General features: G+C 45.6%; 1 protein-coding gene and 1 long non-coding RNA gene across 7 annotated transcripts; one reads left to right on the top strand and one right to left on the bottom strand.

Annotated features, from left to right (window-relative positions):
- Nucleotides 1–18,765: 18,765 nt before the first annotated feature.
- GSS (glutathione synthetase) lies at nucleotides 18,766–46,233 on the top strand. 6 transcript variants are annotated; one of them, XM_040434945.1, is made up of 13 exons: nucleotides 18,766–18,848; nucleotides 26,086–26,221; nucleotides 31,221–31,366; nucleotides 33,675–33,750; nucleotides 33,828–33,967; nucleotides 36,000–36,116; nucleotides 36,392–36,472; nucleotides 37,522–37,599; nucleotides 37,688–37,754; nucleotides 39,335–39,529; nucleotides 40,987–41,068; nucleotides 45,001–45,190; nucleotides 45,323–46,233. In XM_040434945.1, the coding sequence occupies exons 2-13, from the start codon at nucleotides 26,093–26,095 to the stop codon at nucleotides 45,444–45,446; spliced, it is 1,425 nt and encodes a 474-aa protein (XP_040290879.1). In that variant the 5' UTR covers nucleotides 18,766–18,848; nucleotides 26,086–26,092; the 3' UTR covers nucleotides 45,447–46,233. The 6 variants fall into 6 exon arrangements, with proteins under 6 accessions (XP_040290879.1, XP_040290884.1, XP_040290880.1 ...); XM_040434946.1 differs by having other exon boundaries at nucleotides 18,782–18,904; XM_040434947.1 differs by having other exon boundaries at nucleotides 18,828–18,928.
- A 22,477-nt stretch (nucleotides 46,234–68,710) lies between these two features.
- On the bottom strand, nucleotides 68,711–69,495 carry LOC121003256. Its single transcript, XR_005779448.1, has 2 exons — nucleotides 69,461–69,495; nucleotides 68,711–68,805 (listed from the first exon to the last, which is right to left on the bottom strand). It is a non-coding gene; the product is annotated as an uncharacterized LOC121003256 (long non-coding RNA).
- Nucleotides 69,496–72,089: the final 2,594 nt, after the last annotated feature.

Raw genomic sequence — 72,089 nt, 5'->3', positions numbered from 1 at the left:
CCCGCAGTCTTTCAGGAATTCATCAACGATGTTTTCCGTGACCTGTTGCAGCAGTGTGTGGTGGTCTATTTGGATGACATCTTGGTATATTCTGAATCCATGGAGGCCCACATTCTGGATGTCAGACGAGTGTTGCAACGGTTACGAGAGAACAAGCTGTTCGGTAAGCTTGAGAAATGCGAATTTCACCGATCCCAGGTAACCTTCTTAGGTTACATCATTTCCGCTGAGGGGTTCTCCATGGATCCTGAGAAGGTTTCGGCTGTCTTACAGTGGCCCCAGCCCAGTGGTCTTCGTTCCCTGCAGCGCTTTTTGGGCTTCGCCAATTATTATCGGAAGTTCATCAGGGACTTTTCCATGCTAGCCAAGCCTCTCACGGATCTGACCAGGAAGGGCAGTAATTCCCAGGTCTGGCCGCTCGAGGCCATCAGAGCTTTTGAGGCTCTAAAGTCCGCCTTTGTGTCGGCTCCGATTCTGTCGCATCCCAACCCTGGGTTGCCCTTTGTCCTCGAGGTGGACGCGTCTGAGACGGGAGTAGGCGTCCTTCTGTCTCAGCGTAGAACACCAGAGGGTCCTCTGCTTCCTTGTGGGTTTTACTCCCGGAAACTGTCTTCCGCGGAGTGCAACTATCAGATTGGTGACAGGGAGTTATTGGCCATCGTGCAGGCCCTTAAAGAATGGAGGCACTTGCTCGAGGGTTCGGTGGTTCCGGTCCTCATCCTGACGGACCACAAGAATCTGACCTACCTTTCTGAGGCCAAGAGATTGACACCACGTCAGGCCAGATGGGCTCTGTTCTTGTCACGTTTTAATTACGTGGTCTCCTACCTACCCGGTTCCAAGAACATCAGGGCGGATGCCTTATCACGGCAGTACTCCGAGCTGTCCAGGGAGGAGTCGATTCCGACTTCGGTCATACCTCCGAATCAGATCTTGGCCGCCATTCGCACCAGCCTGACCTCTCCCCTGGGTGAGCAGATTTTGGCGGCTCAATCTGGTGCTCCCTCTGGGAGACCCAACGGCAGATGTTTTGTGCCTGAGGAGTTGCGCACTCGGTTGTTGCGAACCTACCATAACTCCAAGACCGCGGGGCATCCTGGAAAGAATCAGCTGTCCTGGGCTGTTTCACGTCTGTTCTGGTGGCCTTCCCTACGTTCCGACATCGCCGCATATGTAGCGGCATGCTCCGTTTGTGCCCAGAGTAAGTCCCCTCGGCACCTTCCGTTGGGCCTTCTGCAACCCATAGCCACCGGGGAGCGCCCATGGTCACACCTGGGGATGGATTTCATTGTGGACCTCCCTGCATCCCGAGGCCATACGGTCATTCTCATGATTGTGGATCGGTTTTCCAAAATGTGCCACTGTGTTCCTCTCAAGAAGTTACCCTCTGCACAAGAGTTGGCCACGATTTTTGCCAGGGAGGTCTTCCGGTTGCACGGTTTGCCCAAGGAGATTGTGTCAGATCGGGGGAGTCAGTTTGTGTCCAGGTTCTGGCGCGCCTTTTGCTCCCAGTTGGGGATTCATCTCTCCTTCTCCTCGGCCTACCACCCTCAGTCCAATGGGGCCGCAGAACGATCCAATCAGGCCTTGGAGCAATTCCTTCGTTGCTATGTCTCCGATCACCAAGACAATTGGGTTGACCTCCTGCCTTGGGCTGAGTTTGCCAGGAACACGGCGGTGAACTCTTCCTCTGGGACGTCTCCCTTCATGGCCAATTATGGGTTCCAACCTGCCGTGTTACCGGAGGTATTCTCTCCCCAGGATATTCCGGCTGTGGAGGATCACCTTTCCGTCCTACGTGCTTCTTGGGTACTGATCCAGAAGTCCCTTGAGGTCTCTGCGCAGCGCCAGAGACTCCAGGCTGATCGCAGACGAGCGCCTGCTCCTTCCTACCAGGTCGGAGACCGTGTATGGTTGTCCACCCGCAACCTCAACCTTCGAGTGCCCACTCCCAAGCTGGCGCCTCGCTTTGTTGGTCCCTTCCGAGTGCTTCGCAGGGTAAACCCGGTAGCCTATGCCCTTGCGCTTCCTCCTGGCATGCGGATCTCCAACGTGTTTCATGTCTCCCTGTTGAAGCCACTGGTGTGTAATCGTTTCACTTCCTCGGTTCCTCGGCCTCGTCCGGTCCAAGTGGGTAATCGTGAGGAGTATGAGGTGAGCAATATCCTGGACTCACGCCTGGTCCGCGGTCGGGTGCAGTTTTTGGTCCATTGGCGTGGTTATGGTCCAGAGGAGCGTTCCTGGGTTCCCTCCGCAGATGTCCATGCTCCTGCCTTGCTCCGAGCCTTCCACGCACGCTTCCCTCAGAAACCGTTCTTTACTCCGCGGAGGAGGGGCCCTTGAGGGGGAGGTACTGTCATGGTCTTACCTTCTTGCTGTTCTCCTTCGTTTGACATGTGCTGGCGGCCATCTTGGTTTCTTGTAGCCTCCCACCCTGCGGCTCCTCCTTCCCACTGGGAGGAGCTGGATGCCTAGCTCATATATATAGGAGGTCTGTGGCTTCAGTTCCTTGCTTGGTCCTCCTGTGTTCACATGCTTCTAGACTGCTGCTGCTTCTGGTTCCTGATCCTGGTTTCGTCCGACTACCCTGCTGGTTCCTGATCCTGGTTTCGTCCGACTACCCTGCTGGTTCCTGATCCTGGCTTCGTCTGACTACCCTGCTGGTTCCTGATCCTGGCTTCGTCTGACTACCCTTCTGGTTCCTGACCTCTGGCTTCGCAAAGACTCTGCTTCGGTTTCGCCATCCGTTTGGACTTTTGCTTTACAGCTTTATTTTCAATAAAGCCTTCCTATTTTCACTTATCCCTTGTTGTACGTCTGGTTCATGGTTCCGTGACAATAAGTACCTGGTCCTCCTAATTGTCTATAGATTTCATTTATGTATTGAGAGGTGTCCATAACCACGATCCCACCCCCTTTGTCAGCGGGCTTAATGGTGAGATCGGGGTTATTGGACAAACTCTCTAGTGCATTCATTTCCTGAACGGTAATGTTTGGTTTAGTTAACATATCAGATCTTGTGTGTTGTCTACAATACCTAATATGTGTAGTGCATTTTATTTTTTTTCCTTTTTAATCAGTGATAAATGTGTTTTTTTTCATTTTTGACCAAGGCCCACTTGGTTCTTGAAGATCCAGTGGGTCTGATGTCTGTATAATACAATACAGTATACTATATAGTGAACTGTACTGTATTTTCAATTTACATTTAGTCTGATCAGACTTCTGCCTTTAGCAGAAGTCTGATGCAATAGAGCAGCGGATGATGGGGAGGGAGGCCCCCTCCCTCTGTGATCCCGTCAAGAATCGGGGGCTGAAATGGCACAGCAGCCCCCGATGGGAGAGGGAGGGAGCTCCATCCCTGTAAACCCCTTCCACACAGCGGTCCCTACAGACCGCGGCATGGAAGGGGTTAAACGGCTGACATCTGTGAGCACGGATGTCAGCCGTTTCAAGCAGTGTCAGCAATGTGCTGACACTCTGCTAACAGCTCGGCCATCCTGAGAGAGGGGGCGGGTGGATGATCGCCACCCTAGCACCGCCCGCACCTCCCCCCGCCGGCAGATAACAATGAGGGTGTAACGGTCGCGTACACACAGGGGTAGGGAAGTGACCACTGTGCTCCACCCTTACCCCTGGCCCTGCCTACTTGCCTCGCGAGTCCTAATGACAGGGGACAACTGGACGGCAATCCCTAACTTGGAATAAGTGCAGGGATGACAGACAGACAAACAACAGGACGTGAACGGACCGAGTCAATACCAGGAAAGCTGCAAAGTACAAATGGAGCAAGCAGAGAATTGTCAGGAGAAGCCGGGGTCATAAATACCAGGAGAGCAGAGAAGTACAAGAGGAGTCCTAAGAGAGTAGTCAGGTGGGAGCCGAGGTCACAATACCAGGACGGATGCGCAGTACAGGCGGAGCAGGCAAAAGGATGGTCAGGGAACAGAATCAGGTAAGTATACAGCAGTCCAACAAATAGCCAGGAACCTAGAAATTAACAGGCAACCTGTAGCCAGCAGGCTGCCTGTATTTATAGTGGGGAGTGAGGGTCATGTGACGTGGCCAGCGTCACATGACCGACAGACCAACCAGTCGAGCACCGAATGATCAGCTCGGCGCTCAAGGCAGACTAGGAGCAGGGAGCCACCCAGCTAGTAAAGCCGCCCTGGGAATGAGGTCAAACACAGAACCTCATTCCAAAAGCTAAGCAACAGTTCTGCGGGCAATGGGGGACCGAGTGCACCTTCGGAACCCCGTGACAGTACCCCCCCCTTTTACGAGGGGCCACCGGACCCAAGACTTCAGGCGATGGCTTTTCAGGGTGTTCTAAATGAAATTTACGAACAAGTCTAGGAGCATGAACCTCCCTGGCAGGTACCCAAGATCTCTCTTCAGGTCCATACCCCTTCCAGTGAATCAGGTACTGCAAGGAATTACGCACCTTCCTGACATCCACTATTTTAGACACCACATACTCGACAGCATCATTAACAAGAATCGGCGGAGGCGAGGCTTTTGATGGTACTACCGGTTCAAAATATTTTTTAAGCAGAGATTTATGGAACACATTATGAATGTGGAATGACTCAGGCAGCTCCAACCTAAAAGATACCGGGTTAATCACTTCCGTGATCTTATATGGTCCAATAAAACGAGGAGCAAATTTTTTAGAAGTTACCTTGAGAGATAGATTCTTGGAGGACAACCATACTTTATCCCCAACCTGAAAGTTTACCCCCCTTGAACGTCTCCTATCGGCCTTGAGTTTTTGAGAACATTGAGCCTTTTCTAGGTTCGATTGAACCCGGGCCCAAACTGTGCACAGTTCGGAGGAGAGTTTATCCGCTTCAGGGTTAGAGGAGGAGACGGACGACCCAGAATGAAAACGGGGATGAAAACCATGGTTACAAAAGAAAGGGGAGACCCCAGCAGAAGAATTGACACGGTTATTCAAAGCAAATTCAGCCAACGGAAGGAATTTGACCCATAATTGCTGGTCATCAGCAACATACAACCTCAAGAATTGTTCCACAGACTGATTAAGGCGTTCAGTCTGCCCATTACTCTCAGGATGGTAGGCGGAAGAAAAAGACAATGAAATTTTACATCTTTGACAGAAGGCCCTCCAGAATTTGGACACAAACTGCACACCCCTGTCAGAAACAATATTTTCCGGGATGCCATGTAAACGAACAATCTCTCTCACAAAAATAGACGCCAGGGTTTTAGCATTTGGAAGTTTAGACAGGGGAATGAAATGAACCATCTTGCTAAACCTATCGACCACTACCCAAACCACAGTCTTACCCTCCGCCAGCGGTAGGTCAGTTATAAAGTCCATCGAGATATGGGACCAGGGTCTACTGGGAATAGGTAGGGGTCGTAGGTTACCAGCAGGGCGAGTCCTAGGTGTCTTGGACCTGGCACAAACCTCACAGGCTGACACGTAGGACTTGACATCCCTAGTTAGAGTGGGCCACCAATAAGATCTAGAAACCAGATCCTTAGTGCCCTCAACACCCGGATGTCCACAAAAGGCAGAATCGTGACACTCACCCAACAGCTGGAGACGAAATTGTACGGGAACAAACAACTTATCTGTTGGGGTGGATACCGGTGCCAGATGTTGTTCAGACCTAATGCGAGCCGAGATATCCTGGGTAAGAGCTGCTAAGAAGATTTTTGCTGGTAGGATGGATTCAGGTGGTACCTCAGTAGGTTGAAAAGCCTGGAAGCTCCGAGATAATGCGTCCGCCTTCACATTTTTACTTCCCGGCCTGAACGTGATGGAAAAATCAAAACGAGTAAAAAACAGAGCCCATCTGGGGACATCCTCTGCGTTTGGAGGAAAGAAGGTTTGTACACAAACATAGAAAAGGGTTCTTTACGGTAAGAGCAGTGAGACTATGGAACTCTCTGCCTGAGGAGGTGGTGATGGTGAGTACAATAAAGGAATTCAAGAGGGGCCTGGATGTATTTCTGGAGTGTAATAATATTACAGGCTATAGCTACTAGAGAGGGGTCGTTGATCCAGGGAGTTATTCTGATTGCCTGATTGGAGTCGGGAAGGAATTTTTTATTCCCCTAAAGTGAGGAAAATTGGCTTCTACCTCACAGGGTTTTTTTTGCCTTCCTCTGGATCAACTTGTAGGATGACAGGCCGAACTGGATGGACAAATGTCTTTTTTCGGCCTTATGTACTATGTTACTATGTTACTATCTGGCTTGACGGGGATTCAACCTCTTAGCAGACTCGAGAAACATAAGGTTTTTATGGTCAGTGACAACAGTTACACAATGTCTTGCCCCCTCCAGGAAATGCCTCCACTCCTCAAATGCCCATTTAATGGCCAGCAGCTCCCTATTCCCTATGTCGTAGTTTCTCTCCGTGGGAGAGAATTTCCTGGAGAAGAAGGCACATGGTCTCAGATTAGTGAGGCTAGCAGGACCTTGTGAAAGGACTGCTCCTACGCCGTCCTCGGACGCATCCACCTCCACAATAAAAGGTTTCTCCTGATCAGGCTGGATCAGAATGGGAGCGCTACTGAATGCCTCTTTTAATTTTTGAAATGAAGAAATGGCCTCAGTAGACCAATTCTCCAAATCCGCCCCTTTCTTAGTAAGGTCGGTCAACGGTTTAGCAATTACGGAAAAATTCATAATAAATTTACGATAGTAATTGGCGAAACCTAAGAACCGTTGTAAGGCCTTTAAGGATGAAGGTCTTACCCATTCCTTAATTGCTAGTACCTTACCAGGATCCATCTTGAAGGCGTGAGGAGTCAGAACATGCCCTAGAAACAGAATCTCCTGTACACCAAAGACACATTTCTCTTGTTTAGCGGATAGCTGATTCTCCCTCAACACCTCTAATACTTGTTTAACATGAGACACATGGGATTCGAAGTCAGGAGAGAATATCAAAATGTCGTCAAGATAAACAATAACAAATTTACCTAAGTACTCCCTAAGAATGTCATTCATGAAGTTTTGGAACACAGCTGGGGCATTGCTGAGTCCAAAAGGCATCACTTGATATTCAAAGTGTCCTACCGGAGTATTCAACGCCGTCTTCCATTCGTCTCCCTCCTTGATTCGGATTAGATTGTATGCCCCTTTCAGGTCAATTTTGGAAAACCAGGTTGCCCCCAGAACCTGGTTAAATAAATCCGGAATCAATGGGAGGGAGTATCTATTCTGGACAGTGATTTTATTTAATCTCCGGTAATCGATACATGGCCTAAGACCACCATCTTTTTTCTTAACGAAGAAAAACCCCGCCCCCATAGGAGAGACAGAAGGTCTAATATGCCCTTTACCAAGGCTCTCCTTAATATAATCTTCCATGGCCTTGCGTTCGGGCATAGAAAGATTATAAATTCGTCCTTTAGGAAACTTGGCCCCCTCTACTAGCTCTATGGTACAATCATAAGGTCTATGGGGGGGTAGAACCTCCGGGGTTGGTGATGAGAATACATCAGAATATTCTCTAACAACAGAGGGTAAAGTATCAGACTTTACTGAGACCCCAGCCTGTACCACGGACAAGCACGAGTCACACTTAGGCCCCCATCTCACCAACTCCCCATTGGACCAATCTATAGTGGGGTTATGTAGTCGGAGCCAAGGCAACCCTAGTACCACCTCAGCAGGTAGGTTCTCCAGGACTAGAAGCGAACATCTCTCTGAGTGGCACACACCCACGGTTAGAGAAATCTCCGAGGTACATAAGCTCACCGTACCACCAATAAGAGGAGTAGCATCAATAGCCATGACATGGATAGGAGTTGGTAAGGCAAACATAGGAATACCCAATCTTACAGCATACTCAGAGTCAATAAAGCTAGCCGCTGAGCCAGAATCAATAAAGGCCTTACCCGGCCATTTATCTACTCCCAGAGAAATCGTAATGGGTACCGAAAGCTTACATTTAGAAAATTCAGGGTGTACCTGGTCTTTAGGTTGCCTTGTCTTAGGAGACTTGACAGAGAGGACCTTCTTAGGACACTGGTTGATCCAATGGTCAGGATCTCCACAGTAAAAGCATTCTCCACGTCTGCGGCGAAGATTCCCTCGGGTCATGCCAACCTGCATGGGTTCCTCGGTGGAGACCTCAGCATTGTCTCTGGGATAGGCCTCTGGCTGGACCACCATCTGGGAAGAGAACTGTTGTTCCTGTCGTCTCTCTCTAACCCGTCGGTTAAGTCGGACAACAAGGGTCATCATCTCCTCTAAGGTCTCTGGAAGTTGATAACTGACCAGAAGATCCTTTAATTTATCAGACAGACCTGACCTGAACTGACTTTTCAGGGCTGGTTCGTTCCATCCTGAGGGGACACACCACCTTCTGAATTGGGTGCAATAATCCTCCGCTGGTAAATTGCCCTGAACCAGTGCCTTTAGAGCCGTCTCGGCTACTAGAGCCCTGTCTGGTTCATCATAGAGGGTACCCAAGGCCTGAAAGAACCCCTCCACAGAATATAAACAACTGGTGCTAGCAGGTAAAGAGAACGCCCAGTCCTGGGGATCACCCTGTAATCGGGAAATGATAATGCCCACACGTTGACTCTCGGGGCCAGAAGACACGGGGCGCAAACGGAAGTAAAGTTTGCAACTCTCCTTAAAAGAGAGAAACTTCCTCCGGTCTCCAGAAAAGGGTTCTGGGAGCTTAATCTGGGGCTCAAAATGCGGACTGGAGGCCTGAGGAGTGGAAGAACCTTGCCCTAACTCAAAAGAACTGAGTTTTTCCCCTAACTCCTGCACCCTCTGCGTCAGATTAGAGACATGGTCAGTCAGGGTCACCAGAGGATTCATAATACAGTGGTTATTGGGCCTGTTAATCTGTAACGGTCGCGTACACACAGGGGTAGGGAAGTGACCACTGTGCTCCACCCTTACCCCTGGCCCTGCCTACTTGCCTCGCGAGTCCTAATGACAGGGGACAACTGGACGGCAATCCCTAACTTGGAATAAGTGCAGGGATGACAGACAGACAAACAACAGGACGTGAACGGACCGAGTCAATACCAGGAAAGCTGCAAAGTACAAATGGAGCAAGCAGAGAATTGTCAGGAGAAGCCGGGGTCATAAATACCAGGAGAGCAGAGAAGTACAAGAGGAGTCCTAAGAGAGTAGTCAGGTGGGAGCCGAGGTCACAATACCAGGACGGATGCGCAGTACAGGCGGAGCAGGCAAAAGGATGGTCAGGGAAACAGAATCAGGTAAGTATACAGCAGTCCAACAAATAGCCAGGAAACCCTAGAAATTAACAGGCAACCTGTAGCCAGCAGGCTGCCTGTATTTATAGTGGGGAAAGTGAGGGGTCATGTGACGTGGCCAGCGTCACATGACCGACAGACCACCAGTCGAGCACCGAATGATCAGCTCGGCGCTCAAGGCAGACTAGGAGCAGGGAGCCACCCAGCTAGTAAAGCCGCCCTGGGAATGAGGTCAAACACAGAACCTCATTCCAAAAGCTAAGCAACAGTTCTGCGGGCAATGGGGGACCGAGTGCACCTTCGGAACCCCGTGACAGAGGGCTGCAGGGGGGGGGGGGGTGTTAAAAATGAAAAGTTAGGTCATTTGAAGTTTCTGATCCACGGACCGCGGGGATCAGAAACTTCCGAAAGCGCTGCAAACCGCAGGTCTGAATTGACCTGCGGTTTGCAGCGATCGCCGATTCGGGGGAAGGGGGTGGCCTTAAGTACCGGGACATCCTTAAGTACCGGGACATCAGGGCATACAGGTACGCCCTATGTCCCTAAGGGGTTAAAATCCTGGAGAACCCCTTTAAGGGGACTGTAACCTATGGTCAGTGTTAAGGGGTGGGAAACTGTAGAGGTCAACCGTTATGGGGGCGGGCTCCTGTGTAGTCACTGTCAAGGGGATTGGGGTGTTGTGAAACTCACTGTTTAAAGGGGGAAGGCTGCTGTGAAGGTCAAAGTTAAGGGGGTAAGCTGCTGTGGAGGTCCCATTTTAAGGAAGTGGGACAGTCAGTGTTAAGAAGTGGGGGGCTGTGAAGGTCACTTAAGGGGGGCAGGGTACTGTAAATGTCACTGTTATAGGGATACTGTTGATATCTTTTAACAACACACACAAACATAAATGAAAGATGAAATATACCGTGTGAAGCCAGGTCCTTCTGCTAGTGTGTGTGTATATACACTGCTCAAAAAAAATAAAGGGAACACAAAAATAACACATCCTAGATCTGAGTTAATTAAATATTCTTCTGAAAATACTTTGTTCTTTACATAGTTGAATGTGCTGACAACAAAAAATCAACAAAAATAAAAAAATGGAAATCAAATTTTTCAACCCATGGAGGTCTGGATTTGGAGTCACACTTCAAAATTAAAGTGGAAAAAACCCACTACCCCGGCTGATCCAACTTTGATGTAATGTCCTTTAAAACAAGTCAAAATGAGGCTCAGTAGTGTGGTGTGGTCTCCATGTGCCTGTATGACATCCTTACAAGCGCCTGTGCATGCTCCTGATGAGGTGGCGGAACGGTCTCCTGAGGGATCTCCTCCCAGACCTGGACTAAAGCATCTGCCAACTCCTGGACAGTCTGTGGTTGCAACATGTCGTTGGTGGATAGAGCGAGACATGATGTCCCACATGTGCTCAATTGGATTCAGGTCTGGGGGACGGGCGGGCCAGTCCATAGCATCAATGCCTTCGTCTTGCAGGAACTGCTGACACACTCCAGCCACATGAGGTCTAGCATTGTCTTGCATTTGGAGGAACCCAGGGCCAAACCGCACCAGCATATGGTCTCACATAGGGGTCTGAGGATCTCATCTCGGTACCTAATGGCAGTCAGGCTACCTCTGGCGAGCACATGGAGGGCAGTGCGGCCCTCCAAAAGAAATGCCACCCCACACCATTACTGACCAATTGCCAAAACCGGTCATGCTGGAGGATGTTGCAGGCAGCAGAACGTTCTCCACGGCGTCTCCAGACTCTGTCACGTTTGTCACATGTGCTCAGTGTGAACCTGCTTTCATCTGTGAAGAGCACAGGGCCGCCAGTGGCAAATTTTGCCAATCTTGGTGTTCTCTGGCAAATTGCCAAATGTCCTGCACGGTGTTGGGCTGTAAGCACAACCCCCACTTGTGGACGTCGGGGCCCTCATATAACCCTCATGGAGTCTGTTTCTGACCGTTTGAGGAGACACATGCACATTTGTGGCCTGCTGGAGGTCATTTTGCAGGGCTCTGCCAGTGCTCCTCCTGTTCCTCCTTGCATAAAGGAGCGGAGGGTAGCGGTCCTGCTGCTGGTTGTTGCCCTCCTACGGCCTCCTCCACATCTCCTGATGTACTGGCCTGTTCCTGGTAGCGCCTCCATGCTCTGGACACTCGCTGACAGACACAGCAAACCTTCTTGCCACAGCTCGCATTAATATGCCATCCTGGATAAGCTGCACTACCTGAGCCACTTGTGTGGGTTGTAGACTCCGTTCTCATGCTACCATAGAGTGAAAGTACCGCCAGCATTCAAAAGTGACCAAAACATCAGCCAGGAAGCATAGGAACTGAGAAGAGGTCTGTGATCACTACCTGCAGAACCACTCCTTTATTGGGGGTGTCCTTGCTAATGCCTATAATTTCCACCTGTTGTCTATCCATTTGCACAACAGCATGTGAAATTGATTGTCACTCAGTGTTGCTTCCTAAGTGGACAGTTTGATTTCACAGAGTGTGATTGACTTGGAGTTACATTGTGTTGTTTAAGTGTTCCCCTTTATTTTTTTGAGCAGTGTATATATATATATATATATATATATATATATATACATATATATACACTCACCTAAAGAATTATTAGGAACACCTGTTCTATTTTTTCATTAATGCAATTATCTAGTCAACCAACCACATGGCAGTTGCTTCAATGCATTTTGGGTTGTGGTCCTGGTCAAGACAATCTCCTGAACTCCAAACTGAAATGTCAGAATGGGAAAGAAAGGTGATTTAAGCAATTTTAAGCGTGGCATGGTTGTTGGTGCCAGACGGGCCGGTCTGAGTATTTCACAATCTGCTCAGTTGCTGGGATTTTCACACACAACCATTTCTAGGGTTTACAAAGAATGGTGTGAAAAGGGAAAAACATCTAGTATGCGGCAGTCCTGTGGGCGAAAATGCCTTGTGGATGCTAGAGGTCAGAGGAGAACGGGCCGACTGATTCAAGCTGATAGAAGAGCAACGTTGACTGAAATAACCACTCGTTACAACGAGGTCCGCAGCAAAGCATTTGTGAAGCCACAACACGCACAACCTTGAGGCGGATGGGCTAACAACAGCAGAAGACCCCACGGGTACCACTCATCTCCACTACAAATAGGAAAAGAGGCTACAATTTGCACAGGCTCACCAAAATTGGACTGTTGAAGACTGAAAAAAATGTTGCCTGGTCTGATGAGTCTCGATTTCTGTTGATACCTTCAAATGGTAGAGTTGGAATTTGGCGGTAAACAGAATGAGAACATGTATCCATCCTCTGATGGCTACTTCCAGCAGGATAATGCACCATGTCACAAAGCTCGAATTGGTTTCTTGAACATGACAATGAGTTCACTGTACTAAAATGGCCCACAGTCCCCAGATCTCAACCCAATAGAGCATCTTTGGGATGTGGTGGAACTGGAGCTTCGTGCCCTGGATGTGCATCCCTCAAATCTCCATCAACTGCAAGATGCTACCCTATCAATATGGGCCAACATTTCTAAAGAATGCTATCAGCACCTTGTTGAATCATTGCCACGTAGAATTAAGGCAGTTCTGAAGGCAAAAGGGGGTCCAACACCGTATTAGTATGGTGTTCCTAATAATTCTTTAGGTGAGTGTATATATATAATATATATATATATATATATATATACACACACATATACACAATCACTACAACTACTAACAATATAATAACAACACTATGAAAAACCCACAACAGTATTGGGTTTTGGCAAGGAAGGAGTTAATGGATTACCCTTAGTGAGGCAGTGAAAGGATTAACCCTATGTCAGGGAATGTGGCAGAAAAGGGTTAATTGATTCAGGGACAGGCTGGGCTCAATGCAGGGGGGTGTAAGGTGTGCTGTCCCAGCATTTATTTCTTCCATTTAACCCCTTCAGGACACAGCCTTATTTCACCTTAAGGACCAGGCTATTTTTTGAAATTTTTTTGTCACATATTGTACTTCATGACACTGGTAAAATTGAGTCCAAAAAATGCATTTTTATTTATTAAAAAAATACCAAATTTACCAAAATTTTTGAAAAAATTTCAAATTTCAAATTTCAATTTCTCTACTTCTACAATACATAGTAATAACTCCAAAAATAGTTATTACTTTACTTACCCCATATGTCTACTTCATGTTTGGATCATTTTGGGAATGATATTTAATTTTTTTGGGGATGTTACAAGGCTTAGAAGTTTAGAAGCAAAACTCAGCAATCTCAAAAACCCAATTTTTAGGGATCCAGTTCAGTCCTGAAGTCACTTTGCGAGGCTTACATAATAGAAACCACCCAAAAATTACCCCATTCTATAAACTACACCCCTCAAGGTATCAAAAACTGATTTTACAAACGTCGTTAACCCTTTAGGTGTTCCACAAGAATTAATGGAAAATAGAGATACAATTTCAAAATTTCACTTTTTTGGCAGATTTTCCATTTTAATAATTTTTTTTCCAGTTACAAAGCAAGGGTTAACAGCCAAACCAAACTCAATATTTATGGCCCTGATTCTGTAGTTTACAGAAACACCCCATATGTGGTCGTAAAACTGCTGTACGGGCACACGGCAGGGCGCAGAAGCAAAGGAATGCCACGGTTTTTGGAAGGCAGATTTTGCTGGACTGGTTTTTTGACACCATGTCCCATTTAAAGCCCCCCCTGATGCACCCCTAGAGTAGAAACCAAAAAAGTGACCCAATTTTAGAAACTACAGGATAGGGTGGAAGTATTGTTGGTACTAGTTTAGGGTACATATGATTTTTGGTTGCTCTATATTACACTTTTTGTGAGGCAAGGTAACAAGAAAATAACTGTTTTGGCACCGTGTCCTCTTGTCCTTGTAGGGGCTTGGAATGTTCACAGTGAACCAGATATCAGCTTGTTATGCGCTCACGTAGCTTGTTGGAGCTTCGTATAGTCGGAGCTTCCTCTAGTAATTGCTGGTCTTTTAACACAGCCGTTTCAACTTCAGAATCCAGGAAACTAACTGTCCCAGCATGCTGGTGCAATGTTAGAACCATAACGCGTTTCGGGGATATTAGGATGACCCTTCCTCACCACTTTCAACTTTTTTTTCACTTTCTTTTTTGTCCCACTTTGGGACTTGAAACTTTTGGGGGTCTAATCCTTTACAATGCATTCCAATACTTCTGTATTGGAAAGCATTGGCTGTATGAGTAATACTGTGTGTATTTACTCATACAGCTTCCGGCTTGTGAGATCCAGGGGGCTGGATCTCACAGGCATGTCACCGGAAGGCAGCGCGCTGCCTTCCATGCCATCGGGTCCCCCCTACAGCCGCATGGGGACCCGATGGCACCGCCGATCACCGCTGAATTGACCTGTGGTTTGCGGCGATCGCTGACACGGGGGGGGGGGGGGGGGGCATTTAGACAAGGTGCCTGCTCAATGATTTGAGCAAGGCACCGGGTTTCGATCGCCGCCCGCTGGGCGGCGGTTGATCGGAAATACACAGGACATACCCGTACGCCCTGTGTCCTTAAGTACCAGGACATCAGGGCGTACCGGTACGCCCTGTGTCCTGAAGAGGTTAAGATAAATTGCTGTATTTGTGTTATCATTATCATTATCATGTTACGTAATGCTGCCACCCTGTGGTCATTCTTGTTATAGGATTCCTGAATGTATTATGTAAATCCCATTGCCTTTGCTCTGTCTACTCCTCCCTTTCTGTGACATCATATCCTGTTTGTTCTGGTTCTGTGTCTTCCTTTTCTGCAGCAGACTCAGAGTTGGTTAGAGCATCTCGTTTTGACCTCTAATGTCCTCTATTTGTCTTTGCTCAAGGAAAACTCAATAAATTACCAAAGCATCTCCATTGTATTCTCCTCACTGGATTATCACATGCAACTGGTACCATGACCTAGGCATATTAGTGAGTTTCAGCTGTCTACTATTACAGAGATTACCACTCACAACTAGTCAGAGACTTCTCTAACGTACATCTGTGGCAGAATATGGGTAAAGGTTAGGATGCTGGCACACAGTGCAGTTCTGACATGCATTCAGGATGCAGTTTTTTATTGTAGCTAGATGAAATTACTTAATCATTCCCACAATGCAGAACGAGGCTGATAAACTGGCTAAATTGAAAACTGCATCCTGAATGCATGTCAGTACTGTACTGTGTGCCAGCACCCTTAAGGGTAGTATGATTGTTGTCTAGGAGGTAGGGAAAGGGTTAATGATAGTATGCTTGTTATCTAGGGGGGTAGGGAAAGGGTTAATGATAGTATGCTCATTATCTAGAGCATAGGGAAGGGGTTAATGATAATATACTCGTCTGGGGGTGGGGAAAGGGTTAATGATAGTATGCTCGTTGTCTAGGGGTAGGGAAAGGGTTAATGATAGTATGCTCGTTATCTAGGGGGTAGGGAAAGGGTTAATGATAGTATGCTTGTTATCTAGGGGGTAGGGAAGGGGTTAATAATAGTATGCTCGTTGTCTAGGGGTACTTAGCCAGTTCCAGGGGCCTCTAGGGGTTAACGATGCTCGTCTCAGGAGATAATCCTCTCTTGTGCTGGATTTCCAGGCGACGACCTTCACAGGAGCACTCAGCATTAAACTCCGCTGTTTATCACTGCAGCGCTGGTACAGTGTCTCAGTGAATGTACTGCTCCTTGTTAATGGATCATGATGGAGTGGACAATAATGCTATTTGAAGTCACTCAGCGTAGTTGTCTTCAAACGGGCGGTCACCTGTATGTAGATGCAGTAAAACGTACTGCTCCGTACGCAGCTCATGCACCTTTTACCGGTACTTGCCTTCCAATGGAAGAGCTGGTATACAGACGTTGTTGTTGAGGTGCAGACACTCGGCCCATACTGAAACTGCACGGAGGAACAGGAGGAGCAGGGCCACAGCCTCCAGCAGGCCACTAATACCCATGTGTCTGCTCAAACTGTCAGAAACAGACTCTATGAGGGTGGTATGAGGGCCCAACGTCCACACGTCCGTGCAGGGAGATTGGCATTTGCCAGAGAACACCAAGATTGGCAGATGAGACATTGGCGCCCTGTACTCTTCATGGATGAGAGCAGATTCGCACTGAGCAGATGTAACAGAGTCTGGAGAGAACGTTCTGCTGCCTGCAACATCCTCCAGCATGACCAGTTTGGTAATGGGTCAGTAGTGGCATAGGGAGGTATTTCTTTGGAGGGCCGCACAGCCCTCCATGTGCTAGCCAGAGGTACCCTGACTGCCATTAGGTACCCACAAAGTGAAACAGCCGGCACTCCACTATTCATGCGCAGTGCACGAGTCCAGGGTCGGCGTCCTGTAGATACACAAAGGAGAAGACCGGCACTCGCTAAAATAGATGCAATGCTTCTTTTTATTGCCACATGGAGGAACCAAGTAAGTGACGCGTTTCGACTCTGTAATCGAGGTTTGACAAAGACTTGGTTCACTTACTTGGTTCCTCCATGTGGCAATAAAAAGAAGCATTGCATCTATTTTAGCGAGTGCCGGTCTTCTCCTTTGTGCCATTAGGTAGATCCTCAGACCTATTGTCAGACCATAGGCGGGTGCAGTAGGCCTTGGGTTCCTTCTGACGCATAACAATGCTAGGCCTCATGTGGCTGAAGTGTGTCAGCAGTTCCTGCAAGACGAAGGCATTGATGCTATGGACTGGCCCGCCCGTTTCCCCAGACCTGAATCCAATTGAGCACATCTGGGACATCACGTCTCGCTCTATCCACCAACGTCACGTTGCACCACAGACTGTCCAGGAGTTGGCAGATGCTTTAGTCCAGGTCTGGGAGGAGATCCCTCAGGAGACCGTCCGCCACCTCATCAGGAGCATGCACAGGCGTTGTAGGGAGGTCATACAGGCACGTGGAGGCCACACACACTACTGAGCCTCATTTCCTTGTCTTGAGCCATTTCCACTGAAGTTGGATCAGTCTGAAATTTGATTTTGAGTATAATTCCAAATCCATAACAATTTTGATTTACATTGATCATTTTTATGCTTTATTGTTCTCAACGCATTCCACTATGTAGTGAATAAAGATTTGCAACTGGAATATTTCCTTCATTGAGATCTAGGATGTGGTATTTTAGTGTTCCATTTTATTTTTTTGAGCAGTGTATTTTATAATCCTGTAGGACCTCACTATTCTGAATATTATAAACCTACATGAGCCAGTCACTAGCTGATATTTGTAGTGCTTCTGTGTGCATCGGGGATGTGGTGGATACTGGTGAATGATGGATCAGGCTCTGATGGATGGGGGGGGGGGGGTGAGAACGGAGAAGAGTTAGATTAGTGGATGTGATAAGCCACTGTAAAAAGTTTTTTTTAGATAGCGCCTAAGGCCTGTTTCACAGTGGCGTTAACTCATTACGGTAGGCTGTCCATAAACTACTGTGCAGCCGTGCTCTGCCTGAAGTCCGTCCGGCCCCATTCACTATAATGGGGACGGTGGAGAATATGCCGAGGGGCAGCCTGACAAAAACCTTTGCGCGCAGGATAGATTGGAGAGGGAGAGTCTGGTGAGATGCTGTGAGTTACAGTAATCAAGGCGGGAATGGATCAGTGCAACAGTCAGAGTTTTTGTTGTTTCCAGGGTAGGAAAGGGTGAAGTCTACCCTTTCTACAAGACACTTTGCCACAACGACACCACTTAAGACGACTATCAGCCTCGTATATTTACCTACTACACGGCGCTGGGCCCCCAACTCCTTCACTTCCAGGCCTTGGCTCCTTCGCCGTAAACATCTGGTTTTGATGCCGCTGCAGCCAATCGCTGCCAGCAGTGGTGACCGCTCCCCTTGCGCCATCTCAAATGGTCACACAATGCAAACAGAGCAGGGAAGTGCTGCGGGCCAGCGAATGGCTGCAGTGGATGTTTACAGTGAGGTTGCCGAGTCAGGACCCCTGCACCAGGTAAGTATGCCTCCCTTTGCAGGCCTGTACAGGAAGGGGGGTTTTGCCAGCCCCCAAGGTGACAACCCCTTTTACTAAGAACTCCCAAGGGGAAACAAGTTTCTTTCCAAACTCCTAATTTTGCATTAATTAAGAAAAAGGCAACTGCAAATGGAAAGCCAACAGATATGAATAGGAGTCCGCAGCTAGTGACAACCAAGGGTCACCACCAGAATATGAGCCCCTGCAGAGTCACCCACGGGTCTCCTGTTATCAGAAAAATAAAGCTGCTGCTAAGCAAACAGCAAGTCCATGAGGAAGTCTAAAATAAATTCCAAAATGAACCTAAAGGCGTTGCTAGGGGCAAAGCGAAACACTCCTCTGACGTAGTTCTGTCCCCTTGGGGCCTGCAGTGTAAATGGCACAGCACCCCAGCAGGCTCTGCATCCCCTCAGCCACTGAGGCTGCGCTTCACTTTACCACACCCCACCCTGAGACCACGCCCCCCTCACAGCCCGAAGCCGCTTACTGCACAGTCACGCTGAGTTGACTCTTTCCCGCGGGAGCCAATGAGCAGCTTCGCCTTGTGCATTCCAAGCCTCGATCTGCTGACCAATCAGGAAGACGTGTCTGGCACGCCCCTCCTCACCTGCAGTCGCACACTGGTTGTGTGTTTGATTCATAGCTAGAGAGAGGAGACGAGGAAGTAGCGGGTGAGTGATGGTAATGAATTCAGGTGACATTATTATAATATTATCCAGCGTAATAGGTTAGTATGATGTCACACATACAGGTATGTAGTCACCTATTTATTTTCTGCACTTTACAGACATTAGCATTACACTGTCCCCAATGGGGCTCACAATCTAAGTTCCCCATCAATATGTCTTTAGAGTGTGGGTGGGAGGAAACCCACGCAAACACGGGGAGAACATACAAACTCCATGGAGATGCTTTCTTTGGTTGCCTTGCAAGGTAGCAGCGCTAACCACTGAGCCACCGTGCTGCCCATATGCGGTCCCCTGTCCCGTGTATGCGGTCCCCTGTCCCGTGTATGCGGTCCCCTGTTTCGTGTATGCGGTCCCCTGTCGGGAGACGTGATGGTAATGAATTCAGGACCCGGTGACACTATTATAATAGTATGCGGTCCCCTGTCCCATGTATTGTTTGCGGTCCCCTGTCCCATGTATGCGGTCCCCTGTCTCATGTATGCGGTCCCCTGTCGGGGGACGTGATGGTAATGAATTCAGGACCCGGTGACACTATTATAATATTATAATAGTATGCGGTCCCCTGTCCCATGTATGCGGTCCCCTGTCCCATGTATGCGGTCCCCTGTCCCATGTATGCGGTCCCCTGTCCCATGTATGCGGTCCCCTGTCCCATGTATGCGGTCCCCTGTCTCATGTATGCGGTCCCCTGTCTCATGTATGCGGTCCCCTGTCTCATGTATGCGGTCCCCTGTCTCATGTATGCGGTCCCCTGTCTCATGTATGCGGTCCCCTGTCGGGGGACGTGATGGTAATGAATTCAGGACCCGGTGACACTATTATAATATTATAATAGTATGCGGTCCCCTGTCCCATGTATGCGGTCCCCTGTCCCATGTATGCGGTCCCCTGTCCCATGTATGCGGTCCCCTGTCTCATGTATGCGGTACCCTGTCGGGGGACATGATGGTAATGAATTCAGGACCCGGTGACACTATTATAATATTATAATAGTATGCGGTCCCCTGTCTCGTGTATGCGGTCCCCTGTCTCGTGTATGCGGTCCCCTGTCTCGTGTATGCGGTCCCCTGTCTCGTGTATGCGGTCCCCTGTCTCGTGTATGCGGTCCCCTGTCTCGTGTATGCGGTCCCCTGTCTCGTGTATGCGGTCCCCTGTCCCGTGTATGCGGTCCCCTGTCCCGTGTATGCGGTCCCCCGTGTATGCGGTCCCCTGTCTCGTGTATGCGGTCCCCCGTGTATGCGGTCCCCTGTCTCGTGTATGCGGTCCCCTGTCTCGTGTATGCGGTCCCCTGTCTCGTGTATGCGGTCCCCTGTCACGTGTATGCCGGTCCCCTGTCTCGTGTATGCGGTCCGTGTATGCGGTCCCCTGTCCCGTGTATGCGGTCCCCTGTCCCGTGTATGCGGTCCCCTGTCCCGTGTATGCGGTCCCCTGTCGGGGGACGTGATGGTAATGAATTCAGGACCCGGTGACACTATTATAATAGTATGCGGTCCCCTGTCCCATGTATGCGGTCCCCTGTCCCATGTATGCGGTCCCCTGTCCCATGTATGCGGTCCCCTGTCCCATGTATGCGGTCCCCTGTCCCATGTTTGCGGTCCCCTGTCCCATGTATGCGGTCCCCTGTCCCATGTTTGCGGTCCCCTGTCCCATGTTTGCGGTCCCCTGTCCCATGTTTGCGGTCCCCTGTCTCATGTATGCGGTCCCCTGTCTCATGTATGCGGTCCCCTGTCTCATGTATGCGGTCCCCTGTCGGGGGACGTGATGGTAATGAATTCAGGACCCGGTGACACTATTATAATATTATAATAGTATGCGGTCCCCTGTCTCATGTATGCGGTCCCCTGTCTCATGTATGCGGTCCCCTGTCTCATGTATGCGGTCCCCTGTCGGGGGACGTGATGGTAATGAATTCAGGACCCGGTGACACTATTATAATATTATAATAGTATGCGGTCCCCTGTCCCATGTATGCGGTCCCCTGTCCCATGTATGCGGTCCCCTGTCCCATGTATGCGGTACCCTGTCGGGGGACATGATGGTAATGAATTCAGGACCCGGTGACACTATTATAATATTATAATAGTATGCGGTCCCCTGTCTCGTGTATGCGGTCCCCTGTCCCGTGTATGCGGTCCCCCTGTCCCGTGTATGCGGTCCCCTGTCCCGTGTATGCGGTCCCGTGTATGCGGTCCCCTGTCCCGTGTATGCGGTCCCCTGTCCCGTGTATGCGGTCCCCTGTCCCGTGTATGCGGTCCCCTGTCCCGTGTATGCGGTCCCCTGTCTCCTGTATGCGGTACCCTGTCGGGGGACATGATGGTAATGAATTCAGGACCCGGTGACACTATTATAATATTATAATAGTATGCGGTCCCCTGTCCCGTGTATGCGGTCCCCTGTCCCGTGTATGCGGTCCCCTGTCCCGTGTATGCGGTCCCCTCTCCCGTGTATGCGGTCCCCTCTCCCGTGTATGCGGTCCCCTCTCCCGTGTATGCGGTCCCCTCTCCCGTGTATGCGGTCCCCTCTCCCGTGTATGCGGTCCCCTCTCCCGTGTATGCGGTCCCCTCTCCCGTGTATGCGGTCCCCTCTCCCGTGTATGCGGTCCCCTCTCCCATGTATGCGGTCCCCTGTCCCATGTATGAGCTTGTATCATATGGTGACTGCTGAGGTAAAATCATTGCATTTACAGCAAAGAACAAGACGGCAGATATTGTATTTACCACAGCCGTACACCTGAGATCCCCCCCCGGTGTGCTGTCCGCATTTTTTGCAGACATATTGAAATGAATAGGTCTGAATCCTATCCGCAAAAAAACGGAACGGACACGGAAGCAGAATATGTTTGTGTGCATGAGGCCTTAAAGGGGTTGTCACAACTTACCAATAGTTGGTGCACAGTCAGGGGATGGTGTAAAAGAACATAAGTGTTACTTACCTGTTGAGCCTCCAGCGCTGCCGGTCATTGTTTACGGTTCTGTGGACACATGTGATGGAAAAACTGCACAAAAACACGCAACAAAACCACGCCTATTATATGTGTTTTTGGCTGAGGAAAAGCCAGGAGATTTCACCCTCTCCATTGAGAAAGGTACAATCCGCAAGAGAAATAATCTGCTGGATAAATTGACATGCTGCGGATTTCAAAACCGCAATGCCGCAGCTTTTCTGTTGCGTTTATCTTTACGCAACATGTGGATGAGAATTCAGAAATTCTCATCCACTTTGCTGGTACTGTACAACGCTGCGGATTTGCCTCACGAAAATCTGCGACAGCAAATCTGCAGCGAATCAGTTACGTGACCCCCGCCTCAAAGGAATGGTTCACCTTCAGGGACCTTTCTGCCAAACCACTTCCCCCCCCCCCCACCCATGTCGCCAGACCCTGCGCATGGAAGCATACTTACCTGCTCCCCGTAACTGGGTTCTCACTCCTTTGGTCCCCCACCGCCGCTGCTTTGCCCCAGTTTCCCCCTGTCAACATCCGGTTTGATGCAGATCACGTGGCTGCTGCAACCAATGGCTGGCCACAACGGTGACATTACCCTCCATGTGTAATGTCACAGGGTCACGTGATGCAGGGGCACCCATCACCGCCGTGGCCAGTGATTGGGTGCAGCAGCCATGTCGCCCGTGTCAAACAGGATGTGGGTGATGGGGGACTGAAGGAGCTGGAACCCAGCGGCAGGGAGCAGGTAAGTATGCTTCTATCCTCAGGTCTGGCGACGTGGGGGGCCAGGCAGAAAGGTCACCGAAGGTGAACAACCCCTCTGAGGCCTAGTTATTGGTTGCAGCAGTCACGTTTTGTGGATGCACTGAAGCCATGTAAGAAAAGACCAGCAGCAGGGAGCAACGGGGACATAAGTAATGGTCGTTTTTTTATTTTAACAGTCCACTGCTTATGCCTCAATTTTGGCTGATCCTGGACGATCGCTGTACCCTCTGTTGTTGGGGGTCCATACACAAAAGATGGCTGATCCTGGTGAATTTGGCCAATTCAGCTGTCTTCTTTCTCATGTATGGTCGGCTCTGGATCGCTCAACCTTTCTTAGGCTGGGTGCACATCACCTTCAGAAGAACAGATCCTGTATTTAAAGCATCCGTTATGCACATTTGGCGTCCATTTTAGCCATTTCCATTGGAGATCTGTTATTTTAAACAAAGTCCTTCATTTTTTTTTTTCTCTAAAATTACGGATCTCGGATATAAATAACTAAAACGGATGCCAGACAGGGGCGGCGCTACCATAAGGCAGACCAAGCGGCTGCCTTAGGGCGCACCCTGGGCGAGGGCGGAAAAATTAACCTTTCTTTCTTTCCTTTTTTTTTTTTTTTTATTCACTACTTGTGACATGGGGATGTGGCGAGTGGAGTGGAGTTGTGCCATGGGGACGACTGAAATGTGACACAATAGGGGTAATGATGTGATCATGATGTGCATAGGTGATTTGACATGGAGGGGGGGAAATGTGACAGAGAGGATTATATTAAAAGGAGGGGGGGAAATGTGACATGGGGGCTGATGTCTGATATCGGGGTCTGATCTGAGGTCTGATTAACATTGGGGGTCTGATTGCTGTTCTGACCTGAGGTGTAATGGAAAATATTTTTTTCTTATTATCCTCCTCTAAAACCTAGGTGTGTCTTAGAGGGCGAAAAATACGGTCCTGAAACCAGCGATTGTCTGAAGCAGAGAGAAGATACCAGGAGCACACAGAGGAGAAGCCAGCTACTGCAGACAGGACCAGGGCCAGGTGAGCTGCGAGGGGGGGCGCCAAAATGTAGCTTCGCTTGTGTTGGCAAAAATCCTTGCACCGGCCCTGATGCCAGATATGCATAACTGAGCATAACGAATGCTTTAAATAAGGGATCCATTTTTTTCCGTTCTTTTTCTGTTGTTCTGAAGGGGATGTGAACCCGGCCACCTAGTAACACGTCGGAGCCTCAAAGTGTGCATTTCTTCTCGTAGTGGTTGCGATGACGCCTGTACAGGCAATTTTACTCTTTACAAAAAGTCTCATGCGAATTCCTACACAAGACTTTCTTTGGTGCAGAGCGCTGTATCAGCGCAGCCTGTCTGTTCAGTTCCTGCTGCCCAAACCATTATACCCACTGCAGTGTATTAAATTATAGCTCATCCTGGAGTCATTTCAGTTAGGCCTCATGCACACGGCCGTTGTTTTGGTCCACATCCGAGCCACAGTTTTGGCGGCTCGGGTGCGGACCCATTCACTTCAATGGGGCCACAAATGATGCGGACTGCACTCCGTGTTCTGTCCGCATCTGTTGCTCCGTTCCGTGGCCCCGCCAAAAAAATATAACCTGTCCTATTCTTGTCTGTTTTGAGGACAAGAATAGGCATTTCTACAATAGGCCACCCGTTCCGTTCCACAAATTGCGGAAGGCACACGGGCGGGCCTTCCTTGTTTTGCGGATCCGCGGTTTGCGGACCGCAAAAACTGAATGGTCGTGTACATGAGGCCTAAGACTTATGGCACTTAGTCAAAGATGTGGCTGAAGAAGTTAGGATACACTACACTGTGTTATTCCGGTGTGTTCTGGGTGGGATATTCATATACTGCTTTTTACGTATTTATAGAAGAAATAAAGAGCGTATTGTTGGTTTATTACCTTTATTCTGGCTGGTAAAGCAGCTTATTAACTTCTTGAGAAGTTATAATTTTCCGTCTGTACAATTAACCCCAGTGAGGCTGGACACTAATCCTCATATATTTCCCTCTTTGTCTTAGTACTCAAGTCATGCAATTCCTGGCTTTGCTCCCAGATAGCTTTCTGACAACCTCACAGTGCCCACCTCTATGACAATAGGCTCATACATACTCTAGATTTTATGTAACTACAGCACCGCGGGTAGTAGCCATTTTTGGTTAATATGCTCATTTCAGAAGAATGTGCTGTTTTGTTGTCAGGCTGTTCATCTTCATATATAGCATATATCAACTACGTATAGCATAGAGAACCATGATTGGCATAATTGGTGCACATGGTTAACACATAATTTTGAGTTTTTCAGCACTTTTTTGGTATTTTTTTGCATTTTTTTTGTGGTTCCAACTCGAGCTGTTAGCTGAGAACCTGTGGGAATATAAGACGCACACGTGATTTTTATTTTTTTCTTTCCTACTGGGGTTTTTGTGGCCTCTGGGTTTTGTTTTTGTTTTTTTAAATATAACATATTGAAGCTTTTGTCATTTTTTTTTGTCTATTTAAAAAAAGAAAAGAAAAAATAGACACTAAAAAGCGCCATAAAAACCACAAGCACAGTACAGAAGAAAACGCTAGCGGTTTCAATGGTGTTTTAGGAGTAAAAATAAAAAGCACCAGAGCAGATTTGTGTGCGTTGGGGTCCTAAGGTATATGGATGTTTTTCCGTAAAAGTGTGCTCAAGTTCAGAAGCTTTTGAAATATATATCAGAGAATAACATCAGTGGGGATCTGGGAGTAGGGAAGTCTGTCGTGTGTCTATCTGTGAATAGACAAAGGGTGGCGTAGGAAAGGAACCTGGTAAGTGGAGAAAGAAGTATCTTTCTGTAATAAGATACCGTATATTACAAAGTTGATTATCTTTGCTTCTACTATTGATTTATGCAATCAGAGGTTCACGTTTTGTGAGGTCAGTGGTAAGCACCAAGCATTCAGTCATCTTCTTTGTAAATGCTGTTTTGCCATCATGAGAAGAGATGGTCTCCCTAGGATATGATATAACCTTCTGATACTGTAAGTTTCACCTCAATCCCTTTGCCTTTTGCTCTTCACACTTGCCTTCCCAGCCTCCCAGTGTGCTGAGATTTACAGCACAGCCCCTTCCAAGTGACATTTCCCTGTACAGCAGTAGATGGTATTAGCGCTGCGCAGGAAAAGCTGTGAAGGAGACGCAGTGTTTAACTAGCGCTGCAGTCCTTTCACGTGGAGGATTGTGACAGTCCCAGCAGTTGGAACCATATTATGCCATCACTTCCTGTGGTGGGAAAACCCATTTAAGCAATACATCTATTTAAATTGCCTGAATGGGAATACATACGAATATTTAGCCAAAACCTAAGAATTGATTGTTGACGAGATTTAATCCGAATTTCCAACTTTTCTCCAAATGCCACTAACAGAAGTCCACAAGCCCAATATCAGGGCCGCTTTGACTGATCACTTGGTCCTTGTGTTGCAGCATTATTTTCTGAATATGTTAATATAAACTTTCCTCCACACAGCTCCAAAATGGCTGATTTATGGGCCGATGTATATAACAACGCAGCGCTGCTTGAGGAGATAGCCCCCAATGCTGTTGATGCAGCCCTCCTGCAAGGAATTGTTATGAGGACAAAGGAGAGTCCAAATTCATCTGATGTAAGTACAGTATGCTCATAGATACAGATGTTTACTGGTCTGGGTGGTCAGTGAGAATGTCAATGTCTGATTTGGCCATGATCTTTGTGACCAAATCAGTCCTAAGGATAGGCCATCAGTATGTGGTGAATAGCATCCCACCGCCATGACCCTCAACGATCAGCGGAATGAAGGGACAATGGTAGTTGTTGTAGTACCACAGCCCCTGACACATTGATGTCCATACTGTGGCTGTTTCCGGCACTTCAGCACAGCACTGTTCATCTGCAGTATCGGCGACAGCTGCGTGTCTGTGGGCGTCATTGTGGTCCACAGTACCACACTGCTGCCCGCCCCATTGCATTATCAAAATTAGCCTAACTGCAGGAAATGTGATTAAAAAATAATAATAATAATTACTCACTCCCCCCCCATTTCTCCAGCGCTAAGACGAACGTTCTACCCACCAGTCTTTGTTTACTTTGCTGCAGCGATGACATCCACGTGACCGCTGCAGCCAATCACTGGCATCAGCAGTCTTCTGCCGTACATGCAGGTGATTGGGGGATTTATGTGGTGAGTAATGTAGACATACACTGGAGGATATTTAATCAGGTTCTTTTCATAGTTACAGTCAGTCGATCTGTCAGGAAAAAAACAAAACAGGATCCTATGCATCAGTTATGCACATTTGGCATCCGTTTTGAGAATTTTTCTTCAGAGATCCATTATTTTAGACTGAAAAAGTCCTGCATGCAGTACTTTTTTTTTTCCCCATCTAAAGCCTCATGAACACGTCCGTGGAACATGGACCGTGAGATACCGGCCTAAATAATACGAGTGTATTACTGTACAGCAGCGGGCGCACGGCGTCATAGCAACCAATGACGCCGTGCGCTCCTGCACTCAGCAGGAATCCGGGCCGGTATCTCACGGTCCGTGTTCCACGGACGTGTGCATGAGTCTCAAAAGAAACGGATCTCAGATAGAAATGGCTCAAACAGATGCCAGATGTGCATAACATGCAAGGGATCCTGTTTCTTCTGTCCGGATTTACTATTTACAGTAAAGGTTACTATTGTTTGTGACAAAGGCCCGCACACAATTGTCCGGATAAAATGTACGACTGCCACCATTGAAACAATACTACACGTTGAGCATGCATGTTGGGTTTTAAAAAAGATGTTTAGTTTTAAAAATCTACCGATAGGCAGTATGTTTAGTTTTAAAATCTTCTACTATCCAATTAGATATCCTCCACATTTTAGTCAAAGGGAAAAAATGGTATAAGAAGAAAGGCTGGAGGATGGGTGAATAAGGGGGAACATCACTCTGAGTAGTAGGTACATCCATCCATATCTCATTGAGACCACAGCTATGATACTTGCAGTCTCCGGGTCGGGTAATCGAAATAAAGCTTCATCTCTGGAAAAGAACCAAGGGTCACCTGTCCTGGTAAAAAGTGGACTCTTCTTCTTCTTCCAACCACTAACATTATATTAACACTAGATGTGCATATCATAGTGCTTCAAAACGTTTGTGTGTGAGAGTTTAAAAGGGTTTTCTGAGATTATTATAATTTTTATTTTTTTACTAATGGTCATCAGTATCTGATCGGCAGGGGTCCTACACCCAGAACCCACGCCAATCAGCTGTTTGAGAAGGTAGCAGCGCTCCTGTGAGCACCGCTGCCTCCTCGCCAAGCTCAGTGTCGTACATTGTATAGTGGCTGTGCTTGGTATTGCGCTCAGCCCCATTCACTTGAATTGGTGCTGAGCTGTGCCTAGGCCACAGGACACATGAACGTGTCGTCACACGGCCTAGAAAAAGCAGCGAGAAAGCCGCGGTCCTACTGCAAGCACAGCTGCCTTCTCAAACAGCTGATCAGCGGGGGTCCCAGGTGTCAGACCGCCACCGATCACATGCTGATGACCTACCCAGAGGATAGGTCATCAGTAAAAAAAAAAAATCTCAGAAAACCCCCTTTAACATGTAATGGCACAGTTCAAAGTATATAGTAATCTTTGCATAAGGGCCCTTGCACACGACCGTATGCCCTCCAAGATATATGGTCCGTGAGCGGGCCATATGTCTCGGAGCGGCATGGATCATGTGCACGGGAGCGCATAGCATCATAGATTACAATGATGCTGTGGACATCGGGCCGCCCGCGGGACTATTGTTCTGCACTCATATGATCTTGAGAGTGCAGGACGATACCACAGCAGGCTACCCGACGTGCACAGCATCATTGTAATCTATGATGCTGTGTGCTCCCGTGCGCACGATCAATGCCCCTCCGGGACATATGGCCCGCTCATGGACCGTATATCTCGGAGGGCATACGGTCGTGTGCAAGGGCCCTAATATTGTGGTTGGTGTGTGTTCTTTTAAATATAATGAATATAATCCTAGAAGTGTAGTGTATACAGAATTGTAGTGAATACTGGAACACGTACATTAACCCCTTAAAGGGATTGTTCAGGGCTGAACCCGGATGTGCGCTGCCCTTCACTTCTTTACCATGTAGAAGTGGAGCGCTGTTTGTTGTGAGCATGTTAAAGGAGTGAAGTGGAGCTTATACAGTCCTGATCAAAATCATGGCTGGATCTTAACAAGGTTCCAAGTAGAGTTTCAACATCCAAAAAGAAGAAATGGGAGTGAGACAAAACATTTCTTGAGCATTGAATTTAATGAAAACAACGAATAAACTGAAACAGGCTGTTTTTCAGCTGATCAAAAGTTTAGGACCACACCTCCAAAAAAAAACTACCCCCCCCCCCCCCCCCCCCCCCCCCCCCCAAAAACAGAAATCCAACCTCCAAACATGACCTCGGTAATGAGTAGCTCCGCCGTTATTGTTTATCACTTCCAAAATTAGTTTCAGCATGCTTGATGCAAGCGTTTCCATGAGGTGAGTGGGAACATTTCTCCAAGTGGTGAAGACGGCCGCACGAAGGCCATCTATTGTCTGGAACTGTTGTCCATTTTTGTAAACTTCCCTTGCCATCCATCCCCAAAGGTTCTCAATTGGATTTAGATCAGGGGAACACGCAGGATGGGCCAAAAGAGTGATGTTATTCTCCTGGAAGAAGTCCCTTGTCCTGCGGGCATTGTGTACTGTAGCGTTGTCCTGTTGAAAAACCCAGTCGTTACCACACAGACGAGGGCCCTCAGTCATGAGGAATGCTCTCTGCAACATCTGGACATAGCCAGCGGCCGTTTGATGCCCCTGCACTTCCTGAAGCTCCATTGTTCCACTGAAGGAAAAAGCACCCCAGACCATTATGGCGCCCCCTCCACTGTGGCGCGTAGAAAACATCTCAGGTGGGATCTGCTTGTCATGCCAGTAACGTTGGAAACCATCAGGACCATCAAGGTTATTTTTTTTCTCATCAGAGAATAAAACTTTCTTCCACCTTTTGAATGTCCCATGTTTGGTGCTCTCTTGCAAAGTCCAAACGAGCAGTTCTGTGGCGTTCAAGGAGACGATGCCGTCTGATGGTTATGGGGCTGCAGTCAGCAACAGTAAGGGCCTTAATTTGGGTCGAGGATCGTCCAGTGTCTTGACGGACAGCCATTTGGATCCTCCGGCTCAGTGCTGATGAAATTTTTTTGTGTCTTCCTCTTGACTTTTTTCTTCCATAACCCTCAGGATCATTTAAGAAATTCCAAATGACTGTCTTACTGCATCCCACCTCAGCAGCGATGGCGCGCTGTGAGAGACCCTGCTTATGCAGTTCAACCCGACCACTTTCAAAAAAGGAGATTTTTTGCCTTTGCCATCACAACGTGTGACTACCTGACGGAAAATGACAATGAATCCACATCTTTGCACAGATTTGGCCTTTTAAAGGCATGTGGTCCTAAAATTTGGATCAGCTGAAAAACAGCCTGTTTCAGTTTAATCGTTATTTTCAATTAATTGAATGCTCAAAAAATGTTTTGTCTCACTCTCATTTCTTCTTGTTGCATGTTGAAGCTCTACTTGGAACCTTGTTAAGATCCAACAATGTAAAATATGATTTTTTTTTGCCATTTTTCAAGTGGTCTTAAACTTTTGATCAGGACTGTATCTGGGTTCAGCCCTGAACCCGGACAACCCCTTTAATGACTGGGCGATTTCATTTTTACTCCCAGCCTTCCCAATGGCATAACTTTTTTTTTATTTTTCCATTCACATAGCTGTATGAGGGTTTGTTTTCTGCAGGGCAAGTTGTACTTTCTAATGGCACCATTTACAGTAGCATACAGTATAGTGGGAAGCAGGGAAAAAATTCTAAATGGGGTTTATAATAGAATTTATAATGGAATTATAAAAAAAAAAACTCAATTCCACCACAGTTTTATGGGTTTTGTTTTTACACCATTTCCTATGTGGTAGGGACTTTCATTCTACTGGTCACTGGTCATGATTACAACGATACCACGTATGTATAGTTTTTCTTGTGTTTTTAAATACTGAAAAAAAGAATAAAAACTTTGGAGAAAATTAATTTATTTTCTTTGCATTTCCATATTCTTACCCCCATAACTTTTTTTTTTCATGTAGGGAGCTATGTGAGGGCTCATTTCTTGCGGGGCAACGATCTGTACTTTTCATTGATACCATTTTGGATTGTGTATGACTTTTTGATCACTCTTTATTAAATTTTTTGTGGAGCGGCAAAGAAACAAAAATATAGCAAATTTTGACTTTATTTTTCCTCCCTGTTTTGCCATTTGCCGTATGGGATAAATATTTTTATATTTTAATAGTACAGGCATTTTCACACATGGATATGGCCATTATGTTTATTTTTTCTTAAATTGTTTATGTATTTTAATTTTTCATTTATTTTTCATTAAGTATTAACTTCTTTTTTGACTTTTTTTTTTTTTTAATAGTTCCCCTAGGAAAAGCATTAGCATTGGCGTCTGAGAATTACACTAAGTTCCTAACTAATGTGCACTGCCAGGTTAATAATATTTGTTACTTATAATTATTGATTATCCATTCTCATTTTCCGCTGTGCATTAGGTGGTGAATTTTGCTCCATTCACTTTGCTTCCTTCTCCTGTGCCGAGACACCTCTTTGAACAAGCAAAGTCTGTCCAAGAAGATTTTAATTTGCTGGTGGATCGCCTCAGCCAGAACCTGTCATTCCTGGAGAGTGCGCTTTCAAGGTATAACAAATGCAGCAGGCTATGCCCAAGTAATCGTGCTTAGGTAGTAAATGTTACTTATCACATGTAGAGATTATTACATACATATGAGTTAAAGTTTTTCAGCAGTTTTTGTCATAAAGGGTTAAGTTTTAGCTTAGCTGTCAGGATCTCACTTTCACTGAGCCATCATCAGATGCCTATGTACAGCCCTTATCTCTAAACTACTAACAGCTTATAAACACTTATTTAAAGGGAGCCTGTCATCAACTTTATGTTGACCTCACTGAGGGCAGTATAAAATAGTAACAGAAATGCTGATTTCAGCGGTGTGTCACTCATGAGCTAAAGGTAAGTGGTTGCCGAGAACCAGCGTCATAATCGTTGCAGCACAGGCCTTGAAAAGAGTCAAATCTTGAGTAGAGTCCTGGTTATACATAATCTCCTGCATTCTCACCCATCTGCTGATGATTGGCAGTTCTCTCCTAGAGAGAAAGGGAGAAAACTAGGTGGAAGACTGTCAGTCATCAACAGGTGGGCAGGAGAGCAGGAATTCATGAATGGCAGTGACTCTCTTCCAGGCCTAGTCTGCAGTGATTGTGATGTTGGTTCTCGGCAACCACTTACTTTTAAGTTATAAATGACAGACCGCTGAAATCAACTCGCCTATCTCTACTTTATACTGCTGTTAGTATGGGCAGCACAAAGTTGATGACAGGTTCCCTTTAAGCCACATTCTTATCGGTAAGATAAGAACTGACCTATAATGCGACGTTTATATAACATCAGAGAGCAGAGATAAGGAGTCCGTCTGCTCCTGGTCTGACGGAAAAGACAGAAAATCCAAACGGTGCTACTAGAACATATCAGCTCTGTACAGAAAAAAGGGCTTTAATAAAAAAATATTTTTAGTTCAAAATGAGTGCAATGCAAACAAAAAAAAATTGCCCCCTAAGGTGTACATAGCATTTAAACCATATTCGTATCAGTAAGATGAGAACTGATCTATAATAAGTGTTTGAGCTGTCAGGAGATCAGAGGTAAGCTTCACATGAGCCGTTAGCTAAGTTCTCTGATGGGACACAATGTAAGCACAAAGTCTGCTAATAGAGAATCTCGACACTGTATAGAGACAGGGTCTTAGATTTTTTTTTTTTTACTAAAGAACAATCCCCCAAAAAAAATTGAGCTCAAAATGAAAACAAATGCACTAATAAAAAAAATAAAAAAAGAACCCCAAGGGTGTAGCCTTTAACAGTCACTTGTCTGATGCATTCCTGTGGTGGGTTGTGGCAATAAAGTGGTCTACTGTACGCTAAATAATTAACCGCCTGACCTGGTACAGCAATCTTATGTTAAAATATATATTTTAGTGGCACTTGAGCACTTGATATGTTTTGCAAATGGAAGTGAAGGGTCTGTTGTAATGCTCATCATCTGCATGTGCTTCTCACAGAAGGTGGAGGGTGGTGCTGTAGTCTCCATCCGGGCATGCAATGTCGTTCTGTGCTGTAGAACTTGTGACCATTCCTGGTAAACCTAAAGCTGACCCTGAGGCGGACCACCGTCTTCTATGCAATGTCAGGAAAAAGAGGCATTGGTCATGCTAGTTTCGGCATCATTCATTGTTCCCGCAGGAGATACCAGACTGCCTGAGGGGCAGCACAATATTTCTGATATAAACGGGTGTGCACATTCGGCAGCGCATGCATGTTTATGATGGAGTTAGGAAATGGCCAAACCATTCTTGCCCCAACTGGTATTTGATAGATATGGGCAGCGAGCAGACCCTGGCTGATCAGACTCTTACTAGGGAGCATGTTAAATCTGGTACTCTGTCTCAGTGCATATCAAGTTCTGGCTCAAGAGATGGCTTACATTTTGAGACCACTTTTCAAAAGGGCGCTTATCCTCTAGAAGTATGTATGTTCTGTACAAGATTTTCATGTCCTAACAGGATGCATACATGCGATGTGAACAGGCCTTGAAACAGCCATGTTGATTTTCATGACTATTTCATTCCAATGGCTGTTAACAGGACATTGCCTTCCCACATCATAGCTGTGCCGAAAACTGGTGATCACTTCCTTTCCTCCTAATTGATAAGCCGAATGTGCATTAAAGGCAAATTAATACGGGAACTGGCAATGATGGCGGAGATGATGGCAATGATGTGCTGTCTTATGTAATATAGCTGTGCCATGTTTTCAGTAGGTACTGTAGATACTGTTTCTATACAATATATTAGCCATTTATTTCTTTTACAGCTTCCTTTAAGGTGACATATACCTATTCTAAAAAAAAATCTAATTCTTATTCTATTTTACAGCACCATAAAAGTGGACGACTTCATAGAGCGTCTTTTCAAAATTTATAGACACGTGCTGGATGAAGGCCTGGCTCAGGTAGGTAGAAGTCTGTGACGCTTTTAGTTGCTGACATGTCGATTCTCTATCAAACCATGTCTTATTATATTTTTCAGACTGTGTTTTTGGGCATCAATCGCTCAGACTACATGTTTGACTGCAGAGCAGATGGGACCACAGCTCTGAAACAGATCGAGATTAATACGATTGCTGCCAGTTTTGGGGGGCTATCATCTCGGACTCCTGCGGTGCACCAGTAAGAATGCAGATTATATTTCACCGATATTCTGGTCAATAGATGCCATAAAGAGATTGTTGAAATTGGATTTCATGTGAAATGGCAGCCTCGGACTCATGTGCGGACTGCACCCGTGACCGGGGGATATTAAGATTTTCACTGATTTTATGTGTGTATTTATATCTTATGTAACCACCAAAACACTGGTAAGGAGTGTTTTTGTAGGTGATTGTGTTCAGTTTTATAACAAAAAAACTAAAAAAAAACTGCATCTGTGGTTGCTTAGCAGTGCTCTAAATGACAGTCACTAAGGAAAATCCATCTTCGTGTTCAGTATGTACTGTGCAATGAAGACTGCTCACTGTTGAGGCTCACTCAGACGGCCGTATGAATGAGTCCGCATCCGTTCTGCAATTTTGCGGAACAGGTGCGGACCCATTCATTTCAATGGGGCCGCAAAAGATGTGTAAAGTAGTGAAAAACTCTGCATGTAATAATGAGCCGTCTACAGTGCACTCTGAACACAGGGTTTCCTTAGCTATGCTCATTTAAGCTACTTTCACACTAGCGGCACAGACCTCTGGCAGGCTGTTCCATCGGGTGAACAGCCTGTCGGATCCGTCCTGCCGCTAGTGAATGTATGCCCCTAGACTGCCTCTCAGTCCCCATTGACTATAATGGGCTCGGGGCGGAGGCACGGCGAGAGGCTGCCGGAACAAATGTCGGACATGTCGTAGTTTTATTCCGGCAGCCTCCCGCTGTGCGCTGCCTTCACTGGAACTCTGCCCCCGCCCCCATTATAGTCAATGGGGACGGAGCGGCAGTCCGGGGGAACACGTTCACTGGCGGCAGGACGGATCCAACAGGCTGTTCACCCGACGGAACAGCCTGCCGGAGGTCCGTGCCGCTAGTGTGAAAGTAGCCTTTTTTTTTTTTTTATAAAACTGAACAAAATCCCCTAATAAAGTATATTCCTAACCACTTCCCCTATACATAGAAAAATACTTGAAGTGACAGTAATACTTTAATTTCTGGTATGTTTTTCCTGTTAGAGCAGACAAATTATGAGGTGACAATAGGTTTCATTTTATCTACATTTTGTTATTGAAACAGATGAACATCTGCCATACATGTGCTGCAGATGTCGGGTCTTTTAGATGGCTCACCTTAGGTAAACCATTGCAGTCTATGGGATAAGCAGTCAGATGATTGCATGTTAAAGTCCCCTAGGAGGACTGAAAATAAATGTAAAAAAAAAAAAAAAAAAGATATAAAAATTTAAATCACCCCCTTTCCCATTTTCTAAATACAGATAAATAAACAATAAAAAATAAAGATCCTTTGTATTGCCGCCGGAAATATTAAAATGTAAAAATATTTATCCTGTACGGTGAACAGCGTAATGGAAAAAAAATCTAAATGGTCTTTTCACAGCTTTTGGTCTCTTCACCTCCCCCCCAAAAAATTTAACAAAAACGTAACCAAAAATCCCTAAACCCCCAAAATGGTATAAATAAAAAATACAGATCACCTCACACAGCTCTGCAGACGCAACTATCAACGATTAACAGGGGACAGAATATGGCGATGCAAAGAAAACATTTTTTTTCCAATGTGTTTTTTTGCAAATGTAATCGTACTGAACCACAGAATGAAGGTAACAGGTCAGTTTCACAATGGGAACTCTGTAAAAATGAAACCCATAAAACGGTGGAATTGTAATATTTTTTTCCCAATTCCACCCCAGGTCTCCTCCACTGAACGAGCAGCCGACTGGCGGTAAGGAACGCTTTCTTCCCGACAATCGGCTGTAACCTGCCTTTAGAGTTTTCTTCCAGCTTCCCACTATGTTGTATGCAATATTAAGTGGTTCCATTAGAAAGTAAAAGTTGTCCCACAGAAAAAACAAGCCATCATTGTTGGCTCCTCGACGGCAGGGAGTGAAAAAACAAAAATTAAAAAAGGAAAAACACTACGTCAGTTTTTTTTTTGTTTTTTTTTCAAAAAAACGTTGCCATCTTTTAAGTGCAGCTCTTCCATATTTCTGTAGACACGTCCTGAAGGCACTCGGGAAACCAGAAGAAGCTTGTAAGATTCTGTCAAACAACCCATCACTTGGGATATCCCGAGCGATTGCTAAGGCCTGGGAACTGTATGGCTCACAAAAGTAAGTCTAGCTTGTGAAGGATGGAGCGTTGGTTTTCTCACTTATCATAGTTACCTAATGAATTTGAATATTTTATGTCTGATTTTACAAAGAAGTCACGAGGAGTTTGTGTTTTATACCATTTTGTTATGTTTTGGTGAAAATAGTAGTAGATTTCATTCATGGGCCTGTTTTAGCTGCAGAGGATTCAATGAATTTATTTCTATTTGTGAAATCAGTTGGCTGACTATCAGCTCCTCTAGGTTCCTCTATATACAATAATCTTTATTTTTCAGGGCTGTTGTCATGTTTTTGGTTGAGAGTGTACAGAGGAACATTTTTGATCACCGGTACATTGAGAATGAACTGTGGAACAGGTAAAAATTATTTTTTATTTTTTTTTGTTTAAAAAAGTGCAATTCCCCCCTCCCCCCCCCCTGCTTGTGATATTGACCGGTTGGAAATCAAGATATGGAAGTCTGTATTAGGAAATGCAATGGTACCATATTTATTCCATTAGAAGACGCGTCCCTGTCAGTGTTTCGGGGTAAAAATCTTTGGATCTGTGTTACTCCGATTTCATGTAGGGGAGTAGTCATGTTTATTTCACATCATGGTTGCATTTGTTCTAATCAACCTCCATTCTAACAGTCCATTATGGGGGGTCTCTTCATTCATTACATCAAGTTCCAGGAGTGTAACTATGGGGGCTGCAGACTTAGTGGTTGCACCAGGGCCTGGCTGCTTGAAGAGCCCCAAAGACGTTGTGGCCTCATATTAGGAGAATGAGACCAGTACTGGTAAATGATGGGTAATAGTTGGCAATCCAATCCTGCAATAGATTTTGCATTGGGGCCCTGGAGCTGCAAGTTATGCCTATGGCAGCTTCCGAGGAATCGGCTGACCGTGTTGTCAGTGGGATCTAATAGACAGTCACCTAATCGATCCCACAGGATTTCGATTTTTAATCCATGATATTGCTTGCTTCTCCAGGAAAAGAGCAGCATCAGCAGGTGGAAATTCTGTAAATGGAGATCCCCTTGTACTGGACTGTGACTTCATGCTCCATTTTCCTATTATACATAGCACCCTGGGTCATTGTTGCTGGGAAGTATTGGTTAGTTGTCTCTGGTGACTTCAGGTCATAATAGTTATTAATATATGGGATAACAAGGTTATGTAGGTACTAAGGCTTGAGCTGACTGTTCACTACAGCATTTGGTCATTAAAAAAATCCCTTCTCCACAATTACTCACAGTTGTCCTTATCCAGTAGTTATATCTGATCACTTACTCAAATACAGCTTCCTCTTCTTATGACAGTTTGCTACTTCTGGCCGATATGTGACGCTCTGTGCATCTATATAATGAGTGATTTATGACATATGTATTGTGTTTTTCTCATTCTCTTACATTTTATTTTCCAGAAATATCAAAGTGATTAGGAGACGTCTCACGGATGTCTATGAGAGAGGATCATTGGATGAAAAGAAATGTCTCTCTGTGTAGGTATTTCTACTACTTCTGACATTCACATCTGTCTCTTATTGAGTACTCATACTTGAGCCATGCTAACATAACCATTTCTTTTAGGGATGGCTATGAGGTTGCAGTGGCGTATTTCAGAACTGGATATATGCCTGAGGATTACAGTGAGCAGGTTCGTATATCCAGCTTATAAAGCTCTTCTCAACTTCGTTTTTTGTTATGGAATTACCTGCAAAAGCCCAGAGCAATCATACAAAAGCATGACAATAGCAATATCCATTAACTCTCAATCCTATCCCTTCCCAATAAACTTCATAGGCACCTGTAGTCCACAGAAGATTCATTGAAATCTATGGGAGAGTGTTGTAGACATGCTCTGTGACCTGTGCAGAGGTTATTGTGCAGGATGGGGGGAGGAAATGAGCTGTCCCCATCACCTATTTTTGGAAGTTTTATCTTCCTCCTGCTTTATGATGGTACCTTTCATTGTAATCCTGCTTACGATGATAATGAGATGACCACTGGCAAGTGATCTGGAAAGAAGAGGATCATTTGTCATTGTGAACACTAAATGATTAAATGTTTTTTCTTTAACTATAGTAACATGGAAAGTTAGACATTTAAAATATAACGCTCCCATGTATGTGCAAGGCGCTGTACATGTTACTAGGGTGACACAACAAATCATGATTTGCTCCGCTATCAGTGGTTTTTAGAAAGCCCTGACGCTTGCCAATCACTCACTAACATAGTGAAAGTGTGATTTCAACTGGATTAGGATGTATAGAGGCGAGGGTATCGCAAAATGCAGGTGTCACGGTCCCTTCTGTGACAGATGTCAGGAGATCAAGAGACTGGCGGAGGAATCTAACAGCCTCTTTTGATTACTCTTGACTCAGTGTTGTTGTTTATGACCACATCCCTTGTTTCAGGTGTAGCTTAGTAGTCATTACTTCAACCCTATTTAGTCTTACCCCACCCTTCTGACTGTGCTATAAAATATCTTCATTTGGTTTTGGAAGAGCTGTTGTGTTGTCCTCTTTGGAGTTTCTGCTCGTCCATCACTACAGAAGTTAAATGTCGCGTTTGTTTGTGTTTTGTTTTCCCTTCCTTGTTGGTTGTTACTAGGCCTCAGGGAGACGCTTGTTTTTTCATCTGGGAAGGAACGGGTTGTCTCAGCCCTGCCAATATCCTTAGGGCTCTTTAGGGTCTCTAGGGTTCCAGGGTATAGAAATTCCTACCTTCAAGGGGTGCCCATACGGTTAGGAGTCAGGGCCAGGAGTAGGATTCTCTAGGAGGTGACCTTTTCCTTTCCCTAGCGTTAAGGCCTAGTGGCTTTCCCTTTCCCTCCTGGTTGTCAGTGTGGTGTTCTCCTATACCTCATCCGTGACAGCAGGTAAAGATGGATTTTTTTTATTTTTCCATAGAGTTTTTCCCCAGGATATTAATGGAAGAATTTCTCTGTAATTAAAATCCATTGAAGTGGATACCAGTGAAACTGGTCTTCTGAGATGGAACAGTAGCAGTGAAATGCAGCAGAGTTGTAGGTGTGTGGTTAGTCATTGTATTATAAAATCTTGTTGATATGGAATAAATATTCCAATTATATATTGGAAATGGAGTCAGATCAGTGGGTAATTTACTTTATGATATGTAATGTCGGTGATTAGTCACTGGTGTAAAATGACCATCCTGTTGAATCCCAGTCATGCTAGTTATATGTGGTATAATACAACTGTTCCACTTTTACAGGCTTGGGAAGCTCGTCTTATGATGGAAAGATCCAGAGCAGTGAAATGCCCAGACATAGCAACCCAGCTGGTCGGTACCAAGAAGGTGCAGCAGGAACTGAGCCGCCCTCTTGTCCTGGAAAAGTTTCTGCCTGACAAACCGGAGGCCGTTTCCAGAATCAGAGAGACTTTCGCAGGCCTGTACTCCTTAGATATTGTACGTGGAGGCTTAGATGGTAAAATATTAACTGCTGAGAACACGCACTACTCCCCAATCCAAATCCAGTATGTATAAATGAAAATGACAAATCCCACCATTTCTCAATGCAGTTACATACTAAAACGAAGACGTATGAAGAAATACAAATTGTTTTAAACTGAGAATTGTGACATAATATGGTTCAAATGTCCAGGTTCTTGTACCTTATGAAGGACCCTTATAGAAAATTTCCTTTATACTGTGTACTCGTTATCCTTGAAGTTGTAGCTTTCTGTAGATTTTAAGCAGTTTTATGTTGAATGGCATTTACAAATGATCAAAAGTAGGTTTTCTACCTTAATCAGTTCACATCCAGATATGAACTGCATTAAAGGGCATCTGTCAGCAGATTTGTACCTATGACACTGGCTGACCTGTTACATGTGCACTTGGCAGCTGAAGACATCTGTGTTGGTCCCATGTTCATATGTGACCGCATTGCTGAGAAAAATGATGTTTTAATATATGCAAGTGAGCCTCTAGAAGCAACGGGGGCGTTACCATTACACCTAGGGGCTCTGCTCTCTCTGCAACTGCTGCACCTACTGCACTTTGACAGGATCAGGTAGTGTAAACATGATCACGCCTGACCCTGACTTTTAAAGTCAATCAAAGTGCAGAGAGGGTAGAGCCTCTAGGTGCAACGGAAACACCACCATTGCTCCTAAAGTCTCATTTGTATATATTAAAACTACATATTATTATTTTTTCTCAGCAATACAGGCACATATGAACATGGGACCAACACAGATGCCTTCAGCTGCCAAGCGCATATGTAACAGGTCAGCCAGTGTCATAGGTACAAATCTGTCATTATTTACAAATGGTCAGCGAGATATCTTGTACACCTATTGACTACTAAAAATTTTAAAAATATCAGCTGTGTCACTTTTTCTTTGGAATTATTATTTTTGTAAGTGTAGTGTAACGATTACAGGGATGTGACGAGCTGTTTTACAAACTTGCTACTATCATCCTCTTACTGTATCCTTGCGCTACTTGTATTCATCCTTATTGTTCTATCCATAATACCTAGTGCACATGCTGTCTAAAAACTGATTAACCACTGCCCCCCTGCTGACAGATGCCCTTTAAAAGCTTAATAAGTTTGCAATACCTTCCTTTACTTGCCTTCTGCTGATGAGTTACATCTTATAACCTAGCAGTTCCTAGTCATAGGTGCAATCCTAATTTTGAGACCTTCTAAACCAATCCCTCCCCACGTTCCTTGTGGATTTACTATTGAGTTGTATGTGATGCAAACAATACTCCTTTTTCCGATGCAGAGCACATTGCAATATATGCATTCAGCAAAACTTCAGAAATGTCATTACCGGATGCTTTCAGTATGTTATCTGCAAGCTTTTTTTTTTTTTTTTATGATTATTATTATTATTATTATTATTATTATTCAGGGTGAAGAAGGAAACCACACTGTGAAGATAGCACTGGAAAACTCAGACCAATATGTATTAAAACCACAACGAGAAGGCGGAGGTAAATACCACAATTATGTAATGGTGTACAGTGTGATTGCTATACAATATTCAGCTAAACAGTCTAGGAGGTTATGCAGCATGCGGTGTCTGCAAATGAACGAGGAGGTAAAAGTCCAGACCTCTGAGGTTAGAATTCTGAGATCGAGAATCTTTTTCGGATGGATTCATATATACCATAAAAACTGCATGTCTTGCTTGCAAATGTTGATGTGGATTTCTATTGGAATTGCAGCAGATGTCACCCTTTACAATGAAATCCATAGCATTTCCGTGGAGTATATGCAGCAAAATCCACATGAAAGACATGCTGATTTTGCGTTTGATCTGTCTATTGCATACATTTCTGGTATGTGTGAGCCAATCTTACCTCTTCTGAGGCATGGAAGGGCCTCCATAGGATCCTTAAAGGGATTCTGTCAGCTAGTTTGAGCCTATAGAGCTGAGGACATGTGCTGCTAGATCACGACTAGCATGTCCGCAATATACATTTCCCATAGGTATAAATGCTTTTATTCAATAATATTTTTTTTATATATATGCAAATGAGGCAAGTAAGGAGCCCAAGGGGCTGTTACCAACGTTTCAGAAGCCCAGCCACACCCACTGTGAAGAAGCCCTGCACCGCCCGCATCCTCCGAATCTCCTCCTTGCTCCCCCGACGTCGCAGAGTTGAAGCGTTGTAATCTCGCGCATGCGCGAGTATGCCGCATGTGAGTGCCTGCATGGTGTTTTTTCCATGTGCTGGCATCGGCCTCAGGGAGTGAACTGCACATGTGCTAGCTGGCATACGTGAAATTACGTTGCTTCAACTATGTGACATCAGGGGAGCAAGGAAGAGATTCGGAGGATGCGGGCGGTGCTGGGCTCCTTCACAGTGGGTGTGGCTGGGCTCCTGAAATGTTGGTAACAGCCCCTTGGGCTCCTTGTCTCATTTACATACAGTACAGACCAAAAGTTTGGACACACCTTCTCATTCAAAGAGTTTTCTTTATTTTCATGACTATGAAGGCATCAAAACTATGAATTAACACATGTGGAATTATATACATAACAAGCAAGTGTGAAACAACTGAAAATATGTCATATTCTAGGTTCTTCAAAGTAGCCACCTTTTGCTTTGATTACTGCTTTGCACACTCTTGGCATTCTCTTGATGAGCTTCAAGAGGTAGTCCCCTGAAATGGTCTTCCAACAGTCTTGAAGGAGTTCCCAGAGATGCTTAGCACTTGTTGGCCCTTTTGCCTTCACTCTGCGGTCCAGCTCACCCCAAACCATCTCGATTGGGTTCAGGTCCGGTGACTGTGGAGGCCAGGTCATCTGGCGCAGCACCCCATCACTCTCCTTCATGGTCAAATAGCCCTTACTTTCAAAGTTTTCCCAATTTGTCGGCTGACTGACCTTCATTTCTTAAAGTAATGATGGCCACTCGTTTTTCTTTACTTAGCTGCTTTTTTCTTGCCATAATACAAATTCTAACAGTCTATTCAGTAGGACTATCAGCTGTGTATCCACCTGACTTCTCCTCAACGCCACTGATGGTCCCAACCCCATTTATAAGGCAAGAAATCCCACTTATTAAACCTGACAGGGCACACCTGTGAAGTGAAAACCATTTCAGGGGACTACCTCTTGAAGCTCATCAAGAGAATGCCAAGAGTGTGCAAAGCAGTAATCAAAGCAAAAGGTGGCTACTTTGAAGAACCTAGAATAGGACATATTTTCAGTTGTTTCACACTTTTGTTATGTATATAATTCCACATGTGTTAATTCATAGTTTTGATGCCTTCAGTGTGAATCTACAATTTTCATAGTCATGAAAATAAAGAAAACTCTTTGAATGAGAAGGTGTGTCCAAACTTTTGGTCTGTACTGTATATATAAAATAGTTTTTTTTATTTTATTATTGAATAAAAGCACTCACAGCTATGGGAAATGTATATTGCGGACGTGCTAGTGGCGATCTAGTAGCACATGTCCTCAGTTCTATAGGCTCAAACTAGCTGACAGAATCCCTTTTAAAGGGGTTATCCCATGTGTAATGTAAAAAATGAAAATATCATATAGTTAGCACATAACTATCTCTTTCTAACAAACTTAGGACCAGCCCTGTTCCTCATATAGATCCAGAGATATCCCCATTAATTGATCCAATTGCTCCGCTAGATTTATTTCAGGCCAGCAGCTTAGGTGGCATGCACGTTCTCACAAGGCGAGCTGATGGCAGTTGAGGGATGGAACTGCGCATGTTCTCCCATCTCATGGAGCAGGACAGAAAAATTAGAAAAAGAACAAACAGCAGGTGGCGCTATACAGATACATTTTAGTGAATAACTCAGTGGCTATACTAAATATTTAATTACATGCAATTGCAAAAGTATTCAGATCTAGGTGCTGGTTTGAAAAATATAGAATATTTTTCATGGGACAACCCCTTTTAAGCCCCATCTATGCCAACCTCAAACACATTCCACTGGGCTGACAGACTTTACTTTGTGCACTTAAGTGTATTCCCCACTGTGACCTGGCTGCCACTGTCACCAATGAAAAGAGAGGGGAGGGGCTGTGAAGCTGCCCCTGCCACCAATGACAATAGCACTGATGAGGAGGGGAGGACCTGTGGCCACTGCACCACCAATGAATATAATTAACCCCTTAATACAAATGTACACGGCAGGTGCCAGCTGTCACACACACCCGGCACCCAGCCGCAATGACGGGGCATGGCGATCCCATGAACCACATCAATTAACCCCTCAGGTGCGGCCCTCGTGGTTCGGCGGGATCCCTGTCATTGAGGCCGGGTGCCAGGTGTGTGATAGGGTCGGCGTCCGCCGCGTACATTTGTATGTAGGGGTTAATTATATTCATTGGTGGTGCAGTGGCCACGGGCCCTCCCCTCCTCCTCAGTATTATATTTATTGGTGGCCACAGGGTCCCCCCTCCTCCTTAGTAATTTCATTGGTGGCAGTAGCAGCATCCGATCTGAGCCCCAGCAGTGTAAGCCTGGGGCTCCAATCGGTTACCATGACAGCCAGGACACTACTGAAGCCCTGGCTGCCATGGTAATCTCCCTGCTGCTGTGTGCACTATGCACAGGGCAACAGGGAGAGTGTAAAGTCCTATTGACCCTAATAGAGCTCTATAAGGGTGAATAGGACAAGGGTTCCAGCCCCTAAGGTGGCTAATAATTATTAAATAAAAAGTTAAGGAAAAAAAAAAAAAAAGCCAAAATATTAAAGGTTTAAATCGCCCCCTTTCCCAATTTTACATATGAAATATATAAACAATAAAAAAATAAACATATTAGGTATTGCCACATCTGAAAAAGTCTGAACTATTAGAATATTTAAAGGGAACCTGTCACCTGGATTTTGGGTATAGAGCTGAGGACATGGGTTGCTAGATGGCCGCTAGCACATCCGCAATACCCAGTGCCCATAAATGACTCTATGTTAATTTGCATATGTATCAAATCGGGTTTTTTACACAATAAAAGCACACAGAGCTATGGGGACTGGATATTGCGGATGTGCTAGTGGCCATCTAGCAACCCATGTCCTCAGCTCTATACCCCAAATCCCGGTGACAGGTTCCCTTTAAAAATATCTTCTATGCGGTAAACACTGTGTCCCCCCCCAAAAAATAGGATAGGACTATTCTGTTCTGATGATGGGCCGGACGTTCCATAAAATGCGGTATGCAGCTTTTTTTGGTGTTTTTTTTTTTTTTTTCTTTCGTGTGGTATTGAGTATCGCAATACTTTTTATGGTATCGAAATTGAAACAAAATGATGGTATTGTGACAACCCTAATTCACCCATTCAAAATTTGATGAGGATTTAGACACTGATTCTTTATCAATAAAAGCAGCGACACTCTATACTTTGGCCATCCATGTATTCATATAATGTATATCAATTTCTTTCATAAGGAAATAATATCTACGGTGATGAAATCAGAGAAGTGCTAGAAAGGGTCAAAGATAGCACGGAGTGCACTTCTTACATTCTGATGGATAAGATCAAGCCTCAGCCAGTAAGGAGCTGTCTACTGAGAGCCAATAGCAAAGTAAAAGTGTCAGAATGCATCAGTGAGCTGGGTATGTTCGGAGTCTATGTGAGGTAAGTGGTCCTTATACGTTGTATTTCTGTGATATGCACCTTATAGGTACAGACAGTGTGAAAATGTCATGCTCTCTTGAACCCCTTTATCAGATGTCTGTGTAATATTTTGCCTGTTGGTTCTTACTTTAGGCAAGGTGACAAGATGGTTCTCAATGAAGGTGTGGGTCATCTTCTTAGGACAAAAGCCACTGAGCACGCTGATGGTGGTGTGGCAGCTGGAGTCGCAGTCCTGGACAATCCTTACCTCGTTTAGGGATCATGTGTGACCTCTGACACTCAAAGTGCCTAACTCCCCATGCTGGACACTGGAGGAAGTTCTGTACGTCTGGTTCATTAAAGCCCACATGTTGGCGTTTTAATCTTGGTTGTCATCTTCCAACAGGACATACATATTTGCCAATGAAGGGCCTCTGAGACTGGTACAATTCTGAAACTAAATAGTACATTATTTTACAAATTGAACAATTTTATTCAAGTGATGTGGTAAAATTAACCCTTATTTTCACTAGCACACAAACTGTACACAATTATACAATAGTCTGAAAAAACTAGATTTTTGTACTTGCCGTAAAATGTGTTTCTCTTCCGTATCATTGGGGGACACAGGGTTGACCATGGGTATAGCTGTTGCCACTAGGAGGCGACACTAAGCACAAAGGTGTGAGCTCTTCCCTCCAGCTATACCCTTCCTACAGGGACTAAGCTAAATCAGTTAGTGCAAAAGTAGTAGGAGAAGCAAGACAAAAACAGGAAAACCAAACTATGTAGAAAACCAGAACCACGCAGGCCAGAAAAGGCCCGTAAACGAGAGAACGGGCGGGAGCCGTTTCCCCCAATGAAGGGGAGAGAAATCTAGTTTTCTGATCCGTATCATTGGGGGGCACAGGCTTGACTATGGGACGTTACAGAGCAGTCCCAAAGGTGGGCATAAACAAGAACCCTCCAGCCAATCAGAGAACCACCGTCTGCAAAATGTTACGCCCCAGAGAAGCATCAGAAGACGCAAAGGTGTGTACTCTGTAAAATTTGGAAAAGGTGTGCAAAGACGACCAGGTAGCCTTGCATACCTGAAGAGCTGAAGCCCCATGATGCACTGCCCGAGCAGAATGAGCAGTAACCTGGAAGGGTGTGGCTCGGTCACTGACGCGGTACCCTTCCACAATGGCCAAACTAATCCATTGGGAAATGGAAGTTTTAGACGCAGCCAGCCCTCGGCTCAGCCCCTCGTCTCAGCCCCTCTCTTTTCATTGGTGGCAGTGGCAGCCAGGTCACAGTGGGGAGGGAGGGACTCTCTCCATCAATCCGTCTGCTGGAAAGATGACGTCTGGGACAGATAGATGCGAACGGCTCGTACCAAATACACAGTGTGGCGCGACTGTTCATGAGGATGAGACGGGGCAGGACAAAATTAAGGTAGAATGATCTCTTCATTGAGATGGAATGCTGACACAACCTTCGGAAGGAAGGACTGAACAGGGCAAAGGACTACCTTGTCCTGATTGAGGATCAGGAAAGGCGTCCAACAGGAAAGAGCTGCGAGTTCCAACACCCTACGGATGGAAGTGATGGCCACCAAAAAGGCCACCTTGCAGGACAGGAAACAAAATGACATCTGCTGCAAAGGCTCAAACGTTGAAGACTGGAGAGCGCTGAGCACTAGATTAAGATCCCAAAGATTTAACGGAGGACAGAAAGGGGGAGCAGCATGCGCAACCCCCTGCAGAAAGGTCCGAACCGCAGAAAGCGAAGCCAAGTTCTGCTGAAAAAGAATGGAAACTTGCCATTTGAGAGAGCTGAGAGCTAGCCCCAAGTCTATGCCCAAATGCAGGAAAGACAAGTGTCGTGGCAACGAGAAATGAATGGGAGACAGCTGGTGACGCTCGCACCAACTAAAGTAGGACTTCCAGGTCCAGTGGTAGATTAGGAAAGATGATGGCTTCCTGGCACGAATCATGGTCTGGACAACAGCATCCGAGAAACCCCGAGTCCTTAGTACAGTGGTTTCAACAGTTACGACCCTAAATTCGGGTGGAAATCACCGTAGGGAACCTGTAAAGGGGAGGGAGAAGGAAGGAGGGGAGCACTTTGGGGGCCAGAAAATACTCACGCATCCGGTGTCTTCTGCCACCCTGGCTCCAGCCGGATCACCACCTTCGGTGTGCGGCCCCTTGCGGAGGGCCGCTACACTGGAAACAGAGGGGACTTGTAGTGGGCGGCCGTGGTGACCCGAAGGCTGGCGGGATGCAAAGGCTTTAGGAACCTATGGTCCTTCTTAACTTTGACTTCTGGAGACCGGGAAGGAGCAGCAGGCTTGGGGACCCCCTGGTCTTCCGTCTCCTGGGTGGGAGTGCAGGCAGCTAAGACTGCCTGAAATCCCGCTAGAGGAAAAGAGAAATCAAAAAAGGAAAAAAATTAGCAGGCCTGCAAAACAGGGAGGTCTGCCTCCTACAGACACTAAGCTAAAACTGATTTAGCTTAGTCCCTGTAGGAAGGGTATAGCTGAAAGGAGGAGCTCACACCTTTTGTGCTTAGTGTCGCCTCCTAGTGGCAACAGCTACACCATGGTCAAGCCTGTGTCCCCCAATGATAATGATGAGAAATGGGCCTTTGGAGGTCATCCATGCTCACTATCAAATCCAACACATTCTAGTATTATCTGATCGGTTGTGACTTGTTGGGCATTGAATTATTTTGGGACCTGAGATATTGCAGCTGGCCAAGAAAGAAAAACTTTTTTCTTTCACTGTCATATTTCCCATCAGTGTTAGGGCTCATGCACACAAATGTATTTATTTTATAATTTTTTTTGCGGACCATATGCAGTACCATTCACTTCAATGGGTTCGCAAAAAAAAATGAAGTTACTCCATGTGCATTCCGTTTCCGTATTCCATATTTCCGTTCCGCATTACGGACAAGGATAGTACAATAGTACAGTTCTATGAAGGGCCAGCTGTTCCGTTCTGCAAAATATGGAATGCACACGGATGTTATCCTTATTTTTTGCGGACGGCAAAATACATGCGGTCGTGTGCATGAGCCCTTACATGGATAGACCAAATCCTACCAGGAAACAAAAGTGAAACCTTTTAAATTTCTTTGATTTGAGGTGAAGAGATGAATGTTCATATGGGCGTGCAGTGGAAGATAACATGTTAATCATGCTTATTTGTGTCATGAATGGCATTATTGTTCCACCAATAAAGTATCTAACTGTTAGTTGAGGTAGGAGGTAAGCTTTACCACCTTTTCCATTTGTGCCTATTGATGGGTACTAGATACTTAGATTTTAGGGGGAAGCCCAATAAAAATGATCTTGAGATATGTCATAAATGTGTGAGAAGATCACATTGGTCAAGTCTGTGATCTTGGCCTCTATAGACACTCGGTCATTCATTTGTTCATTTTCTTAGACTCTTACTGCTAAGCACAGAATTGATGACAAATTCGAAGAAATGTCTATGAGTTGGTCTTGAGTTCCATGCTCAGCTGCAAGGAGCGTCAGCGCTCAGCTAACTATTAACTTCTTATGCTAGCAGCGCTCGAACAACCAACAATAAGAACCTTTTCAAATGCTGCTGTGAGTGACCAAAAGTTTTTGTAGACTGAAATTCTATGAATGTAAACAAATGATTAAATTATTACAATGTTGGAAAAAAAAACACTGAATAAATTTGCTTCCAGAATCCGCATTGTTAAATAATTTTGTAAATAACCATGCAGCAATAAAAATGTAAAAGATAAATATAGTTGTATAAAAGTATTTACGGATAATAGTAGTGATGATGGGTGTGTGTGGAAGAACACAGGTTGTGTCCTGCAGTGGTGCCTGGGAAAGGAGGGACGAGGTAGGGTTATGCAGGGAAGAGGAGTCAAGTGGTGGACATTTCACAAGAATCTGGAGGCTTAGGCTACTTTCACACTAGCGTTTCTATTTTCCAGTATTGAGATCCGTCATAGGGTCTGAATACTGGAAAAAATACCTTCCGTTTTGTCCCCATTCATTGTCAATGGGGACAAAACGTAACTGAACAGAACGGAATGCTCCAATATGCGTTCCGTTCTCATACCAGAGAATGCTGCGGTTTGCTTTCCGTCATGGGATGCGGAGCAAAAGGGATCCATCATGACCCACAATACAAGTCAATGGGGACGTTTAACTCTGACACAATAGAAAACGGATCCGTCCTCCATTGACTTTTTCAATGGCGTTCATGACGGATCTGTCCTTGCTATGTTACAGATAATACAACCGGATCTGTTCATAACTGATTCAGACGGTTGTATTATCAGTAATGGAAGCATTTTATCTGAACCCTGCCGGATCCAGCAAAAACGCTAGTGTGAAAGTAGCCTTAGTGAAGAAGGAAGAAAAGTGGGGAGAGGGAGAATAGATTGAGGACATTTTTGTGAGACTGGGTGAAAAGATTGGGGATGTAATGTGGTTGGTGGATAAGACTGGGATGGGGGCGGTGCAGAATTTCCTACACATTATTTAGCACTGTCTTGCCCTCATCCATCATTTGGTCCATCCAAGGGAGCAGAAAATGATAGGCAGTTGAAAGGTGACTAGACAGCTTTTGCCCCCTGCTGTCCCCTAATCATTTCTTCCTTAAAACTGGCCATTTTTTGGCCAATCTTATTAAGGCATCACAATTGACTCTTACGAGATCCTCATAATCACTTTAACATCTCGTACCGGATCTGTGCAGAGCTAGGATGCCCATGAAAGAATGTTAAAGGCTCTGTTGTGAGCGGTTGGCACAAATTTCCTAAAGGGAACCTGTAGTGTACTGAGCAGAGTCATGAAGGACTTCTGGCACCCAATAGCTGGATATTCTTCTGCAAGGATAAAAGGGAACAGAAAAGAACTGTTACAATATCCTGTAGACGGAAGATATTTAGTAATTGAGAAACAAATCATAATACTATTTTATACTTTTATCGATGTCCATCACATAGAATTGTTAAATGGTTTGTGCAATTCCTATCATGTGACGAGGTGCGTTTACGACAACCTGTGTACAAAGTATTATGTATAATGACTTTCGACCGTATCAACTACACACAAACGGTATGGCATAAGTAAATTTGGAATTTTATATATACCTATGCGTACCTACTAAAATTATAACTTCTCTCCGGAAAAAGAAATACTTACAACTGCTTCTATGCCCTTTCCTCAAGGTCCTCTCAGGTTATCAGCGCTGAGCAGACCTTCTCCCAGAGGCGCTGGGTCGCTATATAGTCAGCATGTCAGTGGTCTGTTCGGTCCCACAAAATGCAGGTCTCAGCTCCACCAGTTGGATGAGAAGGACATTGTCAATATACAGAAGGCTATTCCTGCTTATGTTCCCTGGTGGGGCCTCTGGAATTTTAAAACAATGAGATATAACCCAGACTGTGCGAATCAATACAAAAAAAAAAAAATAAAGACCCAGTTTATCACAAGATAATATTTTTGATAAAAGTCAGTCAGTTGGAACGCAGCACCGGTACAGATGGCAATGTTTGTGGATATTTTGTAATAGTACTGCACCCTGTATAACGGGACCAAGCAATATTAGCAAAGTGCTTTTTAAGAACCTAACAAAGAAGACTCAGCATTAGGGAGCATTCACACGACCATATGTATTTTGCGTCCCCTTAAAACACAGATGCCCAAATTACAGGTACTGTCCATGTGACCATTTTTGTCGGGCCCTTTGACTCCATTGGGTCCCGTAGTACGCATTTGAGGCCAAGAATAGGACATGCTCTATATTTTGCAAAACGGACATACGGATGTGGAAACTTTCCACTTCCGTATGTCTTCAACAAAAGATAGAGCATGTCCTATTCTTGCCCATAAATGTGGACGTCAGAGACTGTATCTGTATTTTGCAGATCCGCGTCTTGCAGACCGCAAAATACATACGATCGTCTGAATGCGATATACATTTATGAGCAAACTCTGGCAACAACTGAAGGAGAGAGACTTGTAGCAAGAAATTGGAAATTTACACACCACCTTTAACCTGCAGCAGAGGGTTTGGCAAGTACTCTGTACAATTATGGAGACAGTACCTGGCAAGACTGTGCAGGGTTTGGGCAAGCACATTGTGAAAAGTAGTTGTTGGGTGGTGGACAAGAAAGTGACAGTCCAAGATACTGGCACTGCCGTATGAAAAACAAATGTTTATGGAAACAAAGATACTGAGGCGACCATGATTTCTGCAAGCTTGTTGTCACATTTTGTTATGTTGTGGCCTTGTGCTAAATAAAAGAAAGCATTTTTCCCCATCCTACTGCATTCAGTACACCATAATCAGAAGTGAATACAATGTTTGAAATCTTTGCTAATTTATTGAAAAGAAAAACTGAAATCTTGCACTGACTTATATATAGAGAGCCTTCACTTAGTACTTGGATGTGGACCCATTCACTTCAATGGGGCTGCAAAAGATGCGAACAGCACTCAGTGTGCTGTCCGCATCCGTTGCTCCGTTCGATAGTCCGCAAAAAAAATATAACCTGTCCTATTGTTGTCCGCGCTTTGCGGACAAGAATAGGCAGTTATATTAAAGACTGTCCGTGCCGTTCTGCAAATTGCGGAACTGATGCCATGCGTGTTTTGCGGATCCGCGGATTGTGGACCGCAAAACACAACTGTCGTATGCATGTCAATGGAAACTGATCAACTTTCTCTGACAGTTATGCAGGGAAGAGGAGTCAAGTGGTGGACATTTCACAAGAATCTGGAGGCTTAGGTTACTTTCACACTAGCGTTTCTATTTTCCAGTATTGAGATCCGTTATAGGGTCTGAATACTGGAAAAAATACCTTCCGTTTTGTCCCCATTCATTGTCAATGGGGACAAAACGTAACTGAACAGAACGGAGTGCTCCAAAATGCGTTCCGTTCTCATACCAGAGAGCAAACCGCAGCATGCTGCAGTTTGCTTTCAGTCATGGGATGCGGAGCAAAAGGGATCCATCATGACCCACAATGCAAGTCAATGGGGACGTTTAACTCTGACACAATAGAAAATGGATCCGTCCCCCATTGACTTTAAGTGGAGTTTATGACTGTTCCGTCTTGGCTATTTTAAAGATAATACAACCGGATCCGTTCTTAACGGATGCAGACAGTTGTATTTTCAGAACGGAAGCGTTTTTGATGTTCCATGACTGATCCAGCAAAAACGCTGGTGTGAAAGTAGCCTGACTTGAAGCACTTTTTTGTAGTAATTACAACCTCCAGTCTTCTAGGGCATAATGCAGCAAGGGTTGCACACCTGGATTTGGGGATTTTCTGCCATTCTTCTCTTCAGATCCTCTCAAACTCTGTTAGGTTAGATGGGGACTGTCGGTGGACAGCCATTTTCAGGTCTCTCCAGAGATGTTCGATTGGGTTCAAGTCCCAGTATGGCTGGGCCATTCATGGAGTTGTCCCTAAGCCACACCTGTGTTGTCTTGGCCGTGTGCTTAGTCATTGTCTTGTCAGTCTGAGGTCAAGAGCACTCTAGATCAGGTTTACTTTAAGAATATCTCTTTGCTCCTTTCAGCTTTCCCTCAACCCTTACCAGTCTCTTTGTCCCAGCCAATAAAAAAAAAACCACAAAAAAAACTCCACAGCATGATGCTGCCACCACTACGCTTCTCTGTAGGGATGGTATTGGCCAGATGATGAGCAGTGCCTGCTTTGCTCCAGACATCAGGGTTAGAATTGAAGCTAAAAAAAGTTCAATCTTTGTTTCATCAGACCACAGAATCGTGTTCCACACAGTCTGAGAGTACTTTAGGGGCTTTTATTCCCTGAATAAAGACAGAACTAAAGATACAGAGATAAAGAGAAAGATAGAGCTGAAGATACCAAGATAAAGGCAGAGTCAGACTACAGAAAGCTAAGTACAGCAGAAAGGAAAAGTTTCTGTTTAATCCTGATAGCACAGCAGAGCTAACGAAAGTGATAGATGGAGCAGAGCTGAATGTGTTTCCCTGCCAAAACTTATGCCAAAACCTGTTGGTAACCAAGATAAAGTTTGGAAGATTGTTTCCTGATGCAAGTTTGCTCAAGTAAAGCTGTTCCAACTTCAATAAAAGTCTGGACTCAATCGTTTCTACAAATCCCTCAACTATTCACCCTATTTGCACTGCTTCGGACGACTACGCCTGAGGTTCCAGGATACCCAGGTAGGAACACCGTGACACGTGCACAGCCACACCTCAAGGGACATTATAGGCAACCCTTACACCACTCTGGCATTCCTACACCTGGGTACCACCAACACCATCTACTTGGGGGGGGGGGGGGGGGGGACCCAGTCCCTTGTTGCTGAAATGCAACTGGTGTCGCAACAAACTTTTAACTTTATTAACATCTTAGAGGGACCCCCTGGCCGACGCCGCACCCGTGGTTGCTGCACCTGTGCTCCCCTTAAGCTAATTCTGGCACTGCTCCCCTCATATACAAGACTGATCCGCACAAAACGCGAGTGTGAAAGTAGCATAACTCATTTCACCTCGTCAGCCCATACATTTTAAGGCTGTTACAGAGACTTAACTCCGTACAGCATTAAAACAAAGTTTGGAATGAAGCGACTTCGGATCTAGGAGTCGAAGCTCCCTTCGCTCATCCCTAGTAGCTTAAAATACCTGGCTACATTCATCACTTATTATGTGTCATTATAATCCTGCCTGTGATAATATTGAAAGGACTATTTAAAAGTGATCTGTACAGAACAGCAAGTCTAGCATAGTGTAAGGCTTAGCGGTCCTTGCTGGATTTTGTACCGCACGTCACGCAACTTCTCCATTTACTTTAATGGAAGTTGTGTACGACGTGAATCGACTCCAACTTTGCTGTTTTCAAAGCTAAATAACAGTTCTAAGTCTCACGACAGCAAGTTGCAGACTCAAGTCACACACATTTTTGTGTCCCACAACTTTTCTGCAACGTGTAGTCACGCAACATGTCGCCATGTAGCAGAACTCAGCATTTTCTAAGTACACTGCTCAAAAAAATAAAGGGAACACTTAAACAACACAATGTAACTCCAAGTCAATCACACTTCTGTGAAATCAAACTGTCCACTTAGGAAGCAACACTGAGTGACAATCAATTTCACATGCTGTTGTGCAAATGGGATAGACAACGGGTGGAAATTATAGGCAATTAGCAAGACACCCCCAATAAAGGAGTGGTTCTGCAGGTGGTGACCACAGAACACTTCTCAGTTCCTATGCTTCCTGGCTGATGTTTTGGTCACTTTTAAATGCTGGCGGTGCTTTCACTCTAGTGGTAGCATGAGACGGAGTCTACAACCCACACAAGTGGCTCAGGTAGTGCAGCTTATCCAGGATGGCACATCAATGCGAGCTGTGGCAAGAAGGTTTGCTGTGTCTGTCAGCGTAGTGTCCAGAGCATGGAGGCGCTACCAGGAGACAGGCCAGTACATCAGGAGACCGTAGGAGGGCAACAACCCAGCAGCAGGACCGCTACCTCCGCCTTTGTGCAAGGAGGAACAGGAGGAGCACTGCCAGAGTCCTGCAAAATGACCTCCAGCAGGCCACAAATGTGCATGTGTCTGCTCAAACGGTCAGAAAAAGACTCCATGAGGGTGATATGAGGGCCCGACGTCCACAGGTGGGGGTTGTGCTTACAGCCCAACACCGTGCAGGACGTTTGGCATTTGCCAGAGAACACCAAGATTGGCAAATTCGCCACTGGCGCCCTGTGCTCTTCACAGATGAAAGCAGGTTCACACTGAGCACATGTGACAGACGTGACAAAGTCTGGAGACGCCGTGGAGAACGTTCTGCTGCCTGCAACATCCTCCAGCATGACCGGTTTGGCATTGGGTCCGTAATATTGTGGGGTGGCATTTCTTTGGAGGGCCGCACAGCCCTCCATGTGCTCGCCAGAGGTAGCCTGACTGCCATTAGGTACCGAGATGAGATCCTCAGACCCCTTGTGAGACCATATGCTGGTGCGGTTGGCCCTGGGTTCCTCCTAATGCAAGACAATACTTGACCTCATGTGGCTGGAGTGTGTCAGCAGTTCCTGCAAGACGAAGGCATTGATGCTATGGACTGGCCCGCCTGTTCCCCAGGCGTTGTAGGGAGGTCATACAGGCACGTGGAGGGCACACACACTACTGAGCCTCATTTTAACTTGTTTTAAGGACATTACATCAAAGTTGGATCAGCCTGTAGTGTGTTTTTCCACTTTAATTTTGAGTGTGACTCCAAATCCAGACCTCCATGGGTTGAAAAATTTGATTTCCATTTTTTAATTTTTGTGTGATTTTGTTGTCAGCACATTCAACTATGTAAAGAACAAAGTATTTCAGAAGCATATTTAATTAACTCAGATCTAGGATGTGTTATTTTTGTGATCCCTTTATTTTTTCCAATACCACAACGGCACTCCAGGGGAATGTCCCCGCCTCTCCAGGACAGGAAACAACGTAGAAGCTCAATCTTAAAAGGCCCCCTCTCCTTACCTGCTTCAGTTAATTACATAGGACTCGGTTAGTTAGTTCAAGAACTGTATTGATCTAATGAATAGTATAACAACATAACGTAACATAATATAATATATCCCACAATAATTAACATAACTTGGGTAGGGAATCCAGTGCCGTTGTGGAGGCTACTGGAAAATCCAATTACCGGTAAGAGTAATCGCCTTTTTTTTTTTCCCCAGCGCCTCCACAACGGCACTCCAGGAGGATTAATAGAGAAAACAAACACTAGGGTGGGACTACTGCAGATAAGACTTTTCTGCCATATAATAAATCACGATTTTGAAGTACATCTAATTTATAATGCTTAAAGAAGGTATTTGGGTTTCTCCACGTAGCTGCTCTGCATATTTGCTCTACCGAGGCATTCTCTGCCCATGAGGCCGAGACAGTTCTGGTAGAGTGCGCTTTAATCCCCTTAGGAGGAGTCAAGCTTCTTTGGAGGTAACAGAACTCGATGGTGCTTCGAATCCATCTGGCTATGGTACTTTGGCTTGCAGCCGACCCCTTATGCTGGCCTTGATACTGGAGAAGGAGATGGTCCGATTTTCTGAACACTTTTGAGACCTCCAGGTAAGTTAACAGGCATTTTCTGACATCCAAATTATGGTATCTCCTTTCTAACTCAGAAGCTGGATTCTAACAGAAAGATGGAAGAGACACCTCCTGTTGGCGATGGAATTTTGAGGCCACCTTAGGTAGGAACATCGGGGTGTGTTTAAGGATAATACTGTCTTCCAACACTGTGAGATAGAGTGCTCTGCAGAAGAAGGCCTGGATCTCTCCCACTCTTCTAGCTGACTTTTTTGCTAGTAAAAAGGTGTTTTTTAGAGTCAGGAGCTCAAGTGAGATCTCCTGCAAAGGTTCAAAAGGTGCGTCCATTAATACTTCTAACACTAGATTCAGGTCCCAAGGAGGAATGGTAGAATGGACAAATGGGCATCTTCTGAATGCTCCTTTTTTGAACCGCTTTATCAATGGCAAGTCTGCCAGCTTTACTTCAAGAAAACTACTCAATGCTGAAACTTGCACTTTGAGGGTATTTGGCTTGAGACCTTTGTCAATACCTGCCTGCAGAAAGTCCAGTATGAGTGGAATATTGGGATCCTGACTGCAGTACAGACTGCCTCCTGCAAACTCCAAAAAGGCCTTCCATGTTCTCCTGTAGATTTGGGAGGTAGTGTCCTCCTTACTACAAAGTAGAGTGGATATTACAGATTCCGATAGGCCCCTTTGTTTTAAGTGGACCCGTTCACTCTCCAGGCTGTTAAATGTAGTCTTGCTACATCTGGATGGAACACCGGACCTTGACATAGTAGTCTTGGATACGTTGGGAGAGACCAGAATTGACCTGCAGACAGATTGTAGAGGAGGGGAAACCAGGATCTTTTCGGCCGAAAGGGTGCAATCAGTATTAACTGTGCCTCTTCCTCCATTGCCTTTACTAATACCTTTGGAATCAGACTGAAAGAGGGAAAAGCATCCACCATCAACGGCTGATCCCTGCTGGAGAGGGAACCGAATAAATTGAGTTGTTTGTTCTGATTTGCGAAGAGATACACTTTTGGTAACCCCCATCTGTGAGATATTTATCTGAACATGTTGGGGTCCAATGACCACTCTCCCACTCTTAGATCTTCTCTGCTGAGATAATCCGCCACTCTGTTTTCCTCGCCCTTTAGATGGACAGCTACCAGGGATTTTATATTTTTCTCTGCCCAACTGAAAATCTTCTCTGACAGTTGTTGTAGCTCTCTGCTTTTTGTACCTCCCTGCCGGTTTAAGTAGGCTACTGTGGTAGCGTTGTCAGACAATATCTTTTTGATGGGATTTTACAGATGGATGAAGACACATAAGTACCTTCAAGACTGCCGCCAATTCTCTCATGTTCGAAGAGGCAACAGACATCCCTGGGCTCCAGGTGCCCTGGACCACCTGATTTTCCGGTGTGGCCACCCCATCCTCGGCTGCTGGCGTCTGTTATAACAATCTGATCTGCCGGTCGCCAAAAAACTCCTCTTTGGAGATTTTTCTTTATCTTCCACCAGAAGAGACATCTTCACTTTTTCTGGAATTTTCACTCTCCTGTTTAGAGAATTCTGATTTCCGTCCCAGGATTCCAGAAGGAACCTTTGCAGTGTCCTTGTATGATGCTGGGCCCATCAGACTGCGGGAATAGTGGATGTTAGATGTCCTAACAATTTCATGATGTACCTAAAGGCCACTCTTCTGTATTCGCAGAATTGGGAGATTTTTTGCCTTACAACCATCTGCTTTTCTAGAGGTAAAAAGGACATAAGGTTGTGTGAATCTAGCAGGATTCCTAAGAACTTCTTGTGCTGACTGGGAACCAGATCTGACTTTTGGGTATTTATTAGCCAGCCTAACTCCACCAACTTTTTTTGCACCGTCTTCAGATGCCCCTGGAGGTCCTGAAGAGATAAACCTGCTATCAAAAGGTCGTCTAGATATGGGACCACTATTATTCCCTGGAGAAAATATTATTGGGGCTGATGAGAGCCCGAAAGGGAGTGCCTGGAACTGAAAGTGGTACTCCTGACCTTCTAGGAGTATTGCAATCCTGAGGTACTTTTGGTATGCTATGTGTATGGGAACGTGGTAATACGGGTCCGAGAGGTCTATAGTTACCATGTAACAGTTGCGAGACAGGAGATTCACTGTGGATCTGATTCCATTTTGAATCTTTTGTAGTTCATGTATTTGTTTAGTTTCCTTAAATTGATTATTAGTCTGAAGGATCTGTTTGGCTTTTGAATAAGGAATATAGGAGAATAAAACCCTCGCCCTTCCTGGTGTCTCGGGACTGGAACAATAACGCCTTTTTTTAGGAGAGATAGTATCTCTGTCTCTAGGGCTTGCTGCTTTTCTGATCTTTTTAATGGCCTGTTGACGGTGAAAAAAATCCGGTGGAGGCGTGTCGAATTTGAGTTTGTACCCCATGCATATGGTACACTGCTCAAAAAAATAAAGGGAACACTTAAACAACACAATGTAACTCCAAGTCAATCACACTTCTGTGAAATCAAACGGTCCACTTAGGAAGCAACACTGAGTGACAATCAATTTCACATGCTGTTGTGCAAATGGGATAGACAACGGGTGGAAATTATAGGCAATTAGCAAGACACCCCCAATAAAGGAGTGGTTCTGCAGGTGGTGACCACAGACCACTTCTCAGTTCCTATGCTTCCTGGCTGATGTTTTGGTCACTTTTGAATGCTGGCGGTGCTTTCACTCTAGTGGTAGCATGAGACAGAGTCTACAACCCACACAAGTGGCTCAGGTAGTGCAGCTTACCCAGGATGGCACATCAATGCGAGCTGTGGCAAGAAGGTTTGCTGTGTCTGTCAGCGTAGTGTCCAGAGCATGGAGGCGCTACCAGGAGACAGGCCAGTACATCAGGAGACGTGGAGGAGGCCAGAGGAGGGCAACAACCCAGCAGCAGGACCGCTACCTCCGCCTTTGTGCAAGGAGGAACAGGAGGAGCACTGCCAGAGTCCTGCAAAATTACCTCCAGCAGGCCACAAATGTGCATGTGTCTGCTCAAACGGTCAGAAACAGACTCCATGAGGGTGATATGAGGGCCCGACGTCCACAGGTGGGGGTTGTGCTTACAGCCCAACACCGTGCAGGACGTTTGGCATTTGCCAGAGAACACCAAGATTGGCAAATTCGCCACTGGCGCCCTGTGCTCTTCACAGATGAAAGCAGGTTCACACTGAGCACATGTGACAGATGTGACAAAGTCTGGAGACGCCGTGGAGAACTTTCTGCTGCCTGCAACATCCTCCAGCATGACCGGTTTGGCATTGGGTCAGTAATGGTGTGGGGTGGCATTTCTTTAGAGGGCCGCACAGCCCTCCATGTGATCGCCAGAGGTAGCCTGACTGCCATTAGGTACCGAGATGAGATCCTCAGACCCCTTGTGAGACCATATGCTGGTGCGGTTGGCCCTGGGTTCCTCCTAATGCAAGACAATGCTAGACCTCATGTGGCTGGAGTGTGTCAGCAGTTCCTGCAAGACGAAGGCATTGATGCTATGGACTGGCCCGCCCGTTCCCCAGACCTGAATCCAATTGAGCACATCTGGGACATCATGTCTCGCTCTATCCACCAACGTCACGTTGCACCACAGACTGTCCAGGAGTTGGCAGATGCTTTAGTCCAGGTCTGGGAGGAGATCCCTCAGGAGACCGTCCGCCACCTCATCAGGAGCATGCACAGGCGTTGTAGGAAGGTCATACAGGCACTCGGAGGCCACACACACTACTGAGCCTCATTTTGACTTGTTTTAAGGACATTACATCAAAGTTGGATCAGCCTGTAGTGTGTTTTTCCACTTTAATTTTGAGTGTGACTCCAAATCCAGTCCTCCATGGGTTGAAAAATTTGATTTCCATTTTTTTATTTTTGTGTGATTTTGTTGTCAACACATTCAACTATGTAGAGAACAAAGTATTTCAGAAGAATATTAAATTAATTCAGATCTAGGATGTGTTATTTTTGTGTTCCCTTTATTTTTTTGAGCAGTGTATTTATAACCCATGGAGAGGATGAAATCTTTTCCCAGGCCGTAGAGAGCATTTTTAACCTACCACCTACTTGAAGCCTGGCGTCATTGGCCAGGTTTTGAAGTGGATTCAGGGTTGAAAAGAAACCCCTTGCCTCTTCCTCTAGAGGATTGCCATCTTCCAGTACTGTCTTTCCTTTTCTGGTCTGGTTTAGCTTTCCTTTGATTTCGAAAGGATCGGCGCTGCTGATAGAATTTTGACTCCGAAGGGAATCCTTTCTTGTCTAATGCTTTATCCAAGATATCTTTAAGGACTGACCCGAACAGCCTATCCCCCTCACACGGAATAGAGCATAGCCGACTTTTCGAACTGGCATCACCAGACCAAGATCTGAAGAGGACAGTGTACTACTACAGAGGGATCTGGATAGATTGGAGGCTGGGGCAGATAAGTGGCAGATGAGGTTTAACACTGACAAATGTAAAGTTATGCAAGTGGGAAGGAATAATGCAAGTCACCCGTACATACTAAATTGTAAAACACTCGGTAACACTGACATGGAAAAGCATCTAGGAATTTTAATAAACCGCAAACTAAGCTGCAAAAACCAGTGAATGGGTTGCATCAAAAGGGGCATAGATGCCCGTGATAAGAACATAGTCCTACCACTTTACAAATCGCTAGTCAGACCACACATGGAGTACTGTGTACAGTTCTGGGCTCCTGTGAACAAGACAGAGATAGCAGAGCTGGAGAGGGTCCAGAGGAGGGCAACTAAAGTAATAACTGGAATGGGGCAACTACAGTACCCTGAAAGATTATCAAAATTAGGGTTATTTAGAAAAAAGACGACTGAGGGGAGATCTAATTAATATGTATAAATATATCAGGGGTCAGTACAGAGATCTATCCCATCATCTATTTATCCCCAGGACTGTGACGAGGGGACATCCTCTGCGTCTGGAGGAAAGAAGGTTTGTACACAAACATAGAAGAGGATTCTTTACGGTAAGAGCAGTGAGACTATGGAACTCTCTGCCTGAGGAGGTGGTGATGGTGAGTACAATAAAGGAATTCAAGAGGGGCCTGGATGTATTTCTGGAGTGTAATAATATTACAGGCTGTAGCTACTAGAGAGGGGTCGTTGATCCAGGGAGTTATTCTGATTGCCTGATTGGAGTCGGGAAGGAATTTTTTATTCCCCTAAAAAGTAAGGAAAATTGGCTTCTACCACAGTTTTTTTTTTTTTTTTTTTTTCCTTCCTCTGGATCAAGTTGCAGGATGACAGGCCGAACTGGATGGACAAATGTCTTTTTTCGGCCTTATGTACTATGTTGAGCCATATAGCTCTTCTTGTGGAATTGGAGAGGGATGAGGATCTGGCGGAGAGTTTCACCAGGTCTGCAGATGCATCTGACAAGAAGTTACAATCATGTTTTAAGATGGGTATTGAGGCCAGGATCTCTTCCCTTGGAGTTCCTGCCGCCAAGTGTTCTTCAAGCTGTGTTAACCAGACTGATGGGGATCTGGAGGTACAGGTGGCAGCTATACTGGGTCTTAGCATGGCTGAGTTTGTTTCCCATGCACGTTTTAAGAGACCTTCGTATTTCTTATCCATGGGATCCTTTAACCACCTCAGCCCCCAGTGCTTAAACACCCTGAAAGACCAGGCCACTTTTTACACTTCTGACCTACACTACTTTCACCGTTTATTGCTCGGTCATGCAACTTACCACCCAAATGAATTTTACCTCCTTTTCTTCTCACTAATAGAGCTTTCATTTGGTGGTATTTCATTGCTGCTGACATTTTTACTTTTTTTGTTATTAATCGAAATTTAACGATTTTTTTGCAAAAAAATGACATTTTTCACTTTCAGTTGTAAAATTTTGCAAAAAAAACGAGATCCATATATAAATTTTGCTCTAAATTTATTGTTCTACATGTCTTTGATAAAAAAAAAATGGTTTCGGTAAAAGTTATAGCGTTTACAAACTATGGTACAAAAATGTGAATTTCCGCTTTTTGAAGCAGCTCTGACTTTCTGAGCACCTGTCATGTTTCCTGAGGTTCTACAATGCCCAGACAGTACAAACACCCCACAAATGACCCTATTTCGGAAAGTACACACCCTAAGGTATTCGCTGATGGGCATAGTGAGTTCATAAAACTTTTTATTTTTTGTCACAAGTTAGCGGAAAATGATGATTTATTTTATTTTTTTCCTTACAAAGTCTCATATTCCACTAACTTGTGACAAAAAATAAAAAGTTCGATGAACTCACTATGCCCATCACGAAATACCTTGGGGTCTCTTCTTTCCAAAATGGGGTCACTTGTGGGGTAGTTATACTGCCCTGGCATTCTAGGGGCCCAAATGTGTGGTAAGGAGTTTGAAATCAAATTCTGTAAAAAATGACCAGTGAAATCCGAAAGGTGCTCTTTGGAATATGGGCCCCTTTGCCCACCTAGGCTGCAAAAAAGTGTCACACATCTGGTATCTCTGTATTCAGGAGAAGTTGAGGAATGTGTTTTGGGGTGTCTTTTTACATATACCCATGCTGGGTGAGAGAAATATCTTGGCAAAAGACAACTTTTCCCATTTTTTTATACAAAGTTGGCATTTGACCAAGATATTTATCTCACCCAGCATGGGTATATGTAAAAAGACACCCCAAAACACATTCCTCAACTTCTCCTGAATACAGAGATACCAGATGTGTGACACTTTTTTGCAGCCTAGGTGGGCAAAGGGGCCCATATTCCAAAGAGCACCTTTCGGACTTCACTGGTCATTTTTTACAGAATTTGATTTCAAACTCCTTACCACACATTTGGGCCCCTAGAATGCCAGGGCAGTATAACTACCCCACAAGTGACCCCATTTTGGAAAGAAGAGACCCCAAGGTATTCGCTGATGGGCATAGTGAGTTCATGGAAGTTTTTATTTTTTGTCACAAGTTAGTGGAATATGAGACTTTGTATGAAAAAAAAATCCCCAAAAAAAATCATCATTTTCCACTAACTTGTGACAAAAAATAAAAAATTCAAGGAACTCGCCATGCCCCTCACGGAATACCTTGGGGTGTCTTCTTTCCAAAATGGGGTCACTTGTGGGGTAGTTATACTGCCCTGGCATTTTCCAGGGGCCCTAATGTGTGGTAAGTAGGTAAATGACCTGTGAAATCCGAAAGGTGCTCTTTGGAATGTGGGCCCCTTTGCCCACCTAGGCTGCAAAAAAGTGTCACACATGTGGTATCGCCGTATTCAGGAGAAGTTGGGGAATGTGTTTTGTGGTGTCATTTTACATATACCCATGCTGGGTGAGAGAAATATCTTGGCAAAAGACAACTTTTCCCATTTTTTTTATACAAAGTTGGCATTTGACCAAGATATTTATCTCACCCAGCATGGGTATATGCAAAATGACACCCCAAAACACATTCCCCAACTTCTCCTGAATACGGAGATACCACATGTGTGACACTTTTTTGCAGCCTAGGTGGGCAAAGGTGCCCAAATTCCTTTTAGGAGGGCATTTTTAGACATTTGGATACCAGACTTCTTCTAACGCTTTGGGGCCCCTAAAATGCCAGGGCAGTATAAATACCCCACATGTGACCCCATTTTGGAAAGAAGACACCCCAAGGTATTCAATGAGGGGCATGGCGAGTTCATAGAAAAAAAAAAATTTGGCACAAGTTAGCGGAAATTGATTTTTTTGATTTTGTTCTCACAAAGTCTCCCTTTCCGCTAACTTGGGACAAAAATTTCAATCTTTCATGGACTCAATATGCCCCTCAGCGAATACCTTGGGGTGTCTTCTTTCCAAAATGGTGTTATTTGTGGGGTGTTTGTACTGCCCTGGCATTTGAGGGTCTCCGCAATCATTACATGTATGCCCAGCATTAGGAGTTTCTGCTATTCTCCTTATATTGAGCATACAGGTAATGAGATTTTTTTTTTTCGTTCAGCCTCTGGGCTGAAAGAAAAAAATGAACGGCACAGATTTCTTCATTCGCATCGATCAATGTGGATGAAAAAATCTCTGCCAAAAAAAGAAAAAGGAGGGGAAAGGCGTCTGCCAGGACATAGGAGCTCCGCCCAACATCCATACCCACTTAGCTCGTATGCCCTGGCAAACCAGATTTCTCCATTCACATCAATCGATGTGGATGAATAAATCATTGCCGGGATTTTTTTTTTTATATATACAAAGTGTTTGCCAAAGTATATGAACACCGCGACCTCCTCAGCTCATATGCCTCGGCAAGCGTATCTTTTACTGCAGAGGAGAAATCTCGTCTTGCAGCGCCGCATACACCGACTTGCGTGTAATCTGACAGCAGCGCAATGCTTCTGTCCGAATGCACATCAGTGCTGCAGCTAGTCGATCGGTTGGTCCACCTGGAAGGTAAAAAAAACAAAACAAAAAAGAAAAGAAAAAACCAGGCCGCAACGCAATAACTTTATTAACTTTAGAACAGAACATATTAACTTTTTTTTTACTTTTTTACTTACCGGTAATTTTTTTTTTGTTTATTTTTTTTTACCTTTATAGAACAAACCTCTCCTTCCCCATGGGACAATGTGCAAAGCGCAAATCGCCCAAAGATGTGGCAAAGTACGTTATGCACTTTATCCCAGGTGAAAGGAGAGGTTTGCAGCAGCTGTGAGTAAAAGGGCCCTAATAGCCCTGTGTGCCTGTCCTGTGAGATGCAATCCCTATGCTAGGTGTACCTGTGTGTGGTACTTCCGGAAACACTCACCAAAGCATAGGGCAGGGTGGTCAGGACAGTCAGGACAGAAATAGCGGGTGTCGCGCCTTATTCCACTCCTGCTACAGACACGACATCTTTTTCGGGGTGACGGTTGGGTTGAGGTACCAGGAACGACACTGGGGAAATGTCGCTCGTGTAGACGGCTAACTACACTGGTGGATGGGGCCACGGAACCTCCTGGATAAAGGAGGTTCTCGATGATCTCTTCCTGGAATTTGAGGAAGGATCCTGTTCTCCCAGCCTTACTGTAGAGAACAAAACTATTATACAGCGCCAATTGAATTAAATATACAGACACCTTCCTATACCAGCGTCTGGTTCTGCGGGAAACTAAATACGGAGACAACATCTGGTCATTGAAGTCCACCCCTCTCATGAGCGCATTATAGTCGTGGACACAGAGGGGCTTTTCAATGACACGGGTTGCTCGCTCAATTTGGATTGTCGTGTCTGGGTGAATGGAGGAGAGCATGTAAACGTCACGCTTGTCTCTCCATTTCACCGCGAGCAGTTCTTCGTTACACAAGGCAGCCCTCTCCCCCCTTGCAAGACGGGTGGTTACAAGCCGTTGGGGGAAGCCCACGCGACTAGTTCGCGCGGTGCCACAGGCGCAAATCCGTTCTAGAAACAAATGCCTAAAGAGGGCCACACTTGTGTAAAAATTGTCCACATAAAGATGGTACCCCTTGCCGAATAAGGGTGACACCAAGTCCCAGACTGTCTTCCCACTGCTCCCCAGGTAGTCAGGGCAACCGACCGGCTCCAGGGTCTGATCTTTTCCCTCATAGATCCGAAATTTGTGGGTATAGCCTGTGGCCCTTTCACAGAGCTTATACAATTTGACCCCATACCGGGCACGCTTGCTTGGGATGTATTGTTTGAAGCCAAGGCGCCCGGTAAAATGTATTAGGGACTCGTCTACGCAGATGTTTTGGTCGGGGGTATACAAATCTGCAAATTTCTGGTTGAAATGGTCTATGAGGGGCCGAATTTTGTGGAGCCGGTCAAAAGCTGGGTGGCCTCTGGGACGGGAGGTGGTGTTGTCGCTAAAATGCAGGAAACGGAGGATGGCCTCAAATCGTGCCCTGGACATAGCAGCAGAGAACATGGGCATGTGATGAATCGGGTTCGTGGACCAAAATGACCGCAATTCATGCTTTTTTGTCAGGCCCATGTTGAGGAGAAGGCCCCAAAAAATTTTAAGTTCGGAAACTTGGACTGGTTTCCACCGGAAAGGCTGGGCATAAAAGCTTCCCGGGTTGGCGGATATAAATTGTGTGGCATACCGGTTTGTCTCTGCCACGACTAAGTCCAAGAGCTCCGCAGTCAAGAACAGCTCAAAAAATCCCAGGGCCGAACCGATTTGAGCCGTCTCAACCCGAACTCCAGACTGGGCGGTGAAAGGGGGAACTAATGGTGCGGCTGAAGTTGGTGACTGCCAATCAGGGTTTGCCAGCACCTCAGGGATTCTAGGGGCTCTACGGGCCTGTCTGTGCGGTGGCTGCGACGGGGTAACTACTGCACGTGCCACCGTACCAGCTTCAACTGCCCTTCTGGTGCTCGTCACGTCACCATGTTGTACGGCAGTGCTGGTACTAGGTCCAGGGAGGGCTGCGCTGCTGGTGTATGCCTCACCACGTGATCCGGCAGCGACAGCCCCACTCTGCTGCTCTTGAAGCGGATCCTGCATAACCTGTGGTCTAGCGACACGGGGCCGGGTACGCCTGGTGCTGCCAGGGACCTCAACCTCCTCGTCCGAACTTTGGGTCAGAGAGCCACTGCTTTCTACAGGTTCATATTCTGACCCGCTAGATTCGTCAGATGAGGGTTCCCACTCCTCATCCGACTGGGTCAGAATCCTGTAGGCCTCTTCAGAAGAATACCCCGTTTGACATTTTGGACTACTAAATTTAGGGGTATTCCCTGAGACTACCCAAGAAAAAAAGCAAGCCTGTCTTACAAAGGGGAGGCTAGCGAAGTACCAGAGGCCGCTGTGGTTGATAAAAAATATCGAAACTGATTTTTTTATCGCCGCAGTGCGTGTAAAATGAATGTGCAGTGATCAAAAAAATATATATTTTTTGTCACTGCGGTGGGGCGGGCGTGGGTGAACGCACGTGTGGGCGACCGATCAGGCCTGATCGGGCAAACACTGCGTTTTGGGTGGAGGGCGAGTTAAGGTGACACTAATACTATTATAGATCTGACCGTGATCAGTTTTGATCACTTACAGATACTATAAAAGTACAAATGCTGATTAGCGATACGCTAAACAGCGAATAAGTGACTGCGGTGCGGTGGGCTGGGCGCTAACTCACGCTAAACTACCTAACCAAGGGGCCTAAACTATCCCTAAAACCTAACAGCCAATACTAGTGAAAAAAAAAAAGTGACAGTTTACACTGATCACTTTTTTTCCTTTCATTAGTGATTGACAGGGGCGATCAAAGGGGTGATCAAAGGGTTAATTGGGGTGCAGGGGGGTGATCTGGGGCTAAGGTGTAGTGTTTGGTGTACTCACAGTTCAGTCTGCTCCTCTGCTGGATCCAACCGACGAAAAGGACCAGCAGAGGAGCAGACAAGCCATATAACAGATCATATTTACTAATATGATCTGTTATATGACTTGTGATTGGATTTTTTGAAAATCGCCAGCCTGCCAGCCAATGATCGTTGCTGGCAGGCTGGTGACGAACTTGTTCTTTTAATTTTGCCGACCCGCGATGCGCATGCGCGGGCCGGCTTTGAGCGAAATCTCGCGTCTCGCGAGATGACGCGTATATGCGTGATTGTGCGCAGCGCTGCCACCTCCGGAACGCGAATCTGCGTTAGGCGGTCCGGAGGTGGTTAAAAGGCCCATGTCCTCAAAAGTGAGAGAAGTTTTCTTAGATAAGCGGGTGACAGGTGCATCAATCATTAGGAGTTTTGTCCCACAGTACTGAGTACTCCTCGGTGAACGGATATTTCCTCTTAAAGGAAGTGGGAATTACATAATTTTTCTCCAGATCTTTCTATTCTTTATTAATCAACATTTTAATGTTATTATGTACCGGAAAGACCTTCCTTTACTTCTCTCCCCGCCCCTGGAACATTTTGTCCTGGATGGACTGAGGCTCTTTAACTTCCTCTATTTTCATCGTAGCCCTGATGGTCTTTAAGGAGGACCTTTCATTACAATAAAAAATCTAAACTAAGCATACAGACACGGAGAGCGGCGCCCAGGGATCTCCCTGCACTTACTATTATCCCTGGGCGCCGCTCAGATCTCCCAGTATAGGCTCCGGTATCTTCAGATTTTCGGCTCAACTGGGAGGAGCCTGCCGGCATCTCCTTCTCCCAGGCTGTAGCTCTGGCCAATCGCAGCGCTCAGTTCATAGCCTGGGAGAAAAAAAACCCTCTCAGGCTATGAGGATTCATGAACCGCGACCTCTGCACAGCCCTCCCGGATGGGGCAATATTATTTAGGCCGTGCGATCCATCAACCGGCTTCCACGCGATCCCGAGGACAGGAACAACAAACTGAAGCAGGTAAGGGCAGGGGGCCTTTTAAGATTGAGCTTCTCTGTTGTTTCCTGTCCTGGGGAGGCGGGGACATCCTCCTGGAGTGCCGTTGTGGAGGCGCCGGGGAAAAATGTGTGTTTTCATCCAATAACACAATCTACAGGGTGGCAAATATTTAGACAGCACTCCTTTGTAGGTGATAATTAAATGATTTTATTTCATGTTATTTCAGCCGGAATAGGTGGTTTGTCAGTTGCAACGTTTCAGGCGTAATAATCGCCCTTCATCAGGCTGACAAGACATAATATACAGAAAGAAAGAATTCATACGGTGATCATAGAAATCAAAGTTACATGATAATATAAATAGATGCACAAATACATGATTATACAGCTAAAAATATAACATGAGAAAGAGAGAGGGGGCTCTCTGGACGTGTAATATGGTAATGTTGGAATCACATATGCCATACATATTCCAGGACGCTCCATTTTATACAGTAGCACTAGATAAAAGTGTGCTAGATACAAGAGTGTTGGTATTGTGCGTGATGTGCACTGTGGCCAACAGAAAAACGATTGCCCCAGAGCACAACAGTGCCTCGGTTGAGACATCTATTGTGACATAGAAACATTTACTTCCTGTTATGGCAACAAGCCATATAACTACATATGAAGAGTAGATTTGGATGGCGGGGCAGTCGGGGCGCACCTGCGGCAGAGGAGCTGCCATCGGTTAGCCCCAAGCGCCACACCATCCAACTAGGACCGAGACAACATGAAACAGTGCATAGTAGAAATAATAGGGGAAAGAACTCCTAGGAGTGCATAAAAACCTTCTAAGGATATAATGAGGTAGAGGAGGCTTCTAGGATACGAGGACCAGTACAGGATAACAAGTTACACTTCAAAATATTCAGGCATTAAGGCATCGGTAAATGACTCACCACTCTGAGGACCACACTAGGTATACAGCCGGCGCTTGTTTGCATGTGGTGTGCGCCATCTTTAAGTATTCCCTGGTGTACTGTGGTAGGTGGGTAGGGGTCATGTGAATCCCAGTCGCCGGAGCAAGGTCTGGGATTCAGAGCGCATTCGACATGGATAAGTATGCCGGTGCGTCACTTCCGGTTATCGGACTGGTACCCGGAAGTGCCGTGCGTGTCACGGCGGTTGTAGTGTCATGTGACCTAGTCACAAGATCGCCTTTGCCCTGATGAGGGTACAGGGAACGGGAATGATACTACAGCCGTTCGATAATTAGAGGGCGGTACTGGGACACATTGACTAAGTAATGTCCCTACATAGTAGCCTGCGCTAATAAAGGGGGCGGTACTGGGATATAAGGCAATGTCCCTACATCGTAGCCTGCGCTAATAAAGGGGCGGTACTGGGACATAAGGCAATGTCCACAAAGAAATGCCTGCGTATGTTAAGGGGTGGTACTGGGGCACAAAGGCAGAGCTGTCTCTCTACAAATTGCAGCAGAACAAGTACCGCCCCTTTATTAGCGCAGGCTACGATGTAGGGACATTACCTAGTCAATGTGTCCCAGTACCGCCCTCTAATTATCGCACGGCTGTAGTATCATTCCCGTTCCCTGTACCCTCATCAGGGCTAAGGCGATCATGTGACTAGGTCACATGACAGTACAACCACCGTGACACGCACGGCACTTCCGGGTACCAGTCCGATAACCGGAAGTGACGCACCGGCATACTTATCCATGTCGGAATGCGCTCTGAATCCCAGATCTTGCTCCGGCGACTGGGCCCGCCCACCATCGGCACCACATGACCCCTACCCACCTACCACAGTACACCAGGGAATACTTAAAGATGGCGCACACCACATGCAAACAAGCGCCGGCTGTATACCTAGTGTGGTCCTCAGAGTGGTGAGTCATTTACCGATGCCTTAATGCCTGAATATTTTGAAGTGTAACTTGTTATCCTGTACTGGTCCTCGTATCCTAGAAGCCTCCTCTACCTCATTATATCCTTAGAAGGTTTTTATGCACTCCTAGGAGTTCTTTCCCCTATTATTTCTACTATGCACTGTTTCATGTTGTCTCGGTCCTAGTTGGATGGTGTGGCGCTTGGGGCTAACCGATGGCAGCTCCTCTGCCGCAGGTGCGCCCCGACTGCCCCGCCATCCAAATCTACTCTTCATATGTAGTTATATGGCTTGTTGCCATAACAGGAAGTAAATGTTTCTATGTCACAATAGATGTCTCAACCGAGGCACTGTTGTGCTCTGGGGCAATCGTTTTTCTGTTGGCCACAGTGCACATCACGCACAATACCAACACTCTTGTATCTAGCACACTTTTATCTAGTGCTACTGTATAAAATGGAGCGTCCTGGAATATGTATGGCATATGTGATTCCAACATTACCATATTACACGTCCAGAGAGCCCCCTCTCTCTTTCTCATGTTATATTTTTAGCTGTATAATCATGTATTTGTGCATCTATTTATATTATCATGTAACTTTGATTTCTATGATCACCGTATGAATTCTTTCTTTCTGTATATTATGTCTTGTCAGCCTGATGAAGGGCGATTATTACGCCTGAAACGTTGCAACTGACAAACCACCTATTCCGGCTAAAATAACATGAAATAAAATCATTTAATTATTACCTACAAAGGAGTGCTGTCTAAATATTTGTGACACTTACAAGTTCTGGAGGTGGAGCTTTAGAACACAACCCGGACGTGCACCCACCCCCGCCATTCTATGAATAGAGTGTGGCCCATTTTTTTGTAAAACAATCTACAGGGTGGGCCATTTATATGGATACACCTTAATAAAATGGGAATGGTTGGTGATATTAACTTCCTGTTTGTGGCACATTAGTATATGTGAGGGGGGAAACTTTTCAAGATGGGTGGTGACCATGGCGGCCATTATGAATCCAACTTTAGTTTTTTCAATAGGAAGAGGGTCATGTGACACATCAAACATATTGGGAATTTCACACGAAAAACAATGGTGTGCTTGGTTCTAACGTAACTTTATTCTTTCATGAGTTATTTACAAGTTTCTCTTTGTTAGAAATTGTGTTGATGTCTGGTGAACGCAGTAACCGGGTCATTGCAGCAGATTTCAATGCAAGACACCCTACGAGACCACCCATCTCCCATGCTAGTTATCAAACTGCTTGCTAAGTTTCGTGAAACTGGTTCAGTGTTGGATTTGCCAAAATGTGGACGCATGAAATCTGTCTCTAATGAAGAAACATCAGTGGCTGTCCTAGCTTCATTCAGCAAGAGCCCACAGCGTAGCACTCGCCACATGTCACTGGAGAGTGGCATTAGTCGAACATCCCTTCGGCGGATATTAGCTACTCACAAATGGCACCCTTACAAACTCCAGCTACTGCAGCATCTCAACGAGGATGACCCAGATCGGCGCACTGAATTTGCAGAATGGGCAAAACAAAAATTGGAACAGGACCCTCAGTTTACGCAGAAGTTTTGTTCAGTGATGAGGCAAACTTTTATGTGAATGGTGAAGTTAACAAACAAAACCACCGCTATTGGTCTGACACTAACCCACATTGGATAGA

The sequence above is a fragment of the Bufo bufo genome, chromosome 6 (genome assembly GCF_905171765.1).
Source record: "Bufo bufo chromosome 6, aBufBuf1.1, whole genome shotgun sequence".
NCBI lineage: Eukaryota > Metazoa > Chordata > Amphibia > Anura > Bufonidae > Bufo > Bufo bufo.
Note: the sequence above shows the minus strand (reverse complement) of the source record. Positions and strands in the feature narration are given on the sequence as shown.

What these genes read in the sequence shown, in the direction of transcription:
- GSS (XM_040434945.1), top strand. Translation starts at nt 26,093, where the DNA reads ATGGCTGATTTATGGGCCGATGTATATAACAACGCAGCGCTGCTTGAG. An exon ending in GAACTGTATGGCTCACAAAA is followed by an intron (nt 36,117 to 36,391) that starts GTAAGTCTAGCT and finishes TTTATTTTTCAG; the next exon opens with GGCTGTTGTCATGTTTTTGG. An exon ending in GAAAAGAAATGTCTCTCTGT is followed by an intron (nt 37,600 to 37,687) that starts GTAGGTATTTCT and finishes CATTTCTTTTAG; the next exon opens with GGATGGCTATGAGGTTGCAG.